Source organism: Microcaecilia unicolor, chromosome 10, assembly GCF_901765095.1.
Source record: "Microcaecilia unicolor chromosome 10, aMicUni1.1, whole genome shotgun sequence".
Lineage (NCBI taxonomy): Eukaryota > Metazoa > Chordata > Amphibia > Gymnophiona > Siphonopidae > Microcaecilia > Microcaecilia unicolor.
In genome coordinates, this window is record NC_044040.1 from 216,037,914 (window position 1) to 216,110,002 (window position 72,089).

Genomic DNA, 72,089 nt, shown 5'->3' on the forward strand with positions numbered 1-72,089 from the left:
CTGAAAGGGGATTTGTGGCCCTATAGTGATTCAGTGAATTTTGTTCATGATTTTCTGCATCAAGTTCATTTGTGTAAGTGAGAGATAATTTATTCCATGTAATCTGACATCTGTTCTTTATTGACTCATACAGAGAAGTCTACAACATATTATACAAAGGCATGATCCCTCCTTCCCCAGAGAGCTTACAGAGTAAGTGGGTCCACGAGGAAATGGGAGATGAAGGGACTCATTTTCAAAGCACATAGTCACACAAAGTACGATAGGTTACTTTAGGCACTATTGGGCTCATTTTCGAAAGAGAAGGGCGCCCATCTTTCGACACAAATCGGGAGATGGGCGTCCTTCTCCCAGAGTCGCCCAAATCGGCATAATTGAAAGCCGATTTTGGGTGTCCTCAACTGCTTTCCATCGCGGGGACGACCAAAGTTCCCGGGGGCGTGTCGGAAACATAGTGAAGGCGGGACTGGGGCCAATAATGGAAAAAAGAAGGGCGTCCCTGACGAACACGTGGACGACTTTACTTGGCCCTTTTTTTTTTATGAGCCCTCAGGAAACCTTGGGAGCCCCGTTCTATTATGCCCCTCCACGTACGTCTAAGTACTTTGAAAATGCTAAACTGTGGTAAAAAGTAGCCTTTACGGCTAGGGCCATTTTTACTGCAGCCATAAACCCTCCCGATTTACTTTTTTGCATTAATGGCCATGTACTAATGTTGCCGTTAGCGTGTGGCTATATTTTAAAATGACCATGTGAGCAGCTACCGCCACCTGCTTTGTAGGCAGTAAGAGCCCATGCAATATCCGTGCAGGAAAGCCCACTCTCTGCCCCCGACACCCCTCTAAAAAATAGAATATTTCATTTTAGCGTGCAGTGAGTGTGCACAGATTTCAAAGTTACTACAGGCCACCTGAGTGCATCCTGCAGGACTCTGTTTTTTGCTGTGTTAAATGCATGTTAGTAAAAGGGCCCAGAGTGATTATGTCCCAAGGAAGAAGCTGGATTTCAACCCTGGTGCTCTAACCAGCAGTCCAGTTCCACAAGCCACGTTTTTGATCTTTCCTTGTTCTGGCACACACATGAAGATCGGCTTAGGCTTCTGTTACTCCTTTCCACATCAAAGTAAAATTTTTGTCTGGAAACCTCTGGTTTAGCTGAAAAACAAAATCATTGAGAGAATGAAAATAATGCATTTGCTCTTCAAATCTACAGCTACTAATCATGAAGCCTTGAAATGTGATGCAATCAAAATATTCCATGAAATTAAAATCTCTCTATGAACATCTTTATCATACAGTTTAGATTATTATGTTAGATTTTGACAATTTATTGTTTATTTTGCATTTTGAAACTATTCTGTATTGAACACAACAAGAGTAAGTGGAATAAAAATGCCACATTAAATTTGATGCAAAGCTGAACAATTTATTTAGATTTTGCTCACACCTTTTTCAGTAGTGGCTCAAGGTGAGTTACATTCAGGTACTCTGGATATTTCTCTGTCCCAAGAGGGCTCACAATCAAAGTTTGTACCTGAGACAATGGAGGGTTAAGTGACTTGCCCAAGATCACAAGGGGCAGCAGTGGGATTTTGAACCAACCACCTCTGGATTGCAAGACCGGTGCTCTAACCACTAGGCCACTCCTCCACTCCAGAATCTTGCTACTCTTTGGGGTTCTACATGGAATGTTGCTGCTCTTTGAGATTCTGCATGAAATCTTGTTATTCTTTAGAATTCTAGAATCTTTATTTATTTAGATTTTTTCTCACACCTTTTTCAGTAGTAGCTCAAGGTGAGTTACATTCAGGTACTCTGGATATTTCTCTGTCCCAGGAGGGCTCACAATCAAGGTTTGTACCTGAGACAATGGAGGGTTAAGTGACTTGCCCAAGATCACAAGGAGCAGCAGTGGGATTTGAACCAGCCACCTCTGGAGGTTGAGACCACTGCTTTAACCACTAGGCCACGCCTCCACAACAGCTCTGTCCACTCCTTATGCCTCATCCTCACAGCTTTGTGTGGCTCCTCAGTCACTAACCTGCGAATTCTATATATGGCAAGTAGAGTTATGTACACAATTTTGGCCACAAAGTCAAATTGCATGTGTAACTTAATTGATCAACGGGCCAATCGATGCTGATAATTGACCACTTACAAGCAGTTCTTTAGTGCACACTATCACGTTTGCAATCTTTAAAGCATGCTATCATATTTGCAGTCTTTGGTGCATACGATCATATGGTTAACAGAATGTTATTGTGTGTAACCCCGTATCCGCACACCTAACATTTATTATAATTATTACTCCTGCTACTATTATTACAGTTCTCCCTTCCTAATGTACTGACCTTACCAGTGGCGTAGTCATGGGTGGGCCTGGGTGGGCCCATTTAGTGCTCAGGCCCACCCAACAGTAGCACACATTTAGCGGTAGCTGATGGGGATCTCAAGCTCGGCCAGCTGAAGACTTCCCCCTGATGGTAACAAAAACGCTACTCTCCACGATACTGGCACCTGCACAGGCTCTGTTTTCAGCGCATGCCTGCTGCATACTGCCAAGGTGGAAAGAAGCATTTTCCTGCCAGCTGAAATATTTTTTTTGGTGGTGGTTGGAAGGGGGGAGAACACTTGGTGCCCACCCACTTCTTGCCTAGGCCCACCCAAAATTTGTTGTCTGGCTACGCCCCTGGACCTTACCCCCCTATTTCCTATACAAATTGGAGTTCCCATTGTATTCACAGGTCTGTCTCTCTGTCTTCTTCTCTTTTCCTCTTTCTCCTGTTTTAAAGATTGTAAGCCACCTACGTAGCTCGCTCTGTTGGGCGGGATAGAAAGTCCTGAATAAACTTGAACCTGAAACTTGATCTTTCTTACAATCTACACTCTAGCATATCTAGGGCAGGGCGGTGGGGGTGGTCCACCCTGCACCCCTCAGATGTCAACTTCCTGTTCTGGGGCAGGTGACTGGCAGAGCCGACAGTGCGCGTCTGCTCCACGCACCTCCTTGCCTGGAAGGGGTGTGCGATCCCCGGCCGGCGGGGGGGGAGGGGGGGGGTCTGCCCCATCCCAGGTGCCATAGCCGCTGCTTCTACATTTATACCAGCCATAGAGGTTACATATAGTAGATGACAGCAGAAAAAGACCTGCACGGTCCATCCAGTCTGCCCAACAAGATAACTCATATTTGCTGCTTTTTGTGTATACCCTACTTTGATTTGTACCTGTGTTCTTCAGGGCACAGACCGTATAAGTCTGCCCAGCACTATCCCCGCCTCCCAACCACCAGCCCCGCCTCCCACCACCGGCTCTGGCACAGACCGTACAAGTCTGTCCAGCACTATCCCCGCCTCCCAACCACCAGTCCCGCTTCCCACCACCGGCTCTGGCACAGACTGTATAAGTCTGCCCAGCACTATCCCCGCCTCCCAACCACCTGCCCCTCCTCCCATTTAGAGTATTCCATTAGTTCCATGGGTAAGTGGAAGCTCCATCTATGTCCTGACTATGCTCTACCCCTATATGCATCCTCTTGCAAATCAGCGCTATGCAAGAGTGCTGCATATTTACAGAACAGCGCTTAGGCAGCAGACTGGCAGATACACATGCACAGATGCGAGTATTCTAATCAATTACATGCGCAATGGGTTCATAAATGTTAGTACCCAGGTTCTAAAATTGCTCTGCACATGGGTAATTTTTACAAAGCAGCGGGTAGGGCTCTACCCAGGGGCCTCCGGCAGTAATTCTGAAGTTGGCGCACACTGGCTCCTGCAGTAGAACATAGTTTTCTCATTTCTACCGTGGGGGGCGTTCCCAGAGGTAATCGGCAGTACTCCCACATTGGCGTGCGCTACATGATTGCCGCACGAGTAAGGCGTGAGCCCTTACCACTAGGTCAATGGCTGGCGTTACCGTTCATTTCAGCGCATGGTTATTTACTGTCCCATTGAAAAAATGCCTTTTCTCCCAGCTGCTGTAAAAAAAATGACCCAGCGCACGCCAGAAACACACAGCCAGACCACCGCAGGCCACTTTTCACTGCAGCTTAGTAAAAGGACTCCTTAGTTTGGGCCTACTCAATTGCAAGAGCAGTGGTGAAGAGCCAGTAATAGTCAGGGCACCTGACATTAGGTAGTTGTTTAGAATAAAATACCCACATCAGCGTCAGTCATTAGAAAAGTGCGTCACCTTTTGCAAAATGAAACGTTTCTGTTCTTCTCCATTCGTGAGGTTATTAAAAGTGGAGTATTTTAGAGACAGATACACAGCTGAAGTGTCTGAAAGTGAAAAGAAAATCAATGAGTAATCTGCAGCTAGACCTTCAGATACTTTATAATTAAACACCAAAGCAAAGAAACAGAAGAGAGGATTTATTACTGGACCAATGCGGAGGGCAACTTTTAAAGACATTTCCACACTTAAAAAGCCATTTCTCCAGAGCAATCGGCTGTCAGAAAATCAAAGATGTCTCAGCCACGTGCGCAGGGGCAGTGAGCAGAGCCTGTACGGTGCCTCCGCACAAACGCATTTCAGTGGTAAGATGCGGATGTGGGCACGGGGCAGTTCTTGTGTACTCTGGTTATGTTAGTTGCATGAGTAAGTCTCGGGGTTAATAAAGTGCTTACGAGTATGCGCAGAGTTCACGACTCGTTCTCCTTCCAAACCATTTCCGGAAATTGCATAGATCAGAAATCTGTAAAGATGTCCCGGTTCTAAATCGCCGACATGCGCCGATTCTGAAGTCACTGAACGAGACCAAGATGAGTCACCCTCTATTTCGATCCGGTAGGAACTTCTGTTGCCCTCTGGCTTTTCCCAGCCCAAATCCACAGAGTTCACGGTGACATTGAGAAACTTCAGGTTCCTGATAATGTCAGGTCCTGCAAACAGAAGAAAGGCAGGGCCTTAAAACACCATTTTCAGCTCTAGTAAAAGCAAAGAAAAAACAAGAATGAATGAATGAATGAATAAATTTAGCGGATGAGTGGAGCAAGGGCAGTGACTATAGATTATCTGTACAGTAGCAATAGCATCAGTGCTTACTCCAGTGCCTTACGGTTTGACACAACGGTCTTTTTAAAGACCAACTTTATGTTGCTATTTCAAGCCTTCTGTTTTTCAACCTAATTTTAAATTAGACCATCAGTCTTTCCTTAAGACATAAGACTCCTGATGCAGGCCGCCAGGCCAAAACACAACGTTGTGTTGAGTCATTTCTTAGGAAACATTAATAAACTGTGTTGATTTTATTATTAACTAGGAAAAAATGCCCGTTTCTGAGGGCAATGAAACGGGCGCTAGCAAGGGGCCCCCTCCCTCTGTCCGTCCGAGCTACTTGCCTTGTTAGTTCGCTGTGGCGTTTCGGTTTTGGGCCTCGAGTGTCATAGCTCCGCCCTCGACGTCAAGACGTTTTGACGCGAGGGCGGTGCAGACACTCCAGGGCACACCGGATATCTCAGGCGCCTCAACTTCCGTGGAGGCTTCAGAACGTTGGGGTTGCCTTTTATATAGAGAGATTATTTGTTTGGTCCCAGTTCTTTGGACAAGCCTGGCTTACTTTTCCCACTTCTTTTATCTCCAGTAGCAAGATTCAGCCACTGTGGGATAATTTTATAAATTATTTTTTACGTGTAAATGTGCACGAAATGCAGCTTTTTAGGGAAAGGGATTCGATATACTGCCTTTCTGTAGTTACAATTGAAGCAGTTTACATATTATGCATAGGTACTTATTTTGTACCTGGGCAATAGAGGGTTAAGTGACTTGCCCAGAGTCACAAGGAGCTGCAGTGAAAATCGAACCCAGTTCCCCAGGTTCTTGGGCCACTGCACTAACCATTGGGCTATTCCTCCACTCCAGTCTATGAAATTACTCTTGTGTAAACGTATTTATGTGACAATCGTGTATTTAGTGACGTGACTCGGGTGTCAGTGTGTTAAGGGGCAGATTTTGGACAGAGGGTAGACAAAATTCCAGTTTACACAGATCCTTTATAAAATGCGTGAGTTCACATTTAATTCACGTGAGAACATTTATACCCACTGCTGAACAGGCGTAAACATCTGTGGCTTCGTTTTGGCCATGTTGTGACAGGTTTTGTGGGGCAGTTTTAGAAAGATACCTTGCACTTAAGTGTCGTTTATGAACTAGGCATCTGCCTGATCTCCCAACCTGGACAGTCTGTTATAAAGTTACCCTCTATATGCCATCAATTGTGTAAGTGAGCCTCATGTTTTATAGCTCAGACCAAGTGTCATGATATTCATTTTGCATCTTCACTGGAATTCTGCAAAGCCTTGTTATTTTCTGAACCAGGTGATAATTCTCTTAAATGGTAAATCCTCAAGTCACTTCACTGGCTCCCTATCCGTTTCCGCATTCAATTCAAACTTCTCTTACTGACCTACAAGTGCATTCACTCTACCGCTCTGCTCCCCATCCGTTTCCGCATTCAATTCAAACTTCTCTTACTGACCTACAAGTGCATTCACTCTACCGCTCCCCAGTACCTCTCCACTCTTGTCTCTCCGTACGCCCCCCTCGGGTACTCCGTCCTGTGAATAAATCTCTCTTGTCTGTCCCCTTCTCCTCTACTGCTAATTCCAGACTCCGTTCCTTTTATCTTGCTGCACCTCACGCCTGGAATAGACTTCCCGAGCTTGTACGTCTAGCCCCGTCTTTGGCCGTTTTCAAATCCAGGCTAAAAGCCCACCTCTTTAACTCTGCTTTTGACTCCTAACCACTGCTCACTTGCCCTGTACCCTTTTATCCCCACCTCTTTAATTCCCTTACCTCTTAGTTGTTCTGTCTGTCTACCTGTCTTATTTAGATTGTGAGCTCTTTGAGCAGGGACTGTCTTTTTGTGTGTGGTGCACAGTGCTGCGTAGGCCTTGTAGCGCTATAGAAGTGATAAGTAGTAGTAATAGTAAAATACTGAGGCTTAGATAACATAGAGCTAATTATTGTGTCCAGTTATTAAATCACATTTGATCATATTACCAAGTGGCCCCAACACCATCACCTTCCATAGCAAAGCTCCAGTAAGGACTGGATCTAAAATAGCGCCCCCTATTGTTGGTTCCTGGACCAGCTGCTCCATGAAGCAGGTCATCTATTTCATCTAGGAGTTTTACTTCCGTAGCATGTCCTGGTTCGACCTTAATCCAGTCAGTGCTAGGGTAATTGAAATCACCCATTATTATAGCGTTGCCAAATTCGTTGGCTTCCCTAATTTCTGTTAAGATGTTATCATCTGTATATTCTGGCCAGGCGGATGGTAAAAAACCTCAACCACATGGAATTTCTATCTAAAAGGATTCCAGGGCACAGTTTGCTTTGTGCAGAACTTTTAGTCTGTTTGACTCAGAGTCAGCGCCCTCTTTGAAAACCTGCTTAGAGGCTTCAGCTCCTTCAGGTACGTGAGCTTTTTTTCTTTTTTTGGTTATTATTTTACTGTTCTTGCAACCTGTTTATCAGGATACTCTGATGTCCCTCTGATGTCCCAGACCATGCAATCCTAAGCGTAAGTTGTCTTTTCCCCCAAGTTCCACTTTGAAAGCTGCTCTCTGTTCTTTTCAAACATTAGTACCAGCAGCCTGGTTCCTACACCTATTAGGCTGGAGCCCACCTTTTTTGCAACGGGCTCCCCCTCTCCAGAATGTTGCACGGTTCCTCATAAATCTAAATCCATCCTTCCTGCACCATCCTTTTGTCCTTGCATTGAGACTTCGGAGCTCTGCCCGCCTTTTTGGGTCCTGCATGTGGAACTCCTCTGGAAGTTCTGGATTTCATCATTCTACCTAAGAACCTAAGGGACACTTTTACAAAGCAGCGGTAAGCCCAATACAGGCTTACTGCACACCATTGTGGAACTACTGCTGGCCTAATGTGGCCACCGGTGGTAGTTCTGGCTCTAGCATGCGCCATTTTGTGGCACCAACCAAGCAGTCAACTGTGTCCTGCACGGTTCCTGCGGGGTTACTGCAGGAGCCCTTACCACCACCTCAATAGGTGGCGGTAAGTGCTCCCCACTGCATGGCCACGCAAAGACTTCGGACTAGATATAGTAGTCCAATGCATCTACAGGAGACCTACCTGGAGAACCATTACAACTTCATCTCCATGACTGAAACTCACTTGTATATGTAGAGATCACACGCCAGTCCCCGTGTGTGGCACTGTCTCCAGCAAATACAGCGATTCTGAACATGTATTGATTTCCCGGAGTCAGGCCATCCACAGATACAGATTCTGAGCTCACGCGAAGGCTCTTGGATGGGGTTCCCGTCACTCGTACCTCATAGAAACTTTTGTTTCCCACAGGTGGAAGCCAGTCCAGAAATATAGACCTTGTGGTGATGTTTGCAGTGTTCAAATTCTGTATCACTTCAGGCCCTGTATTCATGGGAAAAGAAAAAAATTAACATATCCCGTAAAATAATTAGATTAACAATACCAGTCTCTGAAAGAAAATATTGGACAATAGAAAATACTTTTATATCTGGATTTTTCAGTAATCCTTTTTTTCACCTAATATGGTGAACCACTGAAAACTCATCTCTATTTCCAGAACTCACTTGTATATGTAGAGATCTCACTCCAGTCCCCGTGTGTTTCACCATCTCCAGCGAATGCAGCGATGCTGAACTTGTACTGATTTCCCGGAGTCAGGCCATCCACAGATACAGATTCTGAGCTCACACGAAGGTTCTTCGATGGGGTTCCCATTACTTGTACCTCATAGAAACTTTTGTTTCCCACAGGTGGAAGCCAGTACAGAAATACAGACCTTGTGGTGATGTTTGCAGTGTTCAAATTCTGTATCACTTCAGGCCCTGTATTCATGACAAAAGAGAAAAATTAACATATCCAGTAAATAATATCTGGATTTTCAGTAATCCTCTTTTTACCTAATTTGGTGAACCACTGAAAATTCATCTCTATTTCCAGAACTCACTTGTATATGTAGAGATCTCACTCCAGTCCCCATGTGTTTCACTGTCTCCAGCGAATGCAGCAATGCTGAACTTGTACTGATTTCCCGGAGTCAGGCCATCCACAGATACAGATTCTGAGCTCACACGAAGGCTCTTCGATTGGGTTCCCACTACTTGTACCTCATAGAAACTTTTGTTTCCCACAGGTGGAAGCCAGTCCAGAAATACAGACCTTGTGGTGATGATTGCAGGGTTCAAATTCTGTATCACTTCAGGCCCTGTATTCATGATAAAAGAGAAAAATTAACATATCCAGTAAAATAATAAAATAATTTTTTCACGGAGAGAGTAGTGGATGCTTGGAATGCCCTCCCGCGGGAGGTGGTGGAAATGAAAACGGTAACGGAATTCTAACATGCGTTGGATAAGCATAAAGGAATCCTGTGCCGAAGGAATGGATCCTCAGGAGCTTAGTCAAGATCGGGAGGCGGGGCTGGTGGTTGGGAGGCGGGGATAGGGCTGGGCAGACTTATACGGTCTGTGCCAGAGCCGGTGGTGGGAAGCGAGACTGGTGGTTGGGAGGCGGGGATAGTGCTGGACAGACTTGTACGGTCTGTGCCAGAGCCGGTGGTTGGGAGGCAGGGCTGGTGGTGGGGAGGTGAGGATAGTGCTGGGCAGATTTATACGGTCTGTGCCTGTGCCAGAGCCGGTGGTTGGGAGGTGGGGCTGGTGGTTGGGAGGCAGGGATAGTGCGGGGCAGACTTATACGGTCTGTGCCCTGAAGAGCACAGGTACAAATCAAAGTAGGGTATACACAAAAAGCAGCAAATATGAGTTATCTTGTTGGGCAGACTGGATGGACCGTGCAGGTCTTTTTCTGCCGTCATCTACTATGTTACTATGTTACTAATTAGATTAACAATACCAGTCTCTGAAAGAAAATATTGGACAATAGGAAATACTTATAGTGAAACCTTGGTTTTCGTCGTTTTTGGTTATCATTGATTTGTTTTACAAATTTTTCTCTCAGTTTTCATTGGTCGCCTCAGATTTCGTTGGCGTGCCCACGCTGCTAATTTTGCGTTCTCACGTGTCGTTCTTCTGGGGCGTTGTTTCTGGTTGTGGGATCACACTGTTGCTTCTGGTTCAGTGCCTGTACAAAATCGCCAGCTCTTTAATGAGAAAAAGTTTGTCGTTTAGCCCACACTGCTGCTTCTGGTTCAGTGCCTGTACAAAATCGCCAGCTCTTTAATGAGAAAAAGTTTGTCGTTTAGCCCACACTGTTGCTTCTGGTTCAGTGCCTGTACAAAATCGCCAGCTCTTTAATGAGAAAAAGTTTGTCGTTTAGCCCACACTGCTGCTTCCGGTTCAGTGCCTGTACAAAATCGCCAGCTCTTTAATGAGAAAAACTCTGCATAACTGCCTGCTCTCATCTTCCATACACCAAGAAGAGTCTTCAGAAAGGTAAAGGCCATGTTAAATGCTCATTTATTCTATACATTAGCCTTTTTTATTCATTGAAAAGAATTTAGAAGAAAAAATTGCTTGTTGCCTCGGTTTTCGTCGGTTTCGGTTTTCGTCAATATTTTTCGGACGAATTATCAACGAAAACTGAGGTTTCATTGTATCTGGATTTTTCAATAATCCTCTTTTCACCTATTATGGTGAACCACTGAAATTTCATCTCTATTTCTGGTACTCACTTGTATATGTAGACATCTCACTCCGGTCCCCGTGTGTTTCACTGTCTCCAGCAAATGCAGCGATGCTGAACATGTACTGATTTCCCGGAGTCAGGCCATCCACAGATACAGATTCTGAGCTCACACGAAGGCTCTTGGATGGGTTTCCCACTACTTGTACCTCATAGAAACTTTTGTTTCCTACAGGTGGAAGCCAGTCCAGAAATACAGACCTTGTGGTGATGTTTGCAGTGTTCAAATTCTGTATCACTTCAGGCCCTATATTCATGACAAAAGAGAAAAATTAACATATCCAGTAAAATAATATCTGGTTTTTCAGTAATCCTCTTTTCACCTAATATGGTGAACCACTGAAAACTCATTTCTATTTTTGGAACTCACTTGTATATGTAGAGATCTCACTCCAGTCCCCGTGTGTTTCACTGTCTCCAGCAAATGCAGCGATGCTGAACATGTACTCATTTCCCGGAATCAGACCATCCACAGATACAGATTCTGAGCTCACCTGAAGGAGCTTCGATGGGTTTCCCGTCACTCGTACCTCATAGAAACTTTTGTTTCCCTCAGGTCCAATCCAGTCTACAAATGCTGAGGTTGTGGTTTTATTTATGATTCTGAAATCCCTTACAATTTCAGGTCCTGTGCTCACCAAGAAAAGAAAAGTATTAAGGAAAATAATTTCTATGGAAAAACTCCAGCTCAGAATTAATTAGAGAAGGTAGAAGTTTCCATATTTCTATCTAGAGAAGGAATATTTAGAGCACTAATAATAAAGGATGCAGAGAGGGTGGAGGGTCATTTCAAAAAGGAAGTCACACTCAGAATATGGATGTCCCAGTCAGTGTGTCACAAATGGACATCCGTGAAGTGAAAACTTCCTGCATGAACATCTGTTTTACAAAGTGAAATATCCAAATTTTGAACAGGGCAAAATGAGGGACATGGCTGGCTGCATGACAGCAAAGGAACCTCCATATTATAAAATGGCCACCCAAGAAATCCATGGGGAGTAATAGCCTAATTGTTAAAGCCACCAGCACAGAGATCTGGAGATTACCAGCTCAAGTTCCATTACAAATTTTGGTAATTTTTCTTTTTTTTTTTTTTTTTAATTGTGAGCCCTCCAGTGACAGAAAAATACCTACTGTGTCTTCCTTTATCTCCAATCAGTGGAGAACTCCTCAATCAGAGCAACTTTCTGTAACCTGGATGTGACAAGTACCAGATCCAGTGGTGTACCAAGGGGGGGGGGGGCGGTGGGGGCGGTCCGCCCCGGGTGTCAGGGGGGGGGGGTGCTCCGTCGGCACTGCAGGCAGCCCGCGTCTCCTGCCTCCATCCTGCTGTGCCTTAAAGAAAAATCTGAAAAGCAGCATTGCAGGCATGCTTCGTGTCTGCCCTGCCTGCTTGTAAAAGAAAGTGCCGGCAAACCTCCTCGTCGACGTCACGTTGGGTTTTCCCTCACTGGGTCCCGCCCTCGTGGAGGCGGGACCCAGTGAGGGAAGACCCGACGCAACGTCGACAAGGAGAGATTTGGCGCTTTCTTTTACAAGCAGGCATTTTGACTAACTTTCGGAGAACAAAACCCCCTTCCTCAGGTCAGGATAGGATACTGTAACAGCACTATACTGTACTGACCTGAGGATGGAGGTTTTGGCCTCTGAAAGCTAAATGTATTAGTCCAATAAAATGGTATTATTTTACTTTCTATATTTGTTTTATTTCTATTTGTTAATTTGTAAAGTGGTGATTGGTACTTGTTAGTTTTTTTCAAATTTACATCTGCTGTCTTTATATTTTGCACAGTACTAGGGGACAGTTTCTGTTTCTGTGGTGTTGCATTGTATGCAGAGTCTGGCATCTTGGGGGTTCAGTTTAATTTTTGTCTAAATAGAAAGTTTATGATTACTTATTCTATAGTGGATTAGGGTGTATCTGTGTTTGTGAAAAAGACATGGCTTTCAGTTGGCATTGACTGTGCAGGATCGACGATCTGTACTATTCTGTCTGGTTTCGTTTTACAATAGGTGAATTGATGTTCTAGTGCTCACTGTAGTGTTTAAGATGCTTTCCTTTTCCTTGTGTGACTCATAGAAATGACTGCTTATGGTATAGTAGAATTGCTCTATAGGTCCTCAGTGTTTTGTATTCTCGGTATGCCTAGTACTGGATTTTGGAGGGGGGTGTTAAAAAATGACCGGCCCCGGGTGTCAACTACCCTAGGTACGCCACTGACCAGATCTAAATACAGACGTCCATCTTTTTAGTCTTGAACATTCCCTTCTCCTTCTGTGATCAGAGTTTGATGTCCATATTTAGGGCCCTCCCCTAGTCCTGCCCAAAAGTACTATTACTACTACTACTTAACATTTCTAAAGCGCTACTAGGGTTACGCTGCGCTGTACAATTTAACATAGAAGGACAGTCCCTGCTCAAAGAGCTTACAATCTAAAGGACACGTGAACAGTAAGTCTGATAGGGGCGGTCAAATTGGGACAGTCTGGATTTCCTGAAAGATGCCCAGACCACCCTCCCCTCCTTTCCAAATGAATGCTCTGCAGTGTTAGATGTCCATATCCTGCCTGTGCAAAATTGGGTTTTGGAGCCAGTTTTCAGATGTCCAAAACAAAAGTAGAGCATATAAAACAACCACCATAGTGTAACATGATAAATCAACAGCATATACATGCGTGGGATAAACATAAAGGAATCCTGTTCAGAAGGAATGGATCCTAAGGAGCTTTGCCGAGATTGGGTGGCAGAGCCAGTGGCGGGAGGCGGGGATAGTGCTGGGCAGACTTATACGGTCTGTGCCAGAGCCGGTGGTGGGAGGCGGGGCTGGTGGTTGGGAGGCGGGGATAGTGCTGGGCAGACTTACACGGTCTGTGCCTGAGCCGGTGGTGGGAGGCGGGGCTGGTGGATGGGAGGCGGGGATAGTGCTAGGCAGACTTACACGGTCTGTGTCCTGAAAAGGACAGGTACAAATCAAGGTAGGGTATACACAAAAAGTAGCACATATGAGTTTATCTTGTTGGGCAGACTGCATGGACCATGCAGGTCTTTTTCTGCCATCAACCACTATGTTACTATGTTACTACTGAAGCCATCTATAGGATCAGAGAAAAGGCTCATCTCCCTTTCTGTTTTTAGTAATATGATACTTACTGGTAAATGCAAATATTGTAGTCTGATTTTCATCCCGCCTATATTCTCCAGCAACAGAGATCCTAAACTTGTATCGACTTCCAGGAACTAAACCACTAATGAGTGCTGATTCCTCTGTGACATTCAGAATCTTTGATGGATCTCCAAAGACTTCTATAGAATAAGAACTTGTGCTTCCTTCTGCACGAAACCAGCTTAAAATTAAAGAATTTGTGGAGACGTTGCTAACAGTCAGATTTGTAAGAATGGTAAATGCTAAAAATGAAGAAGAGACAGGGGTTAGAGAGACAAGAGAGGGAGGACATTTCTCTGGGTAAGTGAATACTATCTTACTTTGTGCTTTGGAGATTGGGGATGAAACAGAAATTGTAGGTTTTATTGATAAAGACAGTTTGAATTTTAAAAAAGCAAACTTTATTAACTAATTTCCATAGTGTAAAAACATTTCCCCCGTAATTTTAAACTGGAACTTTTTGCCAGAGGTAAAAACTTAACTATCACAGCCTACAGTATTAACAGATGAGCCTAGTTCAGTCTTCATTTCTGCACACACTCCCCAACTCTTGCCCACCCCTAGCAAATCTCTTCATTTATAGTCTTAATTTATAGTCAATTATTCTAATTAGGATAACAAGAAGGGAGTTTTAATTACATTTCATTACTTTCTGAGAAGTGAACACTAAATAAATCACCCAATATACCATTAAGGCTCTTTACATTAGTCTAATATTCCTAATACCTTAACAAGTTTTAATTAATTAAACAACTCAATAATACTAAGATGCAAACAACAGTCCAGCAGTGAGAAGGGTACTATCCAGGGCTTCTGCCCAGGAGGGAAGGTTTAGGATAGATATTTTAGTTGGTAATTTCATCATTAGGCATATAGATAGCTGGGTGATTGATGGACATGAGGATCACCTGGTCACTTACCTGCCTGGTTGAACGATGGTGGACATCACGCGTCACCTGGATAGGATTTTGGACAGTGCTGGGGAGGAGCCAGCTGTCTTGGTACATGTGGGTTACCAGTGACATAGTAAAATGTGGCATGGAGGTTCTGGAAACCAAATTTAGGCTCTTAGTTAGAAAACTAAAATCCAGATCCTCCAGGGTAGCATTTTTAGAAATGTTCCCTATTCCGTGGCCATGACCTATGAGGCAGGCAGAGTTCCAAAATCTCAATACATGGTTGACACAATGATGCAGGGATGAGGGATTTAGATTTGTTAGGAACTGGGCAACATTCTGGGAAAGGGGGAGCCTATTCAGAAAGGATGGACTCCACCTTAACTGGGTTGGAACGAGGCTGCTGGATCTAACATTTAAAAAGGAGATTCTCAGGTCTATGGCTTAATGCTGACCAGTCAGAAGTAATGAGTTTGCGGGAGGAATTGGAACATAGATGGCAGAGATGCTTTCCGTTGCGATGGATGGGACACAAATTACATTATCTGGGCATACAAATCTGTAGAGACTTATCTCAATGTTATACACATAATGTGGCCCCTTTTTAGTGATTACTAGTGATTTGTATCATAAATGGGTAAATGTATCGTTATCTCTATGAGGTAGGATCCAGTTAATAAAGATGATCCTTCTACCTAAATGGATGTACCTTCTTCAGCATCTTCCAATCTTGCCCCCCACCTAGAATAAGCATATCAGTCATTTCTTATAGAGTGGGGAAAAACCTAGAGTGGCTTTTAAGTATTTGAAATTGGGCAGGGGGGATGGTGGGTTGGGCTTAGATTTGAAAGCTTATGCTATTGCTAGTCAGATGCACTATGTAAGTGACTGGCTTTGTGGCTCGACTCACTTCTGTGATGTTTCTTTGGAAGGTTCATTTGGGGAACATCTGGTGCTCTCATATTTGATTCATGCTAGGGCATGCCGGATTCCCCCAAATCTTGGTAATTATGTAGTCTCCATCCTATGCTACGAGCTTGGGACACTTTTCAAAAGCATTATGGGCTTCATTCTTATTGCTCCCGATATCTCCCAATAGTGGATAATGGCGATTTTGAGCCCAGACAGACTGACATGGATATGAAAGGTAGGCGAATGAGGAACTAGCTAAAGTCTCTGCTATGCTCTGCTATGAAGACATTATTGTCTTCTGAAGATATAAAAGACACTTATGAAATCAACAGCTCACGTTGGTTGCAATATATGCAGTTACGCCATTCTGTGCATGATTTGGTGACTGTATCTCGAGTAGATTTGAGGAAACCCCTTTTGATGGCCCTTGCCAGCTGTGATCAAGGGCCTTGTGGGTTCCTATTATGGGAGTTTGAAGAAACTTGGAGACCCACCCGTATCAGAAGATTGTGAACAGATGGGCACAGGATTGTGGAGATTCTTCTCTTCACCAGTTACTATTCAGTCTAAAAACATGCTCCTGATGGATTGAGAGTGTGAAGTACTGGGAGTTACATTACAAATTTTTATTACGCACGTACACACATCTGAATAGAGCAAGAAAAATAGGTTATCCTATGACAGGGCCTTGATTCAAATGCTCAGCTCCGAATGCCTCATATAAACATTGTGTCTGGGATTGTGTTTTGGATAAGTCCTTGGGTGCATTTGAGTACAATGTGTGGGCAAATGTGGCAGGTGCTTCATCATAGGTCCTTCCTTGATTCGATGGAGGGCACAGTGGAAGGCGCGACCCTTTCAGTGCTACTTTTGCATAAATCCTGCTTAATGGCGAAATACTCTATTTTTTTTTGCAATGGATACATGGATCTAGGCATGAACCATTGATGAAAAGAAGGGCAGTGGTGATGGTCCTGGACGCATGAGCTGTGAGACGAGGCAGTGGTGCTAAGCAATGCAAAGAGGTAGCAATAGGTGATAGCCAGCAGTGGCTCCGATTCTACTGGACCCTCGGCATGCTGGTACTGTTCTTAGATAAGTCTCTGTGTTCCTCTCCTTCTTCAGCCAGCTGTGCTGGAGTTGATTTTATAATTGATAGCAGATTTCAGTATCTCGTTGCAGGAGCAATTGGACACTGTACAACTGAAACCTAAATTCGACTGTGTAGATGGGAGGGAATTTGAGCAAGCAGCCAGAGGGAAAGGTGCTGGTATTAAAAAAAAAAAAAAGACCCAAACTTTTCTGGAAGTGAAAACAGCTTCACTGTATAGTGCTAACATGTATTAAATTTTACCTGTACGTCAGGAGAAGTGATTGATTTTCTTAAGTTCTTGTTCTTAATACTCACAGGTATGCTCGGAAATCTCTTTCCAGTCCCCTTGTCTCTCTCCAGCTAGGGCAGAAATCCTGAATGTGTACCAGGTTCCAGGTAACAGGTGGTAGAGGAAGAGTGATTCTGAGGTCACCGTAAGATTCTGAGATGGGTTTCCCAAGACTTCAATCCAGTAAGAACTTTTGTTTCCCACCGGTGGGAGCCAGCTCAGAAACAAGGCATTGGCGGAGACATCACTGACTCTCAGATTTTGAATTACTTTGGGGACTAAAAACCAAAAATGAGAAAGAGAGAGGGTGGCTGTCTCTTTCAGGAAATTTAGACACAAATTATGAATATAATTTAACCTCTGCAGTCAGAACTCCGAACTCCACATGACAATCACCCTTCAACATATTATTCTCCGAAGAAGTTATGAGAACTTGATGAACTCTTCAACACTAATCCTTGAAGCACAGTGTGAGGAAGAGGTGACACTGGAATAGCCCAGTGATATTTCCAATATGATGCCATTGACTTAAGAGCAGTTTTTGGGGGCTTCAGATCTCAAAGATTATGGCTTTTGGTTTCATGCTAAAAACGACAAAGTTGGAAATGGCAAATAGAGCCAATGTCTGCCATTTTTAGTAAACTAAGCTAGTGATTCCTGCCACTGCAAATGTGACACAGACAGTTCGAATGGACTGCTTTGCATTTGTCCCATGGGAATCGCTAGGGCGATTAAGTAAAAGAGGCCCTTAATGTGTAATTGTCTTTTACTTTAGAAAGTACCTTGAGGGAGAAGAGAAGAAAAGAAAAGACAGTTACAGCAAATAAATAAAATATCCAACATGTAGTCAACGGATTGCTGTTTTAAGAGTTCTAGAAATAGGAGAATCATATATACCACTGAAAGGTCAGTTCTTTTCTGTCAATCCCAGTGGAGAAAGCCTAAGAAAGTTGAGGATTGCGGGTCAAACAGGTTGGGTAATCATTTATATCTGCAGCTCCTTGAAATCACTTTGTCAAATGGTAATTATATCATATGCAATTTTTAGCATAAATTTGACATACTGACATTTGAAGACCGTCAAGGCAGTTTATAAAATCCAGTAAAATTACCGTCGTAAGAGTGACACAGAACTAGGGCAGTTCATATACTCATCGTAGAAATATAGTTATATGATGGCAGATAAAGGTCAAATGGCCCATCCAGTCTGCCCATCCTCCGTAACCCTTTTCCTAAGGGATCCCACATACTTGTCCCATGCTTTCTGAACCTCTGACACAGTCCTCGTCTCCACAACCTCCGCCGGGAGGCCAGCTAAGACCATGCTAACTAGGGCCTGACAATTCAGAGTATTGGAAACTCTGATGAAAATCATTTCTAACAATGATTGCGCTCCATTTCCAAGTGGTAAGACCTAATCTGAATTTCTCCTCTTTCTCATTACTCACCTGTAAATGTCGAGATGTTACTCCAGTCTCCTTGAGTCTTATTGTCTGCAGCTACCGATGAGACCATCAGTGTGTAATGATTACCGGGGATCAGGCCAGGCATGAAAAAGGATTCCAAGCGACTTGTTAGGTTTCTAGATGGGTTTCCCCAAATTACAATGTGGTAAAAATTTCTGTTGCCTTCCGGTGAAAGCCAGTTCCAGAGTATTGATGTGGTGGTCACATTCACAACAGTAAGGTTCCTGACATTATCGGGTCCTGAAAACACATATGGATTTGCATAAGATTATTAGGTAGCTTTTCATTAGGGCTGAGAGTAGCGACTAAGAGGGTCATTTTAATGACGAGTGGAGTGGAACACATTTAAAGCACTCAAGTAAGAATTTATAAAATAGCCCGGGAGGCTTACACTGAGCAGGAACTAGGGGCCCTTTTACTAAGCCGCTTAAGTGTCTACGTGCGCCCAAAGTGCGCCAAAGTGGAGTTACTGCCCGACTACCGCATGGCTCTTGTGGTAGTTTCATTTTTGGTATGCGTCTGATATGCGTGTCTGAAAAATATATTTTATTTTTGGGCGCTCATAATGGGCACGCGCCTTTGACGAGCGTACGTCATTACCACCCAGATTCTTTACCTCTAGGTCAACGGCTGGCGGTAAGGTCTCAGACCCAAAATGGACGTGTGGCAATTTTGGTTTTGCTGCACGTGTTTTCGGCAAAAAAGGCCTTCTTTTGTAGGTGCGCTGAACAATAATTCTGCACGCGCTCAAAACACGCATCGACACTACTGCAGGCCATTTTTCAGTGCACCTTAGTCAAAGGACCCCTTAGGCAGCTAGACTGCAGCAGAACATGAACTTCAATCTAGCCGACTAATCTAAGCTCGTTCTTTCTCTAGTGAAAAGACAGCCAAGGAACTCAACCAACTAGTGCTGAGCACTTGAACTAGGCAAAAATACTCTCAGTCGTAGACCCCAACCCATCTATGATCTAGACTGCCCAGAACTTGAAAGTAGGGAACAATATTTTACCTCCCATCGAAATCCACATGTAGCTGGAGCATTTGCATAATGCACCACTGATAGAGAATTCATTTGTAAATATCAAGGTAGCCCAGGAACAGCTCATTTCTGAAATCGTTGCTGAAATAATGAGGCTGATTGAGAAACCTGGAAAGGAAGACTCTTGGCTGTCTAGTTTAAGAATACTTGATGGGGTTGCTATAAAGGACCATGGAGTAGGTGGAAAATACTAAGATGTATAGAGATTCATTTCTTTTTAATTTCATTTATATTTTTCACTATTGATTGTTTTGTTTGTTCACAAAATTTTAAAAAATAATATTGTAAAAGTACTTTCACTATTTAACATTTCTACTCTTTCCTACACTATCTTATCTGTAAAAATAATGCACAATTCAAAGAAGTTCAAAAGATTAAGCCTTCTTCAAACATCCACTATGAATCTAATTTTCTGAATACATTTGCACACAGATGAAATATACCCATTTATCCAGATGAAAGAGAATCTCATAATATCAAACACAAACGTCTCTCATACCACAAGAAGCATTATACAGTTCTCACTTGTATATGTAGAGATCTCACTCCAGTCCCCGTGTGTTTCACTGTCTCCAGCGAATGCAGCGATGCTGAACATGTACTCATTTCCCGGAGTCAAGCCATCCACAGATACAGATTCTGAGCTCACACGAAGGCTCTTGGATGGGGATCCCACTACTTGTACCTCATAGAAACTTTTGTTTCCTACAGGTGGAAGCCAGTCCAGAAATACAGACCTTGTGGTGATGTTTGCAGTGTTCAAATTCTGTATCACTTCAGGCCCTGTATTCATGACAAAAGAGAAAAATTAACATATCCAGTAAAATAATATCTGGATTTTCAGTAATCCTCTTTTCACCTAATATGGTAAACCACTGAAAATTCATCTCTATTTCCCGAACTCACTTGTATATGTAGAGATCTCACTCCAGTCCCCATGTGTTTCACTGTCTCCAGCGAATGCAGCGATGCTGACCATGTACTCATTTCCCGGAGTCAGACCATCCACAGATACAAATTCTGAGCTCACACGAAGGATCTTGGATGGGTTTCCCGTCACTCGTACCTCATAGAAACTTTTGTTTCCCACAGGTGGAAGCCAGTCCAGAAATACAGACCTTGTGGTGATGTTTGCAGTGTTCAAATTCTGTATCATTTCAGGCCCTGTATTCATGACAAAAGAGAAAAATTAACATATCCAGTAAAATAATATCTGGTTTTTCAGTAATCCTCTTTTCACCTAATATGGTGAACCACTGAAAACTCAACTCTATTTCCAGAACTCACTTGCATATGTAGAGATCTCACTCCAGGCCCCGTGTGTTTCACTGTCTCCAGCGAATGCAGCGATGCTGAACATGTACTGATTTCCCGGAGTCAGGCCATCCACAGATACAGATTCTGAGCTCACATAAAGCATCTTCGATGAGTTTCCTGTCACTCGTACTTCATAGAAACTTTTGTTTCCCACAGGTGGAAGCCAGTCCAAAAATATAGACCTTGTGGTGATGTTTACAGTGTTCAAATTCTGTATCACTTCAGGCCCTGTATTCATGGGAAAAGAGAAAAATTAACATATCCAGTAAAATAGAATCTGGATTTTCATTAATCCTCTTTTCACCTAATATGGTAAACAACTAAAAACTCATCTCTATTTCCAGAACTCACTTGTATATGTAGAGATCTCACTCCAGTCCCCATGTGTTTCACTGTCTCCAGCGAATGCAGCGATGCTGAACATGTACTGATTTCCCGGAGTCAGGCCATCCACAGATATTGATTCTGAGCTCACCTGATGGACCTTCGATGAGTTTCCCGTCACTCGTACCTCATAGAAACTTTTGTTTCCCACAGGTGGAAGCCAGTACAGAAATATAGACCTCGTGGTGATGTTTGCAGTGTTCAAATTCTGTATCACTTCAGGCCCTGTTTTCATGATAAAAGAGAAAAATTAACATATCCAGTAAAATAATATCTGGTTTTTCAGTAATCCTCTTTTCACCTAATATGGTAAACCACTGAAAATTCATCTCTATTTCCAGAACTCACTTGTATATGTAGAGATCTCACTCCAGTCCCCGTGTGTTTCACCGTCTCCAGCGAATGCAGCGATGCTGAACATGTACTGATTTCCCGGAGTCAGGCCATCCACAGATACAGATTCTGAGCTCACACGAAGGCTCTTGGATGGGTTTCCCACTACTTGTACCTCATAGAAACTTTTGTTTCCTACAGGTGGAAGCCAGTCCAGAAATACAGACCTTGTGGTGATGTTTGCAGTGTTCAAATTCTGTATCATTTCAGGCCCTGTATTCATGACAAAAGAGAAAAATTAACATATCCAGTAAAATAATATCTGGTTTTTCAGTAATCCTCTTTTCACCTAATATGGTGAACCACTGAAAACTCATCTCGATTTCCAGAACTCACTTGTATATGTAGAGATCTCACTCCAGTCCCCGTGTGTTTCACTGTCTCCAGCGAATGCAGCGATGCTGAACATGTACTCATTTCCCGGAATCAGACCATCCACAGATACAGATTCTGAGCTCACCTGAAGGAGCTTCGATGGGTTTCCCGTCACTCGTACCTCATAGAAACTTTTGTTTCCCACAGGTCCAATCCAGTCTACAAATGCTGAGGTTGTGGTTTTATTTCTGATTCTGAAATCCCTTACAATTTCAGGTCCTGTGCTCACCAAGAAAAGAAAGGTATTAAGGAAAATAATTTCTATGGAAAAGCTCCAACTCAGAATTAATTAGAGAACGTTGAAGTTTCCATATTTCTATCTAGAGAAGGGATATTTGGAGCACTAATAATAAAGGATGCAGTGTGGGTGGAGTGTCACTTCAGAAATGAATATGGATGTCCCAGTCGGTGCGTCACAAATGGACATCCATGAACTGAAAACGTCCTGCATGAACATCTACTTTACAAAGTGAAATATCCAAATTTTGAACAGGGCAAAATGAGGGACATGGCTGGCTGCAAGACAGCAAAGGAACCTCCATATTATAAAATGGCCACCCAAGAAATCCATGGGGAGCAATAGCCTAATTGTTGAAGCCACCAGCACAGAGATCTGGAGATTACCAGCTCAAGTTCCATTACAAATTTGGGTAATTTTTGTTTCTTTTTTTTTTTTTAATTGTGAGCCCTCCAGTGACAGAAAAATACCTACTGTGTCTTCCTTTATCTCCAATCAGTGGAGTACCCCTCAATCAGAGCAACATTCTGTAACCTGGATGTGACAAGTACCAGATCTAAATACAGACGTCCATCTTTTTAGTCTTGAACATTCCCTTCTCCTTCTGTGATCAGAGTTTGATGTCCATATTTAGGGCCCTCCCCTAGTCCTGCCCAAAAGTACTATTACTACTACTACTTAACATTTCTAAAGCGCTACTAGGGTTACGCTGCGCTGTACAATTTAACATAGAAGGACAGTCCCTGCTCAAAGAGCTTACAATCTAAAGGACACGTGAACAGTAAGTCTGATAAAGGCGGTCAAATTAGGACAGTCTGGATTTCCTGAAAGATGCCCAGACCACCCTCCCCCCCCCCCCCCTTTCCAAATGAATGCTCTGCAGTGTTAGATGTCCATATCCTGCCTGTGCAAAATTGGGTTTTGGAGCCAGTTTTCAGATGTCCAAAACAAAAGTAGAGCATATAAAACAACCACCATAGTGTAACATAGTGTAACATGATAAATCAACAGCATATACACGCGTGGGATAAACATAAAGGAATCCTGTTCAGAAGGAATGGATCCCAAGGAGCTTAGCCGAGATTGGGTGGCAGAGCCGGTGGTGGGAGGCGGGGATAGTGCAGGGCAGACTTATACGGTCTGTGCCCTTAAAAGGACAGGTACAAATCAAGATAAGGTATACACAAAAAGTAGCACATATGAGTTTATCTTGTTGGGCAGACTGGATGGACCATGCAGGTCTTTTTCTGCCGTCATCTACTATGTTACTACTGAAGCCATCTATAGGATCAGAGAAAAGACTCATCTCCCTTTCTGTTTTTAGTAATATGATACTTACTGGTAAATGCAAATATTGTAGTCTGATTGTCATCCCGCCTATATTCTCCAGCAACAGAGATCCGAAACTTGTATCGACTTCCAGGAACTAAACCACTAATGAATGCTGATTCCTCTGTGACATTCAGAATCTTTGATGGATCTCCAAAGACTTCTATAGAATAAGAACTTGTGCTTCCTTCTGCATGAAACCAGCTTAAAATTAAAGAATTTGTGGAGATGTTGCTAACAGTCAGATTTGTAAGAATGGTAAATGCTAAAAATGAAGAAGAGACAAGGGTTAGAGAGACAAGAGAGGGAGGACATTTCTCTGGGTAAGTGAATACTATCTTACTTTGTGCTTTGGAGATTGGGGTTGAAACAGAAATTGTAGGTTTATTGATAAAGACAGTTTGAATTTTAAAAAAGCAATCTTTATTAACTAATCTCCATAGTGTAAAACCATTTCCCCCATAATTTTAAACTGGAACTTTTTGCCAGAGGTAAAAACTTAACTATCACAGCCTACAGTATTAACAGATGAGCCTAGTTTACTCTTCATTTCTGCACACACTCCCCAACTCTTGCCCACCCCTAGCAAATCTCTTCATTTATAGTCTTAATTTATAGTCAATTATTCTAATTAGGATAACAAGAAGGGAGTTTTAATTACATTTCATTACTTTCTGAGAAGTGAACACTAAATAAATCACACAATATACCATTAAGGCTCTTTACATTAGTCTAATATTCCTAATACCTTAACAAGTTTTAATTAATTAAACAACTCAATAATACTAAGATGCAAACAACAGTCCAGCAGTGAGAAGGGTACTATCCAGGGCTTCTGCCCAGGAGGGAAGGTTTAGGATAGATATTTTAGTTGGTAATTTCATCATTAGGCATATAGATAGCTGGGTGATTGGTGGACGTGAGGAACACCTGGTCATTTACCTGCCTGGTTGAAAGATGGTGGACATCACGCATCACCTAGATAGGATTTTAGACAATGCTGGGGAGGAGCCAGCTGTCTTGGTACATGTGGGTTACCAGTGACATAGTAAAATGTGGCATGGAGGTTCTGGAAGCCAAATTTAGGCTCTTAGTTAGAAAACTAAAATCCAGATCCTCCAGGGTAGCATTTTTAGAAATGTTCCCTATTCCGTGGCCATGACCTATGAGGCAGGCAGAGTTCCAAAATCTCAATACATGGTTGACACAATGATGCAGGGATGAGGGATTTAGATTTGTTAGGAACTGGGCAACATTCTGGGAAAGGGGGAGCCTATTCTGAAAGGATGAACTCCACCTTAACTGGGTTGGAACGAGGCTGCTGGATCTAACATTTAAAAAGGAGATTCTCAGGTCTATGGCTTAATGTTGACCAGTCAGAAGTAATGAGTTTGCGGGAGGAATTGGAACATAGGTGGCAGAGCTGCTTTCCATTGCGATGGATGGGACACAAATTACATTATCAAGGCATACAAATCTCTAGAGACTTATCTCAACGTTATACAATTAATGTGGCCCCTTTTTTATTTTATTTATTTATTTGTTGCATTTGTACCCCACATTTTCCCACCTATTTGCAGGCTCAATGTGGCTTACATACTACCGTCAAAGGCATTTGCCCAGTCAGTGGATAACAAATACAAAGTTGTATAGTGATCATATGAGGTATAAGTGGAGGGTCGGAATGGATGAAGATTGCGTGATGTCCTATTCGATCATAGTCATGCTGCGTTGGTAGGTGAAGAGGGTTACGTGGGGTCGTTGGGGTAGGCCTTTTTGAAGAGGTTGGTTTTTAGTGATTTCCTGAAGTTCAAGTGGTCATGGATTGTTTTCACAGCTTTTGGGAGCCCATTCCATAGTTGTGCGCTTATGTAAGAGAAGGTGGCTGCGTAAATTGTTTTGTATTTCAGTCCTTTGCAATTTGGGTAGTGTAGGTTTAGGTAGGATCTTGATGATCTGACTTTGTTTCTTGTTGGTAAGTCTATGAGGTCTGTCATGTATTCTGGGACTACGCCGTAGTGATTACTAGTGATTTGTATCATAAATGGGTAAATTTACCATTATCTCTGAGGGGTAGGATCCAGTTAATAAAGATGATCTTCCTACCTAAATGGATGTACCTTCTTCAGCATCTTCCAATCTTGTTGCCACCTGGAATAAGCATATCAGTCATTTCTTATGGAGGGGAAAAACCTAGAGTGGCTCTTAAGTATTTGAAATTGGGCAGGGGGGATGGTGGGATGGGCTTAGATTTGAAAGCTTATGCTATTGCTAGTCAGATGCACTATGTAAGCAACTGGCTTTGTGGTTCGACTCACTTCTGTGATGTTTCTGTGGAAGGCTCATTTGGTGAACATCTGGTGCTCTCATATTTGATTCATGCTAGGGCATGCCAGATTCCCCCAAATCTTGGTAATTATGTATTCTCCATCCTATGCTACGAACTTGGGACACTTTTCAAAAGCATTATGGGCTTCATTCTTATTGCTCCCGATATCTCCCAATAGTGGGTAATGGCGATTTTTTTGTCCGGACTGACTGACATGGATATGAAAGGTAAGCGAATGAGGAACTAGCTAAAGTCTCTGATATGCTGGAAGATGACGAGCCAACATTATTGTCTTCTGAAGATATAAAAGACACTTATGAAATCATCAGCTCACGTTGGTTGCAATATATGCAGTTACGCCTATCTGTGCATGATTTGGTGACTGTATCTCGAGTAGATTTGAGGAAACCCCTTTGGATGGCCCTTGCCAGCTTGATCAAGGGCCTTGTGGGTTCCTATTATGGGAGTTTGAAGAAACTTGGGGACCCACCCGTATCAGGAGATTGTGAACAGATGGGCACAGGATTGTGGAGATTCTTCTCTTGACCAGTTACTATTCAGTCTAAAAACATGCTCCTCATGGATTGAGTGTGTGAAGTACTGGGAGTTACTTTACAAATATTTATTACGCACGTACACACATCTAAATAGAGCAAGAAAGATGCGTTATCCTATGACAGGGGCTTGATTCAAATGCTGAGCTCCGAATGCCTCATATAAACATTGTGTCTGGGATTGTGTTTTGGATAAGTCCTTGGGTGCATTTGAGTACAATGTGTGGGCAAATTTGGCAGGTGCTTCCTCATAGGACCCTCCTTGATTCGATGGAGGGTACAGTGGAAGGCGCGACCCTTTCAGTGCTACTTTTGCTTAAACCCTGCTTAATGGCGAAATACTCTATTTTTTTTGCAATGGATACATGGATCTAGGCATGAACCATTGATGAAAAGAAGGGCAGTGGTGATGGTCCTGGACGCATGAGCTGTGAGACAAGGCAGTGGTGCTAAGCAATGCAAAGAGGTAGCAATAGGTGATAGCCCACAGTGGCTCCGATTCTACTGGACCCACGGCATGCTGGTACTGTTCTTGGATAAGTCTCTGTGTTCCTCTCCTTCTTCAGCCAGCTGTGGAGTTGATTTTATAGTTGATAGCAGATTTCAGTATATCGTTGCAGCAGCAATTGGACATTACAACTGGATCCTAAATTCGACTGTGCAGATGGGAGGGAATTTGAGCAAGCAGCCAGAGGGAAAGGTGCTGGTATTAAAAAAAAAAGACCCAAACTTTTCTGGAAGTGAAAATATCTTCACTGTATAGTGCTAACATGTATTAAATTTTACCTGTACGTCAGGAGAAGTGATTGATTTTCTTAAGTTCTTGTTCTTAATACTCACAGGTATGCTCGGAAATCTCTTTCCAGTCCCCTTGTCTCTCTCCAGCTAGGGCAGAAATCCTGAACGTGTACCAGGTTCCAGGTAACAGGTGGTAGAGGAAGAGTGATTCTGAGGTCACCGTAAGATTCTGAGATGGGTTTCCCAAGACTTCAATCCAGTAAGAACTTTTGTTTCCCACCGGTGGGAGCCAGCTCAGAAACAAGGCATTGGCGGAGACATCACTGACTCTCGGATTTTGAACTACTTCAGGGACTAAAAACCAAAAATGAGAAAGAGAGGGTGGCTGTCTCTTTCAGGAAATTTAGACACACATTATGAATATAATTTAACCTCTGCAGTCAGAACTCCGAACTCCACATGACAATCACTCTTCAACATATTATTCTCCGAAGAAGTTATGAGAACTTGATGAATTCTTCAACACTAATCCTTGAAGCACAGTGTGAGGAAGAGGTGACACTGGAATAGCCCAGTGATATTTCCAATATGATGCCATTGACTTAAGAGCAGTTTTTTGGGGCTTCAGATCTCATAAAGATGCTAAAAACGATAAAGTTGGAAATAGGCAAAAAAGGGCAAATAGAGCCAATGTCTGTCATTTTGGGCTTCCTTTAGTAAACCAAGCTAGTGATTCCCGCCGCTGCAAATGTGACACAGACCATTCAATTCAAATGGACTGCTTTGCATTTGCCGCATGGGAATCGCTAGGGCGGTTAAGTAAAAGAGGCCCTTAATGTGTAATTGTCTCTTACTTTAGAAAGTACCTTGAGGGAGAAGAGAAGAAAAGAAAAGACAGTTGCAGCAAATAAATCTAAATATCCAACATGTAGTCAACGGATTGCTGTTTTAAGAGTGCTAGAAATAGGAGAATCATATATACCACTGAAAGGTCAGTTCTTTTCTGTCAATCTCAGTGGAGAAAGCCTAAGAAAGTTGAGGATTGCGGGTCAAACAGGTTGGGTAATCATTTATATCTGCAGCTCCTTGAAATCACTTTGTCAAATGGTAATTATATCATATACACAATTTTTAGCATAAATTTGACATACTGACATTTGAAGACCGTCAAGGCAGTTTATAAAATCCAGTAAAATTACCGTAGTAAGAGTGACACAGAACTAGGGCAGTTCATATACTCATCGTAGAAATATAGTTATATGATGACAGATAAAGGCCAAATGGCCCATCCAGTCTGCCCATCCTCCGTAACCCTTTTCCTAAGGGATCCCACATACTTGTCCCATGCTTTCTGAAACTCTGACACAGTCCTCGTCTCCACAACCTCCGCCGGGAGGTCAGCTAAGACCATGCTAACTAGGGCCTGACAATTCAGAGTATTGGAAACTCTGATGCAAATCATTTCTAACAATGATTGCGCTCCATTTCCAAGTGGTAAGACCTAATCTGAATTTCTCCTCTTTCTCATTACTCACCTGTAAATGTCGAGATGTTACTCCAGTCTCCTTGAGTCTTATTGTCTGCAGCTACCGATGAGACCATCAGTGTGTAATGATTACCGGGGATCAGGCCAGACATGAAGAAGGATTCCAAGCGACTTGTTAGGTTTCTAGATGGGTTTCCCATAATTACAATGTGGTAAAAATGTCCGTTGCCTTCCGGTGAAAGCCAGTTCCAGAGTATTGATGTGGTGGTCACATTCACAACAGTAAGGTTCCTGACATTATCGGGTCCTGGAAACACATATGGATTTTCATAAGATTATTAGGTAGCTTTTCATTAGGGCTGAGAGTAGCGACTAAGAGGGTCATTTTAATGACGAGTGGAGTGGAACACATTTAAAGCACTCAAGTAAGAATTTATAAAATATCCCGGGAGGCTTACACTGAGCAGGAACTAGGGGCACCTTTACTAAGCCGCTTAAGTGTCTACGTGCGCCCAAAGTGCGCCAAAGTGGAGTTACTGCCCGACTACCGCTTGGCTCTTGTGGTAATTTCATTTTTGGTTTGCGTCTGATACGCATGTCTGAAAAATATTTTTTATTTTTGGGCGCTCGTAATGGGCACGCGCCTTTGACGAGCATAGGTCATTACCACCCAGATTCTTTACCTCTAGGTCAATGGCTGGCGGTAAGGTCTCAGACCCAAAATGGACGTGTGGCAATTTTGGTTTTGCTGCACGTGTTTTCGGCAAAAAAGGCCTTCTTTTGTAGGTGCGCTGAAAAATAATTCTGCACGCGCTCAAAACACGCATCAACACTACTGAAGGCCATTTTTCAGTTCACCTTAGTCAAAGGACCCCTTAGGCAGCTAGACTGCAGCAGAACATGAACTTCAATCTAGCCGACTAATCTAAGCTAGTTCTTTCTCTAGTGAAAAGACAGCCAAGAATCAACTAGTGCTAAGCACTTGAACTAGGCAAAAATACTCTCAGTCGTAGACCCCAACCCATCTATGATCTAGACTGCCCAGAACTTGAAAGTAGGGAACAATATTTTACCTCCCAGGGATGGAACATCTCCATACCACTTACTGTATCTCACCATCAAAATCCACATGTAGCTGGAGCATTTGCATAATACACCACTTGTAGAGAATTCATTTGTAAATATCAAGGTAGCCCAGGAACAGCTCATTTCTGAAATCGTTGCTGAAATAATGAGGCTGATTGAGACACCTGGAAAGGAAGACTCTTGGCTGTCTAGTTTAAGAATAGATGGGGTTGCTATAAAGGACCATGGAGTAGGTGGAAAATACTAAGATGTATAGAGATTCATTTCTTTTTAATTTCATTTATATTTTTCACTATTGATTGTTTTGTTTGTTCACAAAATTAAAAAAAATAATATTGTAAAAGACCTTTCACTATTTAACTTTTCTACTCTTTCCTACACTAACTTATCTGTAAAAATAATGCACAATTCAAAGAAGTTCAAAAGATTAAGCCTTCTTCAAACATCCATTATGAATCTAATTTTCTGAATACATTTGCACACAGATGAAATATACCCATTTATCCAGATGAAAGAGAATCTCATAATATCAAACACAAACGTCTCTCATACCACAAGAAGCATTATACAGTTCTCACTTGTATATGTAGAGATCTCACTCCAGTCCCCGTGTGTTTCACTGTCTCCAGCGAATGCAGCGATGCTGAACATGTACTCATTTCCCGGAGTCAAGCCATCCACAGATACAGATTCTGAGCTCACACGAAGGCTCTTGGATGGGGATCCCACTACTTGTACCTCATAGAAACTTTTGTTTCCTACAGGTGGAAGCCAGTCCAGAAATACAGACCTTGTGGTGATGTTTGCAGTGTTCAAATTCTGTATCACTTCAGGCCCTGTATTCATGACAAAAGAGAAAAATTAACATATCCAGTAAAATAATATCTGGATTTTCAGTAATCCTCTTTTCACCTAATATGGTAAACCACTGAAAATTCATCTCTATTTCCCGAACTCACTTGTATATGTAGAGATCTCACTCCAGTCCCCATGTGTTTCACGGTCTCCAGCGAATGCAGCAATGCTGAACATGTACTGATTTCCCGGAGTCAAGCCATCCACAGATACAGATTCTGAGCTCACACGAAGGTTCTTTGATGGGGTTCCAACTACTTGTACCTCATAGAAATTTTTGTTTCCTACAGGTGGAAGCCAGTCCAGAAATACAGACCTTGTGGTGATGTTTGCAGTGTTCAAATTCTGTATCACTTCAGGCCCTGTATTCATGACAAAAAAAGAAAAATTAACATATCCAGTAAAATAATATCTGGATTTTCAGTAATCCTCTTTTCACCTAATATGGTAAACCACTGAAAATTCATCTCTATTTCCCGAACTCACTTGTATATGTAGAGATCTCACTCCAGTCCCCATGTGTTTCACTGTCTCCAGCGAATGCAGCGATGCTGACCATGTACTCATTTCCTGGAGTCAGACCATCCACAGATACAGATTCTGAGCTCACACGAAGGATCTTGGATGGGTTTCCCGTCACTCGTACCTCATAGAAACCTTTGTTTCCCACAGGTGCAAGCCAGTACAGAAATATAGACCTTGTGGTGATGTTTGCAGGGTTCAAATTCTGTATCACTTCAGGCCCTGTATTCAGGGCAAAAAAAAAAATTAACATATCCAGTAAAATAATTAGATTAACAATACCAGTCTCTGAAAGAAAATATTGGACAATAGAAAATACTTATATCTGGATTTTTCAGTAATCCATTTTTTCACCTAATATGGTAAACCACTTAAAACTCATTTCTATTTCCAGAACTCACTTGTATATGTAGAGATCTCACTCCAGTCCCCGTGTGTTTCACCGTCTCCAGCGAATGCAGCAATGCTGAACATGTACTGATTTCCCGGAGTCAGGCCATCCACAGATACAGATTCTGAGCTCACACGAAGGCTCTTCGATGGGGTTCCCACTACTTGTACCTCATAGAAACCTTTGTTTCCCACAGGTGGAAGCCAGTCCAGAAATACAGACCTTGTGGTGATTATTGCAGGGTTCAAATTCTGTATCACTTCAGGCCCTGTACTCATGGGAAAAGAAAAAAATTAACATATCCAGTAAAATAATTAGATTAACAATACCAGTCTCTGAAAGAAAATATTGGACAATAGAAAATACTTATATCTGGATTTTTCAGTAATCCTTTTTTTCACCTAATATGGTGAGCCACTGAAAACTCATCTCTATTTCCAGAACTCACTTGTATATGTAGAGATCTCACTCCAGTCCCCGTGTGTTTCACTGTCTCCAGCAAATGCAGCAATGCTGAACTTGTACTGATTTCCCGGAGTCAGGCCATCCACAGATACAGATTCTGAACTCACACGAAGGCTCTTGGATGGGTTTCCCACTACTTGTACTTCATAGAAACTTTTGTTTCCCACAGGTGGAAGCCAGTCCAGAAATACAGACCTTGTGGTGATGTTTGCAGGGTTCAAATTCTGTATCACTTCAGGCCCTTTATTCATGACAAAAGAAAAAAAATAACATATCCAGTAGCATAATTAGATTAACAATACCAGTCTCTGAAAGAAAATATTGGACAATAGAAAATACTTATATCTGGATTGTTCAATACTCCTCCTTCCATCCTCTATGGTGAATCATTGTACATTGATCTCTATTTCTGGAACTCACTTGTGTATGTAGAGATCTCATAACAGCCCACAAAAGCCATGTCTTCAATGATTGCAACGATGCTGAACGTGTACTCATTTCCTGGAGTCAGGCCATCCACAGATACAGATTCTGAGTTCGCATTTATCCACTTTGATGGGTTTCCTGTCACCACTATCCAATAGATAATTGTGTTTCCCCGAAACGGAAGCCACTTCAGCACTAGTGAGTTGGTGGATATGTTTGAAATGGTAAAATTCCTGACTGCTGTAATAAGAAGAAAGGAAAGATTTAACTCATCCAGCACAACAATAAGAGAAGCAAATCCATTTTTAGAAAGGAAATAATGGGCAAGGCATCGTCTAATTTATCATAATTGATAAAAACTGAAAATAACCTAGAATAGGGCAAATTTACAGTTGAAACGTATGTATTCCTTGATTCATAAGGATTTAGAAGCCCGATGTGTGTTTTACCAGCGCTTCCACGAGTAAATCACCATTTTCACACAGCTGTGAACTACACGCAGATGCAAACACAAAAAAGGGAACAAACTCGTCCTGTAAAACAATGCAGTAGAACAAGGGACGGAAGGAGCCAAACCCATGAGCCAAGATGATGTAAACTGGCTCAATTTATTATCCAAAGATAAAAACAATAACAATAAACAGTTTTCTAGGAGCAATATCCAATGTCAGTGAACAATGACAGTGGTGTGCAAGATGAGGAAAACCCAACACTGCAGTGTTTCAGCAGGAAATTGCCTTCATCAGGGGTCCTAATGTGAAGAACTTTAAGAACATGTATCTTTACCACGCGGCACTGCAGGTTAGTAGAGTAATTGTCTTTTAATTCATAAATTGTAGTTCACAGTAAAAACTGAATAGTATCCAGGTGGGCTTCCTGGACTAAGTACTACAACAGAACCAACTTACTAAGTGCAGGTGTTGTACTGATTGGAGAACATACGCCATGCGTTTTCTCATATCTATAAGAACATAAGAGTAGCCATCCTGGGTCAGACCAATGGTCCATCTAGCCCAGTATCCTGTTTTCCAAAAGTGGCCAAGCCAGGTCACAAGCACCTGGAAGAAGCCCAAATCGTGGCAACATTCCATGTAGAACCCCAAAGAATAGCAAGATTCTGGAATCCTAGAGTGACAAGATTCCATGCAGAATCTGAAAGAGTAGCAACATTCCATGTAGAACCCCAAAGACCAGCAAGATTCTGGAATCCTAAAGAGTGACAAGATTCCATGTAGAATCTCAAAGAGTAGCAACATTCCATGTAGAACCCCAAAGAATAGCAAGATTCTGGAATCCTAAAGAGTGACAAGATTCCATGCAGAATCTGAAAGAGTAACGACATTCCATGTAGAACCCCCAAAGAATAGCAAGATTCCGGAATCCTAAAGAGTGACAAGATTCCATTCAGAAACTCAAAGAGTAGCAACATTCCATGCTACAAATCCCAGGGCAAGCAGTTGCTTCCCATGTCTGTCTCAATAGCAGACTATGGACTTTTCCTCCAGGAATTTGTCCAAACCCTTTTTAAACCCAGATACACTAACCGCTGTTACCAGGAAGACAAAGACAGTAATAGAACTCCAGGGTATTCACATGCCAAGAGCTATTTCCACAGAGAGAATAACCGGAAGCTTCACATTCATTAACATCAATGCACTCCAAAGTCCCTTCAGATGAAAAGAGACAGAATTACAGCTGAGAGCAAGATATGTGTGGTGTTTCTGGGACATAGACCGTAGAAGTCCGCCCTGCTCTGTCCTTTATGTTCCAACTCTGGAGTTTCCGTCAAAGCCCACTCCAGCCTATCCAAATCCATCTTGTCATTTGCGGGACAAAGACCATAAAAATCTGCCTCGTACTGTCCTCACATTCCAAATTACTGATGTTTGTGCCAAAGCCCTCTCCAGCCCATCTTAAACTGGATTGCTATATCTGGGACTCAGACCATACAAACTAGCCCAGCATCGTCCTTAGTTGATGCAGCCAGAGTCGCCATCTGAGCACCACTTGACTTGCAAACACATATGCAACCCTTTAAGTTTTGTTTTTTATACCATTCATTTTCTAATTAGAGATCCTCTGTGTTCATCCCATACCATTTTGAATTCTGCCCCTCAGGAGGGCATTCCAGGCTTCGACTACCCTCTCCGTGAAAAAGAATTTTCTGACATTAATCCTAAGTCTATCCCCTCCGAAGGGACACCACCTTGCAGTGGTGGGGGGGGCTTCTGTGTTTCAATGACTCAGAGGCAGGGGCGTAGCCAGACAGCAAATTTTGGGTGGGCCTAGGCAAGAAGTGGGTGGGCACCAAGTGTTCTCCACCCCACCCAAAAAAAATGCTTCTCTCCACCATGGCAGTCTGCAGCAGGCAGGCGCTGAAAACTGAGAATGTGCAGATGTCAGTATCGTGGAAGTAGCATTTTCATTACTATCAGGGGGAAGTCTTCAGCTAGCAAAGATTGGGATCCACACCAGCTACTGCTAAATGTGTATTACTGTTGGGTGGGCCTGAGCCCCATGTGGCAGCCCACCTGTGGCTACGCCACTGCTCAGAGGGCTATGCTGAAGGGTTACCCATATCAGAGACAGGCCTCTGAGGAGAAACCAGACAAAGAGTGTCCCAAACTGGGAGAGTGGTAAGATGGTGACCTGAAGTTTGTATGCCCAGCGGCCCAGCTGCCCGCTGAAGTTTTGTCTTCTTTATGTAAATTCCCTCTCTGCAATTGCACTTTCCTTAACTGAGAGGAAGGTAACAACCGGCGGTCAGCCGCCGATGGCCAGCGTTTTGTCCCCTGAGCAGCAAGTGTGGGACTGCTGTGCGTCAACTGCCCACAGATGAAAGGGTTGGCGAGTCCTTTGATTAGGGCCGGCGAAGGAGCGTCGACACTCTTGGACCTGGAAAAACAACTTCATCACTCCCGAATTATTCAACCACCATGTCCAAAGGAGTGGAGGAGTGAGTTAGAGGCATATGCTGAAACGGAGGACATTTACAGCAGAACCTGAATCGACGGAACCACTCCTAAACACCTCAAGAGAAATCACCTTGGAGTTTTTGGCTTCCGTGGAGGTTACATTGAATGCCATCTGGAAGGCACTTCGAGACCTGACGGCGGTAGTAAATAACTTTGTTTCTGATATAATCTTATTGGAGAGTTACATGGACAATTTGACTGAACCCTTTGAGAGTGAAAATTTGATATAATAAATGAAGTTCTACACAAGCTAGAAGTGGTTATGATCCTGAAAATGATAATGGACCAGAAACTTTGAATGATAAGGTGGATGTTATTGTGGATGATTAATGTCGAGATTATTGTTTTTCCCAGAGTTCCAGGTATGACTCCTAAAGTTTTCCTCAGAAATATTTCCTTAATTATTACTTCGAAAGGAGTGAAGCCTGTGAAAACTGGGATTGCTTTAATCAGTGGGATTTGAATTAGAGACTTGAGTATATGCATCGTTAAATAATTTCTGGTTTTTAAAAGAGAGAGAATGTAATCAGATGCATTATTTCTAACTAAAATCTGGACAATAAGTATGTTGTCAATGAAATGAATTGACTATACACCGTATTTGGTCTTGAAGAAGCCAACCAGATGATCAATGTGGAATAATGTATTAGATGAGTAATATCTGGGGATAATCAGGTTAATACCATGTTTTCTTTTTTCTGTTTACTGTTTAATTGATCTCCTTGTCTTATTTCACTCTCCCTATTTTTCTTCACTTTGTTGTCTAAGAAAGAGAAAGATTGTATATAATCCATATATCTAGTTGGGATTGTGTTCATCTTATATTGTATTAATGTGCAATCATCTCTGTATTACTGTTTGCAAGTGACCCTTGTAAAATGAAAAATTATAAATAAATGATTTTTTAAAAAATCCTAAGTCTACAACCCCGCAATCTCAGTTCATGTCCTCTAGGTTTACCACTTTCCCTTCTCTGGAAAATATTTGTTTCTGTATTTATACCTTTCAAGTATTTGAACATCTGTATCATATCTCCCCTGTTCCTCCTCTCCTCTAGGGTACACAAATTCAGGTCTTCCTGTCTCTTCTCATATGTCCTTTGACGCAAGCCCCATATCATTCTTATTACCTTCCTCTGGACCACTTCTTCTTATATCTTTAGCAAGATACGACCTCCAAAACAGAACACAATACTCCAGGTGGGACCACACCAATGACTTGTACGGGGTATCAACACCTCCTTTCTTCTGCTGGTCACACCTCTCTCTATATAGCCTAGCAACCTTCTAGCTAGGGTCACCGCCTTGTCACACTAATTGGTCACCTTCAGTTCCTCAGATACCATCACCCCAAGATCCCTCTCCCCATCTGTACATATCAGACTCTCACCGCCTAACACATACGTCTCCCTTGGATTTCTACTCCCTAAGTGCATCACTTTGCACTTCTTTGCATTGAATTTTAATTGCCAAACATTAGACCTTTCTTCTAACTTCTGCAGATCCTTTTTTCATGTTTTCCGTTCCCTCTGGAGTGTCCACTCTGTTTCAAATCTTGGTGTCATCCGCAAAAAGACAGACCTTACCTCCTAACCATTTGGCAATGTTACTCAGAAATCTATTGAGCAGAATCGGCCCCAGCACCAATCCTTGAGGCACTCCACTATTCCTTCCTCCCAGTGAAATCCATTGACCACAACCCTCTGGCGTCTCTCTGTCAACCAGTTCCTAATCCAGTTCACCACTTTGGGTCCTAACCTGAATGGTGCATCCAGTCTGCCCAACAAGATTAACTCATAGCAGTGACCCTCGTTTGAGTATCTGAGGTCTTTTTCTTCCTAATCTTTGCACTGTTGTAAATATGATTCAGCTACTTGGCAGCCTAGCTCTATTTTGGGGTTGTTTCTAGTCTACAGGAAATGCAAATATCTGAGCCTTGACGTCCCATATCCCATGTAGTGCCCTTCTGCAAACTGAGGTTTCACATCATTTTGAAGTGTCAGCTTCGTTTTGTGAGTACAAATGACTGGAATTTTTAATGCATTTGCTGACTGAAAACTACTTCTGATCAATTCAGGATTGCTAAAAATTTCTATTATGAAAGAAATCCTTTCTGGATAAAATTGTTCCTGAAAGTTTCTAAATTGAAAGACCTGGATCAGAACAGAGTCGAGCAGGCAGACAGCACAGCTTTTACTTGACTTTGAAACTTCCTGAGCCCCTACGTCTTGCCCCATCCTTGGCCACCTTTAAATCTAGACTGAAAGCCCACCTCTTTAACATTGCTTTTGACTCGTAACCACTTGGACAGTCGGTGCACCCGTCAATCCATATGGAAGGAAAATGTACTTCTAGCTCCCGAGACACTAACCAGAGTAGCCAGTGCTGCAGAGGAAGATGTAAATTCCCTGAGTATCATCACAGCTCGTGTTGTCCGGGCACCTAACAGACCCCTCGGCACTTTCATGGATGTTCTCACAGGTTCGGTTGTTCCTGTTTAGTCTGTACCCGCTCTTGCAGCTGCAGAAGTAACTTCCTGGGGTGTCGACGCAGATGCCCACAGCAGTATCACAAGGTGAGAGGTCACACTCATTGATGTTTTCACAAAGAGTTTTGTTCTGGGAGTTCTGATGGTACCTAAGAATGGAAAATTATTCCTTTACATCTGTACTTTATTTCAGTGAATCCCCAAAGGGTCTCAGAAAGATGCACTGCTTAAAGCACTGGACAGACTGAAGCAGGTTATTCTACAGAGCAGCAAACAATGAAAGAAAGAGACTAGCTTCAAACTTCCTTCGTGTTTTGTGACATAGACTGACTCATGTGAAAGTCATTAAATGTTAACAAAGTACTGAATTTTATGCCATGTACTGACCAACAAAACGTATCCCCCCAACCCCACCAGAACAGCCTTGCATCTGAATACCGAAATTTACTTTCTACAAAACAAGCACTGACAGAAATCTCAGGCTATAACAGTAGAGGATCCTGCAATAAACTGACAGTCTAGGCCGTCTCTCTGCAGAGGAATCTCAGCATATTCCTGACACTAACGGAGAAGAAATTTGTACTTCACTACAGTGTAGTGTCAATTAACCAAATTCGTGAAGGATCAAACTAGTTTCTCCACGGTTCTGGATATCTTTTACAGCGTTATTAAAACATTCAGTGACACTGTCAGGCTTATTTTCGAAAGAGAAGGGCACCCATCTTTCGACACAAATCGGGAGATGGGCGTCCTTCTCCCAGGGTCGCCCAAATCGGCATAATCGGAAGCTGATTTTGGGCGCCCTGAACTTATTTCCATTGCAGGGACGATCAAAGTTCACGGGGCGTGTCAGAAGCATAGCAAAGGCGGGACTGGAGCGTGCTTAACACATGGGTGTCCTTGGCCGATAATGGAAAAAAGAAGGCCATCCCTGATAAACAAAAATGTGCCCAAAATGACCAGATGACCACCGGAGGGATTCGGGGATAACATCCCCTTACTCCCACCAGTGGTCACTAACCCCCCTCCCACCCTAAAAACATTTTTTAAATATTTTTTCCAGGCTCTATGCCAGCCTCAAATATCATACCCAGCTCCATGACAGCAGTATGCAGGTCCCTGGAGCAGTTTTAGTGGGTACTGCAGTGCACTTCAGGCAGGCGTACCAAGGCCCATTCCCCCTCCTACCTGTTATACTTGTGGTGGTAAATGCGAGCCCTCCAAAGCCCACCACAAACCCACTGTACCCACATCTAGGTGCCCCCTTCATCCCTAAGGGCTATGGTAATAGTGTACAGGAGTGGGTTTTGGGGGCCCAGCACACAAGGTAAGGAAGCTATGCACCTAGGATCTTTTTCTGAAGTCCACTGCAGTGCCCCCTAGGGTGCCCGGTTGTTGACCTGGCATCTCAGGGGGACCAGTGCACTACAAATGCTGGCTCCTCCCACGACCAAATGGCTTGGATTTGGTCGTTTCTGAGATGGGTGTCCTCGGTTTCCATTATTGCCAAAAATCGGGGATGACCATCTCTAGGGATGACCATCACTAAGGTCGACCTAAATGTTGAGATTTGGGCGTCCCTGACCGTATTATCGAAACGAAAGATGGCCGCCCATCTTGTTTCGATAATATGGGTTTCCCCACCCCTTCGTGGGGACGTCCTCAGGAAAACTTGGGCGCCCCATTCGATTATGCCCCTCTGTGTCACCTTTCAGTGTGGGGGGGCCTACTGCACTCCTCACCCTCATTTTTGGCACAGCACATGTATTTTCACATTCAGGGGCTAATTCTCAAAAGGGGAATGGGACTTATATACCACCTTTCTGTGTTTTTTCCAACTACATTCAAAGCAGTTTACATATTATATTCTGGTACTTATTTGTACCTGGGACAATGGAGGGTTAAGTGACTTGCCCAGAGTCACAAGGAGCTGCAGTGGGAATCGAACTCAGTTCCCCAGAATCAGAGTCCGCTGAACTAACCACTAGGCTATTCCAAAATGTAACTTTGGGATGATGCGTGTGATACACAAATTCATTTTGGACTAGAATCAGTAAATGGCGGTTAATAATAAAATGACCCTCTAGGTGTAGATTTCAGCTCCCAGTACCATTGCGGAGAATCCTAATGGGACTGAATGAAATTATGATGCAAACAAATAACAGAGTCTTAGAACAGCAAAGATCTTAGGACTAGACATGGTCTATCACTGGCAGAGGAAAGATACTCACCCGCTGTGACACGCACATGCCATGATGTCATTTTCTATATAGCATTCTCCAAGCCCGTTACATACACTGGAATTGCAGGGGAACTGAGCTGCAAGACGGAATCCGAGGGTGAGATTACAAACAATTTATTTTTCGTTTCACTTATTACTGTCTTTGTAAGGTGGCTACAGTCAAGCCACATAGGGAACAATAAAATCAAAAGAATAATATACAAAATGAAAATAAATATAAACATACCTAATTATATTAGAAGTTAATTAACATATAAACAAATCTTAACAGACTAAAGAACAATGACTTGAACACAGAGGCTCAAAGACACCTAATGAAACACAAAGCCCACATCAGTACTTCAAAGAGAAAATAGTACAACTGTGACTTAAATACCTATTAGCCCCATCGAATACGCTGCACTCCTAGACTGTCTAGACCCAGACCCTGGAATATACCCAGCAGATAGGATCTGGACTGAATTCGAGATACTATCGGAAGATCTCATCTCCCAAATGCTTAAAGGATTCACCAAATCTCATTGCAAACTAGATATATGCCCAAATAACCTTATGAAATTGGCCCCTCAACACTTTATAACAGATCTAACGAAACATGTGAATTTTATGCTACAAAATGGACTCTTCCCAAAGGAGAAAGGAAACATTCTACTTACCCCCATACCCAAAGACGCAAAGAAAAATGCGAGTGAATTACAACTATAGACCAGTAGCATCCATTCCCTTAATAACCAAACTAACAGAAGGGATGGTAACCAAACAACTCACAGACTATCTAAACAAGTTCTCAATACTACATGACTCCCAGTCAGGATTTCGTTCTAATTACAGTACTGAAACAGTACTAGTTACGCTCATGACGAAATTCAAACAAACGATTGCAACCGGCAAGAATATATTACTTCTACAATTCGACATGTCAAGCGCCTTCGACATACATACATACATAGTAGATGACGGCAGAAAAAGACCTGCACGGTCCATCCAGTCTGCCCAAGAAGATAATTCATATGTGCTACTTTTTTATTTGTACTGTCCTCTTCAGTGCACAGACCGTATAAGTCTGGCCAGCCCTATCCCCGCCTCCCAACCACCAACCCCGCTCCCAACCACCAGCTCTAGCACAGACCTTATAAGTCTGCCCAGCACTATCCCCCACCGCCCAACCACCGCCCCGGCACAGACCGTATAAGTCTGCCCAGCACTAGTCCGCCTCCCAACCACCAGCCCAGCACAGACCATATAATGTCTGCCCAGCACTAGCCCCACCTCCCAACCACCAGCTCTGCCACCCATTCTAGGCTAAGCTCCTGAGGATCCCTTGGTTGATCATGGAATCCTACTACACATCCTTGAATACTTCGGTATTGGAGGCAATGTTCTTAATTGGTTTAAAGGATTCCTAACCTCACGCTCATATCAAGTGACATCAAATTCGACTACATCAGCCGCATGGACACCTGATGTGGAGTTCCCACAGGGATCTCCCTCTCAATCCGACTATATTCAACCTAATGATGACACCCTTGGCCAAACTACTATCAAATCAAAACCTCAACCCGTACATTTATGCTGATGAAGTAACGATCTACATCCCATTCAAACAAGACCTAAAAGAAATTTCCAATGAAATCAATCAAAGTCTACTTATCATGCAGTCCTGGGCAGATGCCTTTCAGCTAAAACTCAACACAGAAATACCCAATGCCTAATACTCACCTCTCAACACAACACGAGCAAATTTACCACCATCAACACACCAAAACTAAATCTACCAATTTTGGAAACCTTGAAAATTCTTGGAGTCACCATTGATCAGCACCTAACACTTGAGAATCACGCAAAAAACACAACCAAAAAGATGTTCCACTCAATGTGGAAATTAAAAAGAATAAGACCATTCTTCCCAAGGACCGTCTTCCGTAATCTGATACAATCATTAGTACTGTCATCTAGATTACTGCAACTCACTCTACGCTGGCTGCAAAGAGCAAATACTCAAAAAACTCCAAACAGCCCAGAACACGGCAGCCAGACTCATATTTGGAAAATCAAAATACGAAAGTGCAAAACCCCTACGAGAGAAGCTGCACTGGCTCCCACTCAAAGAATGCATCACGTTCATAGTATGTACCCTAGTACATAAAACCATCCATGGTGATGCCCCGCCTACATGTCAGACCTGCTAGACCTAACAAAAAAAACAGCACCACGGGCCTTTAAAAATGGAACACAGTTCTTTAATGAATGAGCCTTGACAAAAAGACCCGACACGGGCCGTGTTTCGGTGACTAGCACCTGCGTCAGGGGTCACAGTGATGACGTGGAAAACTTGGGGAATAACTCGAATATATTCCTCTACAATATATTATTCCTTACCCCACGTCTCATGTAGTAAAGCTACAAAGCACCAAGGCACTTTCACTTTCTGTATCAAAATGGACCATCCAGGAATGCCAAAACATCATCTCGTACATTCCTTAATCTTCATTTCCCCAACTGTAAAGGTCTGAAATACAAATTAATGCATGCGTCAACCTTTCCTATATGAGCACGCAATTCTGGAACGCATTGTCACGTAACCTAAAAGCGACCTATGAACTGACCAACTTCCGCAAACTACTAAAGACCCATCTCTTCGACAAGATATACCACAAAGACCAAAACGTGTGAAACTCCCACATATATCCAGAAATGCTAATAATGCTTTCTGTTATATTACTATCATGTATTCCATTACCATGCAACCCAAAATCCTTCTGTAACACCAAATGTTTACTCCCTCTCATTTCCACTATTCATGATGTATTGTAAGCCACTTTGAGCCTGCAAAAAGGTGGGAAAATGTGGGATACAAATGCAATAAATAAATAAAATAAAATATCAAAAAGAAAAATCAGAGTATGAAACACGGAGCAAAATCCCTGCCTTCACAATGAGTTCCGTTCCCAGTGTATCCTCTCCGGCACGTGCAGAAAAAGGATCCATTTGTGTTCGTGCAGTCAGCAGCAGCAGAGCAATCATCCAGGTCTCTTGCACATTCATCGATATCTGTGCACCTTTCACCCTCAAAATCTGAGTCACACCGGCAGATGAATGAACCAATAGTGTTTAGGCAGCTGGAGTTTAGCAGGCACAGAGGAACATCTACTTGGTATTCATTGATATCTAAAGAAAAACACAACTGATTAGGAATTATGGTATTTAATCTGCAATACAATGAGCTCAAGAACAATCTGAATGGTAAAGAGCAGAATTATTATTTTTTATAACTTTCTTTATTGAAATCTTTCCATAAATCCAAGCTAAAAAGAAAACTTGTACAGAAAATTGACCAAGCATAAGTAAAATCACACATATATAATCAAAATACAAGAAAATAATAACCCTACTTGGTATCCAAACAAGTTCTCAAAATGGGAGGAGTAAGAGATAATCAATTAAGGAATTTAGATAATACTATCAAAAGAAAGAAATACACCCTAGAGGCTTGACTAGCGAGAATAACTAGTACAAATTACAGTTGAGGGTCCCGCATCTCAGCGATAGGAACCTGACCAGTAGCAACAGCCTTGTCAATGAAGAACCAAGTCTGTTGAGAAGGATCTGAGTCTGAGTCTGATATTCACAATACATTTGCAAGGACATTTCAAAAAGAATGTACCAGCAAGAGCCAAAGCTCTAAGGAGCATCAGAAGAAATTCCTGCCTTTGTTTTTCAGTAGCTTTGGCCACATCAGGAGATATTTGCACCTTGAGCGAACAAAAAGCAGAAAGATGATATTTAAAGTATAATCTCAAGAACTAGTCCTCTGTCACAGTCCGGAGTCACTGTGACTAATAGAATGGAGGAATAGCCAGTGCCAAAAATAGATGCGTAGTTACAGAGTATTTATTGATTTATTTGTTAGGATTTATTTACTGTCGTTTTGAAGGAATTCACTCAAGGCGGAGTACAGTAAGAATAGATCAAACATGGCAATAGACAACAGTAAAAATATTCAAATAACTATAAAAAGTATGGTGTGGAGGGGCATAATCGAACCCGAATGCCATGTGTAAGGATGTCCATCTCCAAAAATGGGTCCGTGAAGGGGCGGGCCGAACTGTATTTTCGAAAAAGATGGACATCTATCTTTACTTTCGAAAATACGGTTTGTGCCAGGCAAATGCATTGGATGTGGGCGTTTTTTTGAGCTCGGCGTTTTCGTTTTTCAGCGATAATCGAAACTGAAGCGGGTCAGCTAAAAAATGACCAAATCCAAGGCATTGGGTCATGGAGGGGCCAGGATTCGTAGTGCACTGGTCCCCCTTACATGCCAAGACACCACCGGGCACCCTAGGGGCAGTTTTAAAAATAGAAACAAACATTAAATTACCTCCCAGGTGCATAGCTCCCTTCCCTTGGGTGCTAAGCCCCCCAAATCCCCCCCAAACCCACTCCCCATAACTCTACACCATTACCATAGCACTTAATGGTGAAGGGGGGCACCTACATGTGGGTACAGTGGGTTTTGGGGGGGGGGGGTTTAGAGGGCTCTCATTTACCACCACAAGTGTAACAGGTAGGGGGGGGATGGGCCTGGGTCCACCTGCCTGAAGTGCACTGCACCCACTAACAAGTGCTCCAGGGACCTGCATACTGCTGTGATGGAGCTGGGGATGACATTTGAGGCTGGCATACAGGCTGGAAAAAAAAGTGTTTTAAGTTCTTTTTGTTTGGTGGGAGGGGGTTAGTGACCACTGGGGGAGTCAGGGGAGGTCATCCCCGATTCCCTCTGGTGGCCATCTGGTCATTTAGGGCACTTTTTTTGGGACCTGTTCGTGAGAAAAAAAGGGTCCAAAAAAAGTGACCTAAATTCTCGCTAAAAAACGCTTTTTTTTTTTTATTATCAGCCGAACGCGTCCATCTCTCTTCGGCCGATAACCACGCCCCAGTCCCCGCCTTCGACACACCTCCGACACGCCCCCTGTCACCTTTATTCGTTCCCGCGACGGAGTGCAGTTGATAAAGTGGAGGACTTATGACTGTGAGAAGTATAACAGAACCACTTACTAAGTGCAGGTGCCGTGTTGATTATAGAACATTTGACAGGTGTTTCCCTCATATCCAGGAAGACAGAGACAGTAGTAGGACCCCAAGGTATTCACACACCGGGAGTTATTTCCACAGAGAGAGTAACCCGAAGCTTCACATTCATTAACATCAACGCACTCCAAAGTCCCTTCAGATGAAAAGAGAAAGAATTACAGCTGCATCAAGACATGTGCGGAAGAGAAATCTGTGAACTGGGCATATGCATCTTGCACCAACTGAGAAGCCATTGGGTCAATAGTCAAAGAAATTTAAAGGGAAAGGGAAGCCCCCCAGTCTGCTTAAATCACTTTTGAACATCCAGCACAGATATTCAATGCACTTTATCATATAATGCTTCTGAATATCGGCACTCAACAGTCATGTTCCAATTGGGCATGTCGGGGGCAACACAGGGAGCAGCCAGCTCCTGTCCCCATCACCCCACTAGACCATGATGGCATTCAGGTAGGACCATGGTGGCCTATTCTGACTGGAAGAGTGAGATGGGCCTTTGCTTACTAGTTCAGGGGTAGGGGTGGAGGTGAAGGTGTGAGAGAGAGAGAGGGGGATACATGTGTTACATGTCATGGTGTGGAGGGGGGTCGCTTACTTGTCAGGAGGTGGAAGGGAGGTTGTTACTGTTGGGGTGGGAGGGGGGACATGGACACAGCACGAATGGGAGTCCTAACCAATATTCATCCGGACCTGCAAAAAGACTGGAGAGGCTGTTGGCATTTCCTGTAAACTAAAAACAACAGCAAAATAGAGCCAGGCTGCCAAACAGCTGAATCATACTTACAATAGAACAATATTAGGAGGAAAAAGAACCCAAATGGGGACCACAATTTCACCTTCTGTCTTCCTCAGGGGCTCTTACAATCATAATCATGAGCGACATTGAGTGCAGCCTCCTGAAGTTAATGAGAGCTGCTGGTGAGCAGATTATTATTCTATGAGCCCCTGAGGAAGCCAAAAGGTGAAATATAGTAACATAGTAAGTGAGGGCAGATAAAGACCTGAATGGTGCATCCAGTCTGCCCAACAAGATTAACTCATAGCAGTGACCCTCGTTTGAGTATCTTAGGTCTTTTTCCTCCTAATCTTTGCACTGTTGTAAATATGATTCAGCTACTTGGTAGCCTGGCTCTATTTTGGGGTTGTTTCTAGTCTACAGGAAATGCAAACATCTGAGCCTTGACGTCTCATTTCCCATATAGTGCCCTTCTGCAAACTGGGGTTTCACATCATTTTGAAGTGCCAGTTCATTTTGTGAATACAAATGATAGGACTTTTTAATGCATTTGCTGACTGAAAACTACTTCTGATCATTTCAGGATTGCTAAAAATTTCTATTGTCAAAGAAATCCTTTCTGGATAAAATTGTTCCTGAAAGTTTTTAAAATTGAAAGACCTGGATCAGAACAGAGTCGAGCAGGCAGACAGCACAGCTTTTACTTGACTTTGAAAGGTTTTATCCATCGGTCTGGATGGGCCTCAGTCCACCTGCTTCTACTCATAATAACATCTCTATCCCACAACACAATAATCAAATTATAGCACTGCTCCCACCAGAATCCAGTCGCCAAAGATACAAACACAGTGACCTTCCAATGCCATCAAAGTCTGCTTAAACGCAGGGCAATCAGATGGATGCCAGTAGCTATACTAGTGTGTCCCATTATGACAGCTATGTAATACAACTTGAATATATAGCATGGACAGTCGGTGCACCCCGTCAATCCATATGGAAGGAAAATGTACTTCTAGCTCCCGAGACACTAACCAGAGTAGCCAGTACTGCAGACGCAGATGTAATTGCCCTGAGTATCCTCACAGCTCGTGTTGTCCGGGCACCTAAAAGACCCCTCGGCACATTCATTGATGTTCTCACAGGTTCGGTTGTTCCTGTTTAGTCTGTACCCGCTCTTGCAGCTGCAGAAGTAACTTCCTGGGGTGTCGACGCAGATGCCCACAGCAGTATCACAAGGTGAGAGATCACACTCATTGATGTTTTCACAAAGAGTTTTGTTCTGGGAGTTCTGATGGTACCTAAGAATGGAAAATTATTCCTTTACATCTGTACTTTATTTCAGTGAATCCCAAAGGGTCTCAGAAAGATGCACTGCTTAAAGCACTGGACAGACTGAAGCAGGTTATTCTACAGAGAAGCAAACAATGAAAGAAAGAGACTAGCTTCAAACTTCCTTCGTGTTTTGTGACATAGACTGACTCATGTGAAAGTCATTAAATGTTAACAAAGTACTGAATTTATGCCATGTACTGACCAACAAAACGTATCCCCCCAACCCCACCAGAACAGCCTTGCATCTGAATACCGAAATTTACTTTCTACAAAACAAGCACTGACAGAAATCTCAGGCTATAACAGTAGAGGATCCTGCAATAAACTGACAGTCTAGGCCGTCTCTCTGCAGAGGAATCTCAGCATATTCCTGACACTAACGGAGAAGAAATTTGTACTTCACTACAGTGTAGTGGTCAATTAACCAAATTCGTGAAGGATCAAACTAGTTCTCCACGGTTCTGGATATCTTTTACAGCGTAATTAAAACATTCAGTGACACTGTCAGGCTTATTTTCGAAAGAGAAGGCACCCATCTTTCGACACAAATCGGGAGATGGGCGTCCTTCTCCCAGGTCGCCCAAATCGGCATAATCGGAAGCTGATTTTGGGCGCCCTGAACTTATTTCCATTGCAGGGACGATCAAAGTTCACGGGGGCGTGTCAGAAGCATAGCAAAGGCGGGACTGGAGCGTGCTTAACACATGGGTGTCCTTGGCCGATAATGGAAAAAAGAAGGCCATCCCTGATAAACAAAAATGTGCCCAAAATGACCAGATGACCACCGGAGGGATTCGGGGATAACATCCCCTTACTCCCACCAGTGGTCACTAACCCCCTCCCACCCTAAAAAGTGTTGGAGTGTTGGAAAGCGTAGCAAAGGCGGGACTGGGGCGTGCCTAACACATGGCGTCCTCGGCCAATAATGGCAAAAAGAAGGGCGCCCCTGACGAGCACTTGGCGACTTTACTTGGTTCATTTTTTCTTACGACCAAGCGTCAAAAAGGTGCCCGAACTGAACAGATGACCACCGGAGGGAATCGGGATCACCTTCCCTTACTCCCCCAGTGGTCAATAACCCCCTCCCACCTTGAAAAAAAAACCTTTTTAAATATTTTTTGCTAGTCTCTATGCCAGCCTCAAATATCATGCCCAGCTCCATCACAGCACTATGCAGGTCCCTGGAGCAGTTTTAGTGGGTGCAGTGCACTTCAGGCAGGTGGACCCAGGCCCATCCCCCCCTACCTGTTACATTTGTGGTGGTAAATGTGAGCCCTTCAAAACCCACCAGAAACCCACTGTACCCACATGTAGGTGCCCCCTTCACCTCTTAGGGCTAAGGTAGTGGTGTACAGATGTGGGGAGTGGGTTTTGGGGGGGGTTGGGGGGCTCAGCACAGAAGGTAAGGGAGCCATGCACCTGGGAGCAATTTCTGAAGTTCACTGCAGTGCCCCCTAAGGTGCCCGGTTGGTGTCCTGGCATGTTAGGGGGACCAGTACACTACGAATGCTAGCTCCTCCCATGACCAAATGGCTTGCATTTGGTCGTTTCTGAGATGGGTATCCTTGGTTTCCATTATCGCCAAAAATCGGGGATGACCATCTCTAAGGACGACCATCTCTAAGGTCGACCTAAATTTCACGATTTGGGCGTTCACGACCATATTATCGAAACGAAAGATGTATGCCCATCTTGTTTCGATAATACGGGTTTCCCCACCCCTTCGCGGGGACGTCCTCGGGAAAACTTGGGCATTCCTTTCGATTATTCCCCTCTGTGTCACCTTTCAGTCCGGGGCCTACTGCACTCCTCACTCTCATTTTCGGCACAGCACATGTATTTTCACATTCAGGGGCTAATTCTCAAAAAGGTAACTTTGGGATGATGCGTGTGATACACAAATTCATTTTGGACTAGAATCAGTAAATGGCGGTTAATAATAAAATGACCCTCTAGGTGTAGATTTCCGCTCCCAGTAGCATTGCGGAGAATCCTAATGGGACTGAACGAAATTAAGATGCAAACAAATAAAAGAGTCTTACAACAGCAAAGATCTTAGGACTAGACATGGTCTATCACTGGAAGAGGAAACATACTCACCCGCTGTGACACGCCACATGCCATGATGTCATTCTCTATATAGCATTCTCCAAGCCCGTTACACACCACTGGAATTGCAGGGAACTGAGCTGCAAGACGTAATCCGAGGGTGAGATTAACAAACAATTTATTTCATTTCACTTATTACTGTCTTTGTAAGGTGGCTACAGCCAAGCCACAAAGGGAACAATAAAATCAAAAGAATAATATACAAAATGAAAATAAATATAAAACATACCTAATTATATTAGAAGTTAATTAACATATAAACAAATCCTAACAGACTAAAGAACAATGACTTGAACACCGAGGCTCAAAGACACCTAATGAAACACAAAGCCCACATCAGTGTTGGCTGATTCGTATTAATGACCCAGCAGTGGCTTCCTATTCCTTTGGGTTTCCAGCTCAGTTGGAACCAGCGCTGTGACCTGGTACCATTTTTCTTCATCCATAACTACACAGAGAATTGTTCCTTTTTGATCTTTCATCTAATTTGCCTGGTACACAGAAGGTTTGAAGCAGTTCAGTATTAGCACAGCAGTGTATCAAACCACCCCCACCTCTCCCTCCCCTTGTTCGTTCCTCTATTTCCTCAACCCCTCCGTCCTTTCCCCTCCTTTCCTGAGGTCACTGATGAAGAAATATCACATCTTCTGTCCTCCTCAAAATAAACTACCTGCTCCTCTGATCCCATTCCTATCCAACTTCTTAACACCATCTCTCCTACTCTCACGTACGTGCAGGACGTCAGACTCCCAGAAGCAGAAGCCTGCGCGGCCACATTGGTGATCTGCAAGGGCCGACTTCTACATGGCTAGTGGAATAGCAACATTCCATGTAGAATCTGAAATAGCAGCAACAGTGGAGGGGTGGCCTAGCGGTTAGGGTGGTGGACTTTGGTCCTGGGGAACTGAGTTCAATTCCCACTTCAGGCACAGGCAGCTCCTTGTGACTCTGGGCAAGTCACTTAACCTTCCATTGCCCCAAGTACAAATAAGTACCTGTATATGTAAGCTGCATTGAGCCTGCTATGAGTGGGAAAGCACGGGGTACAAATGTAAATTTAAAAAAAAATTATTATGTATCGCACAGTACGTATTATTAATGTGTGTTACGGTAATATAACATGCATTATTACATTTTAACATGTGCTAAGGAGCAAATAACATGCATTAGGGTTATAACACACCTTAATAACTGCCCTCCTAAATTTGCTGATAGTAAGTTTCATATAATCTAGTAGCAGTAAACACTGTACTTTTGAAGAAACTTGAGAAAAAGTTGCAGCACCTCAGCCAACTACTGCTAATTCTTATGATCAACAAGTGTCGTGAGAGGAGCCACTTCAGGTTTTACCCAAGGGCATCTATGGACTTGTGAGCCTCCCTAGAAATTCTGCTTATGAAACGGAGATCAACAGCAATGCGAGTCGCAGCTCTTAACAGGCAGTCCTGCTCAGTGTCACAGTAACCTGAAGTGAAAGACCCAATATAGCTCAGAATTACCGTCTGCAACAGAAGCCCAACCACCAGGGGCAGACCTAGAACAGTCTGAGCATCACTAACTACCTCTGGTTCAGAAAAGATCTAAAGACCTACTACCTCTTCAGGAAATTCTATGAGTAAAATATGGCACTAATCATTCTGGAATTAGAAAAGGTGCAGAGAAGGGCGACAAAAATGATAAAGGGGATGGGACGACTTTCCTATGAGGAAAGGCTAAAGCGGCTAGGGCTCTTCAGCTTGGAGAAAAGGCGGCTGAGGGGAGATATGATAGAGGTCTATAAAATAATGAGTGGAGTTGAATGGGTTGATGTGAAGCGTCTGTTCACGCTTTCCAAAAATACTAGGACTAGGTGGCATAGGATGAAGCTACAATGTAGTAAATTTAAAACGAATCGTAGAAAATATTTCTTCACTCAACGTGTAATTAAACTCTGGAATTCTTTGCCAGAGAATGTGGTAAAGGCGGTTAGCTTAGCAGAGTTTTAAAAAGGTGTAGACAGCTTCCTAAAGGAAGAGTCCATAGACCGTTATTAAGTGGACTTGGAGAAAATCCACTATTTCTGGGATAAGCAGTATAAATGTTTTGTACATTTTTGAGATTTTGCCGGGTATTTGTGACCTGGATTGGCCACTGTTGGAAGCAGGATGCTGGGCTCGATGGACCTTGGTCTTTTCCAGTATGGCAATACTTATGTACTTATGGAACAACAATACACAGCACAACCTCTAACTGTAACGCATCTTTTCATTTAATAAATGAACTAAGACATGTCTTCTCAAGAAACCCAATGACTATTCCATATGCACTAATAGTTATCTTGCCAACCACTGTAAAACACAGCATCATACAACCTTGTAAATGTAACTGAATCAATGTCACCTCTAACAACTGTTCAAATTAGGCCACATTGAACCGAAACTCATTTTTGGATAATTGTGGGATACAATTATGAATAAATAAATAAAATAAAAAACTAAATAAAGAACCCCGATTATGTCTTTACTACCAACAAAAGGAGCTCCACAGCTGTCCCAGACACCGCAGAGCCATCTAGAAAACCACTGAAGCAGAGGGAGTCACCGAGTCCTCTCCCTCTTCGGTAATAGGTCACAAGATCTTACAAAGCTATCCAAAAGAAAACAAAATTGCAACTAAATATAAAAAGCCTGACTCCATGGATCTATTGTGACATGACACTTACTTGTTCCTGAGGCAGTTGCACTGAAGATCGTCATCACTGTGGTGCTCAGAGGGGTCCCGTAATGTTGGGCAGTAGATGTGGTTGAGGAACTCCAAGTAGAACTGCTGATGCCACCTGAAGATGTGCTTCCACTGCTGGTTGTACTTCCAACTTCCTTTGGAGTTGTAACATCCATTGGGGTACCCCAGAAACACACTGATGTAAAACTGCTGCTATCTGTCTTTGGCATTGAACTCTCTGTAGCTCCAGTACTGTCAGTTACTGTGCTATTACCTGGAGTACTAGATCTGGCCTCTGCCGTGGTACTGCTGCCCTCTATCCCTGGCGTTGAGCTCTCTGTAGCTCTGGTACTTCTCTCAATTACTGTGGTGCTACCTGGAGGACTGGATTTGGTATCTGCTGAAGTACTCCCACCCTCTAAATTTGGGGTGATGTTCTCAGTTGCAGTGATGATATCTGGGGTATTAAGCACCTCTACAGTAGTACTGCTGCCCTCTGTTCCTGGGGTGATGCTCCATAGTGTTCCTGTGAAGCTCTCAGTTTCAGTGGTGAGGCCTGGGGGAAGGCACAGAATCTGTACTGGAGTACTGCTGCCCTCTGTCACTGGGACTTTGCTCCCTAGTACTGTTCTGATGCTCTCAGTTACTGGCATACTACTAGGGGTGAAAGGGCTGGTCTCTACCATACTACTGCTACTCTCTGTCCCTGGCATCAAGCTCTCTGTAGCTCCAGTACTGCTCTCAAAAATGAAATAATCGCAGTAGAGATCAGCATGGGTGCTAGAGCTGGTCCCTACTGTAGTATAGCTGCCCTCTGTCTCTGCGATTGTGCCCTCTGTAGATCTGGTACTTCTCTCAGTTACTGTGGTGCTACCCAGAGTACCAGATCTAGTCTCTGCTGTAGTACTGCTACCTTCTGTCACTGGGGTTCTGCTCCCTGGTATTGTTGTGACGCTCTCAGTTACTGTGGTACTTCTAAGAGTACTAGAGCTGATCTGTGCTTCAGTGCTGCTCTCCTCTGATCCAGACATTGGGCTTCCCATGGCTCCTGTACTGATCTCAGTTACTTTGGCACTCTCTGGGGTACTAGATAACATTTGTATCAGGGTATCTGTGCTCTGTGTCTCTGGTTTCGTGCCTTCTATTGTTCCAGTGCTCTCAGCTACTGTGATAATACCCAGAGTACCAGATCTGGTCCCTGCTATAGTACCGCTTTCTTCTGTTCTTGGGATTCTACTCTCTAGTACTGTTGTAACACTCCCAGTTACTGTGATACTAGTAGGGTTGCTAGAACTGGCTTCTACTATAGTACTGCTGCCCTCTGTCCCTGCGATTGTGCCCTCTGTAGATCTGGTACTTCTCTCAGTTACTGTGGTGCTACCCAGAGTACCAGATCTAGTCTCTGCTGTAGTACTGCTACCTTCTGTCACTGGGGTTCTGCTCCCTGGTATTGTTGTGACGCTCTCAGTTACTGTGGTACTTCTAAGAGTACTAGAGCTGTTCTGTGCTTCAGTGCTGCTCTCCTCTGATCCAGACATTGGGCTTCCCATGGCTCCTGTACTGATCTCAGTTACTTTGGCACTCTCTGGGGTACTAGATAACATTTGTATCAGGGTATCTGTGCTCTGTGTCTCTGGTTTCGTGCCTTCTATTGTTCCAGTGCTCTCAGCTACTGTGATAATACCCAGAGTACCAGATCTGGTCCCTGCTATAGTACCGCTTTCTTCTGTTCTTGGGATTCTGCTCTCTAGTACTGTTGTAACACTCCCAGTTACTGTGATACTAGTAGGGTTGCTAGAACTGGCTTCTACTATAGTACTGCTGCCCTCTGTCCCTGCGATTGTGCCCTCTGTAGATCTGGTACTTCTCTCAGTTACTGTGGTGCTACCCAGAGTACCAGATCTAGTCTCTGCTGTAGTACTGCTACCTTCTGTCACTGGGGTTCTGCTCCCTGGTATTGTTGTGACGCTCTCAGTTACTGTGGTACTTCTAAGAGTACTAGAGCTGATCTGTGCTTCAGTGCTGCTCTCCTCTGATCCAGACATTGGGCTTCCCATGGCTCCTGTACTGATCTCAGTTACTTTGGCACTCTCTGGGGTACTAGATAACATTTGTATCAGGGTATCTGTGCTCTGTGTCTCTGGTTTCGTGCCTTCTATTGTTCCAGTGCTCTCAGCTACTGTGATAATACCCAGAGTACCAGATCTGGTCCCTGCTATAGTACCGCTTTCTTCTGTTCTTGGGATTCTGCTCTCTAGTACTGTTGTAACACTCCCAGTTACTGTGATACTAGTAGGGTTGCTAGAACTGGCTTCTACTATAGTACTGCTGCCCTCTGTCCCTGCGATTGTGCCCTCTGTAGATCTGGTACTTCTCTCAGTTACTGTGGTGCTACCCAGAGTACCAGATCTAGTCTCTGCTGTAGTACTGCTACCTTCTGTCACTGGGGTTCTGCTCCCTGGTATTGTTGTGACGCTCTCAGTTACTGTGGTACTTCTAAGAGTACTAGAGCTGATCTGTGCTTCAGTGCTGCTCTCCTCTGATCCAGACATTGGGCTTCCCATGGCTCCTGTACTGATCTCAGTTACTTTGGCACTCTCTGGGGTACTAGATAACATTTGTATCAGGGTATCTGTGCTCTGTGTCTCTGGTTTCGTGCCTTCTATTGTTCCAGTGCTCTCAGCTACTGTGATAATACCCAGAGTACCAGATCTGGTCCCTGCTATAGTACCGCTTTCTTCTGTTCTTGGGATTCTGCTCTCTAGTACTGTTGTAACACTCCCAGTTACTGTGATACTAGTAGGGTTGCTAGAACTGGCTTCTACTATAGTACTGCTGCCCTCTGTCCCTGCGATTGTGCCCTCTGTAGATCTGGTACTTCTCTCAGTTACTGTGGTGCTACCCAGAGTACCAGATCTAGTCTCTGCTGTAGTACTGCTACCTTCTGTCACTGGGGTTCTGCTCCCTGGTATTGTTGTGACGCTCTCAGTTACTGTGGTACTTCTAAGAGTACTAGAGCTGATCTGTGCTTCAGTGCTGCTCTCCTCTGATCCAGACATTGGGCTTCCCATGGCTCCTGTACTGATCTCAGTTACTTTGGCACTCTCTGGGGTACTAGATAACATTGTATCAGGGTATCTGTGCTCTGTGTCTCTGGTTTCGTGCCTTCTATGTTCCAGTGCTCTCAGCTACTGTGATAATACCCAGAGTACCAGATCTGGTCCCTGCTATAGTACCGCTTTCTTCTGTTCTTGGGATTCTAGCTCTCTAGTACTGTTGTAACACTCCCAGTTACTGTGATACTAGTAGGGTTGCTAGAACTGGCTTCTACTATAGTACTGCTGCCCTCTGTCCCTGCGATTGTGCCCTCTGTAGATCTGGTACTTCTCTCAGTTACTGTGGTGCTACCCAGAGTACCAGATCTAGTCTCTGCTGTAGTACTGCTACCTTCTGTCACTGGGGTTCTGCTCCCTGGTATTGTTGTGACGCTCTCAGTTACTGTGGTACTTCTAAGAGTACTAGAGCTGATCTGTGCTTCAGTGCTGCTCTCCTCTGATCCAGACATTGGGCTTCCCATGGCTCCTGTACTGATCTCAGTTACTTTGGCACTCTCTGGGGTACTAGATAACATTTGTATCAGGGTATCTGTGCTCTGTGTCTCTGGTTTCGTGCCTTCTATTGTTCCAGTGCTCTCAGCTACTGTGATAATACCCAGAGTACCAGATCTGGTCCCTGCTATAGTACCGCTTTCTTCTGTTCTTGGATTCTGACTCTCTAGTACTGTTGTAACACTCCCAGTTACTGTGATACTAGTAGGGTTGCTAGAACTGGCTTCTACTATAGTACTGCTGCCCTCTGTCCCTGCGATTGTGCCCTCTGTAGATCTGGTACTTCTCTCAGTTACTGTGGTGCTACCCAGAGTACCAGATCTAGTCTCTGCTGTAGTACTGCTACCTTCTGTCACTGGGGTTCTGCTCCCTGGTATTGTTGTGACGCTCTCAGTTACTGTGGTACTTCTAAGAGTACTAGAGCTGATCTGTGCTTCAGTGCTGTTCTCCTCTGATCCAGACATTGGGCTTCCCATGGCTCCTGTACTGATCTCAGTTACTTTGGCACTCTCTGGGGTACTAGATAACATTTGTATCAGGGTATCTGTGCTCTGTGTCTCTGGTTTCGTGCCTTCTATTGTTCCAGTGCTCTCAGCTACTGTGATAATACCCAGAGTACCAGATCTGGTCCCTGCTATAGTACCGCTTTCTTCTGTTCTTGGGATTCTGCTCTCTAGTACTGTTGTTACACTCCCAGTTACTGTGATACTAGTAGGGTTGCTAGAACTGGCTTCTACTATAGTACTGCTGCCCTCTGTCCCTGCGATTGTGCCCTCTGTAGATCTGGTACTTCTCTCAGTTACTGTGGTCCTACCCAGAGTACCAGATCTAGTCTCTGCAGTAGTACTGCTACCTTCTGTCACTGGGGTTCTGCTCCCTGGTATTGTTGTGACGCTCTCAGTTACTGTGGTACTTCTAAGAGTACTAGAGCTGATCTGTGCTTCAGTGCTGCTCTCCTCTGATCCAGACATTGGGCTTCCCATGGCTCCTGTACTGATCTCAGTTACTTTGGCACTCTCTGGGGTACTAGATAACATTTGTATCAGGGTATCTGTGCTCTGTGTCTCTGGTTTCGTGCCTTCTATTGTTCCAGTGCTCTCAGCTACTGTGATAATACCCAGAGTACCAGATCTGGTCCCTGCTATAGTACCGCTTTCTTCTGTTCTTGGGATTCTGCTCTCTAGTACTGTTGTAACACTCCCAGTTACTGTGATACTAGTAGGGTTGCTAGAACTGGCTTCTACTATAGTACTGCTGCCCTCTGTCCCTGCGATTGTGCCCTCTGTAGATCTGGTACTTCTCTCAGTTACTGTGGTGCTACCCAGAGTACCAGATCTAGTCTCTGCTGTAGTACTGCTACCTTCTGTCACTGGGGTTCTGCTCCCTGGTATTGTTGTGACGCTCTCAGTTACTGTGGTACTTCTAAGAGTACTAGAGCTGATCTGTGCTTCAGTGCTGCTCTCCTCTGATCCAGACATTGGGCTTCCCATGGCTCCTGTACTGATCTCAGTTACTTTGGCACTCTCTGGGGTACTAGATAACATTTGTATCAGGGTATCTGTGCTCTGTGTCTCTGGTTTCGTGCCTTCTATTGTTCCAGTGCTCTCAGCTACTGTGATAATACCCAGAGTACCAGATCTGGTCCCTGCTATAGTACTGCTTTCTTCTGTTCTTGGGATTCTGCTCTCTAGTACTGTTGTTACACTCCCAGTTACTGTGATACTAGTAGGGTTGCTAGAACTGACTTCTACTATAGTACTGCTGCCCTCTGTCCCTGCGATTGTGCCCTCTGTAGATCTGGTACTTCTCTCAGTTACTGTGGTGCTACCCAGAGTACCAGATCTAGTCTCTGCTGTAGTACTGCTACCTTCTGTCACTGGGGTTCTGCTCCCTGGTATTATTGTGACGCTCTCAGTTACTGTGGTACTTCTAAGAGTACTAGAGCTGATCTGTGCTTCAGTGCTGCTCTCCTCTGATCCAGACATTGGGCTTCCCATGGCTCCTGTACTGATCTCAGTTACTTTGGCACTCTCTGGGGTACTAGATAACATTTGTATCAGGGTATCTGTGCTCTGTGTCTCTGGTTTCGTGCCTTCTATTGTTCCAGTGCTCTCACCTACTGTGATAATACCCAGAGTACCAGATCTGGTCCCTGCTATAGTACTGCTTTCTTCTGTTCTTGGGATTCTGCTCTCTAGTACTGTTGTTACACTCCCAGTTACTGTGATACTAGTAGGGTTGCTAGAACTGACTTCTACTATAGTACTGCTGCCCTCTGTCCCTGCGATTGTGCCCTCTGTAGATCTGGTACTTCTCTCAGTTACTGTGGTGCTACCCAGAGTACCAGATCTAGTCTCTGCTGTAGTACTGCTACCTTCTGTCACTGGGGTTCTGCTCCCTGGTATTGTTGTGACGCTCTCAGTTACTGTGGTACTTCTAAGAGTACTAGAGCTGATCTGTGCTTCAGTGCTGCTCTCCTCTGATCCAGACATTGGGCTTCCCATGGCTCCTGTACTGATCTCAGTTACTTTGGCACTCTCTGGGGTACTAGATAACATTTGTATCAGGGTATCTGTGCTCTGTGTCTCTGGTTTCGTGCCTTCTATTGTTCCAGTGCTCTCAGCTACTGTGATAATACCCAGAGTACCAGATCTGGTCCCTGCTATAGTACCGCTTTCTTCTGTTCTTGGGATTCTGCTCTCTAGTACTGTTGTAACACCCCCAGTTACTGTGATACTAGTAGGGTTGCTAGAACTGGCTTCTACTATAGTACTGCTGCCCTCTGTCCCTGTGATTGTGCCCTCTGTAGATCTGGTACTTCTCTCAGTTACTGTGGTGCTACCCAGAGTACCAGATCTAGTCTCTGCTGTAGTACTGCTACCTTCTGTCACTGGGGTTCTGCTCCCTGGTATTGTTGTGACGCTCTCAGTTACTGTGGTACTTCTAAGAGTACTAGAGCTGATCTGTGCTTCAGTGCTGCTCTCCTCTGATCCAGACATTGGGCTTCCCATGGCTCCTGTACTGATCTCAGTTACTTTGGCACTCTCTGGGGTACTAGATAACATTTGTATCAGGGTATCTGTGCTCTGTGTCTCTGGTTTCGTGCCTTCTATTGTTCCAGTGCTCTCAGCTACTGTGATAATACCCAGAGTACCAGATCTGGTCCCTGCTATAGTACTGCTTTCTTCTGTTCTTGGGATTCTGCTCTCTAGTACTGTTGTGACACTCCCAGTTACTGTGATACTAGTAGGGTTGCTAGAACTGGCTTCTACTATAGTACTGCTGCCCTCTATCCCTGCAATTGTGCCCTCTGTGGTACTTCTTTCAGTTACTGTGATACTACCTCCAGGTCTGTTCTGCTCTGCAGTACTTGTACCCTCCATCCCTGAAACTGTGCCCTCCATTAATCTGGTACTTCTCTTAGTTACTGTGCTACTACCTGTGGTACTAGATCTAGTCTCTGCTGTGCCATTTCTGTCTTCTGTCTCTGGGATTCTGCTCCCTAATACCATTGTGATACCCTCAGTGACTGTGATACTAGCAGTTGTCTTAGAGCTGGTTTCTACTTTAGTATTGATGCCCTCTGTACCTACGATTGTGCTTTTTATAGATGTGGTACTTCTCTCAGTTACTGTGGTACTACCCAGAATACTAGATATGCTCTGCACTGTAGTACTGCTGCCTTCTGTCAATGGGACTCTGCTCCCTAGTAATGTTCTGATGCTCTCAGTTACTGTGAAACTACCAGGGATGCCAGAGCTGGTCTCTACTGTACTACTGCTAGTCTCTGTCCCTGGTATTGAGCTCTCTGTAGCTCTGGTACTTCTCTCAGTTATTGTGACACTACCTGGAATACCAGATCTGGTCTCTGCTGTAGTACTGCTACCTTCTGTCACTGTGATTCTGCTTCTTGGTATTGTTGTGATGCTCTCAGTAACTGTGATACTTCTAGGAGTACTAAAGCTGATCTGTGCTGCAGTACTGCTGTCCTCTGTCCCAGACGTTGTACTTTCCATGGCTCTTGTACTGATCTCAGTTACTCTGACACTCTCTGGGGTACTAGGTAGTATTTGTATCAGATTGGCTGTGCTCTGTGTCCCTGGTTTTGTGCCTTCTAATGTTCCAGTGCTCTCAGTTACTGTGATAATACCCAGAGTACCAGATCTGGTCCCTGCTGTAGTACTGCTTTTTTCTGTTCTTGGGATTCTACTCCCTAACACTGTTTTGATACTCTCAGTTACTGTGATACTAGGAGGGGTGCTAGAGCTGGCTTCTACAATAGTACTGCTGCCCTCTATCCCTGCCATTGTGTCCTCTGTAGATGTGGTACTTCTCTCAGTTACTGTGGTACTACCAGGACTACTAGATATGGTCTCTGCTGTAGTATTTCTGTCCTCTGTCTCTGTGATTCTGCTCCCTAGTACTGTTCTGATGCTCTCGGTTACTGTGATGTGACCTACAGTACTGCTGCTACCTTCTGTCACTATGATTCTGCTCCCTGGTATTGTTGTGATGCTCTCAGTTAATGTGATACTTCTAGGTGTACTAAAACTGATCTGTGTAGCAGTACTGCTGCCCTGGGTCCCAGGGATTGTGCTTTCTAGGGCTTCTCTACTGATCTCAGTTACTGAGACAGCTCCTGGGGTACTAGATACCTTCTCTAGTGGAGTATTTATGCTTTCTGCCCCTGGGTTTGTGCCTTTTATTGCTCCAGTGGTACTATCAGTTACCATGACACTCCCTGGAGTGGTTGAGATGGTTTCTGCTGCAGTACTTCTACCCTCTGTACCTGAGGTGATGTTCCATACTGCTCTTGTGATGCTAACTGGGGTTACCTCTACTGGAGTACTGCTGCCCTCTCCCCCTAGGGTGATGTTCCTAACTGTTCCTGTGAATTTCTCAGTTACCGTAATGATACCTGAGGTAATACAAAGCATCTGTACTGGAGTACTGCTGCTCCCTGGTACTGTTCTGATGCTCTCAGATACTGTGATAGTACCAGGGGTGCGATAGCTGGTCTCTGCTGTGGTACTTCTGCCCTCTGTCCCCGTGATTGTGCCTGTTGTAGATCCAATACTTCTCTCAGTTACTGTGGTACTACCTGGAATATTAGATCTGGTCTGTGCTGCTGTAGTACTGCTATCTCCTGTTCCTGGGATTCTACTCCCTACTGTTGTAGTGATAATCTCAGATACTGTGATAGTACCAGGGGTGCCATAGCTGGTCTCTGCTGTGGTACTTCTGCCCTCTGTCCCTGTGATTGTGCCTGTTGTAGATCCAATACTTCTCTCAGTTACTGTGGTACTACCTGGAATATTAGATTTGGTCTGTGCTGTAGTACTGCTATCTCCTGTTCCTGAGATTCTACTCCCTACTGTTGTAGTGATAATCTCAGATAATGTGATAGTACCAGGGGTGCCATAGCTGGTCTCTGCTGTGGTACTTCTGCCCTCTGTCCCTGTGATTGTGCCTGTTGTAGATCCAATACTTCTCTCAGTTACTGTGGTACTACCTGGAATATTAGATCTGGTCTGTGCTGTAGTACTGCTATCTCCTGTTCCTGAGATTCTACTCCCTAGTGTTGTAGTGATAATCTCAGATAATGTGATAGTACCAGGGGTGCGATAGCTGGTCTCTGCTGTGGTACTTCTGCCCTCTGTCCCTGTGATTGTGCCTGTTGTAGATCCAATACTTCTCTCAGTTACTGTGGTACTACCTGGAATATTAGATCTGGTCTGTGCTGTAGTACTGCTATCTCCTGTTCCTGAGATTCTACTCCCTACTGTTGTAGTGATAATCTCAGATAATGTGATAGTACCAGGGGTGCCATAGCTGGTCTCTGCTGTGGTACTTCTGCCCTCTGTCCCTGTGATTGTGCCTGTTGTAGATCCAATACTTCTCTCAGTTACTGTGGTACTACCTGGAATATTAGATCTGGTCTGTGCTGTAGTACTGCTATCTCCTGTTCCTGAGATTCTACTCCCTAGTGTTGTAGTGATAATCTCAGATAATGTGATAGTACCAGGGGTGCCATAGCTGGTCTCTGCTGTGGTACTTCTGCCCTCTGTCCCTGTGATTGTGCCTGTTGTAGATCCAATACTTCTCTCAGTTACTGTGGTACTACCTGGAATATTAGATCTGCTCTGTGTTGTAGTACTGCTATCTCCTGTTCCTGGGATTCTACTCCCTACTGTTGTAGTGATACTACCAGGGGTGCCAGAGCTAGTTGCTGCTGTATTACTGCTACCCTCTAGCCCTCCAAATGTGCTTTTTATAGGTTTAGTGCTTCGCTCAGTTACTACGCTATTACCCGAAGTACTAGATCTGGTCTCTGCTGTTGCACTGTGACCTTTTGTGCCTGGGATTCTGCTCCCTAGAATTGTTGTGATGCTTATAGGACTACTGAGGCTGGTCTGAGCAGCAGTACTACTGTCCTGGGTCCCAGGGCTTGTGCTTTCCATGGCTTCTGTACTGATGTCAGTTATTGTGACACTAGCTGGGGTAGTAGATACCATCTCTAGCAGAGTATTTGTGACTTTGATCCCTGGTTCTGTGCTTTCTATTGCTCTGGTGCTATTCTCAGTTGCTAGGACACTCCCTGGCGTGACAGAGGTGGTCTCTGCTGCGCTTCTGCTGCCCTGTATCCCTGGGGTTGTGCTTTCTATTGTTCCTGTACTGTTTTCAGTTACTGTGGTATTATCTTGGATACCAGAACTGGTGCCTGCTGGGGTATTGATTCCCGCCATTGCTTCTGTTCTGTTTTCTTCTCCTGCTGTGCTGTTTGCTTGTGCTGCATCAGTGAACAATTTGTAGAATTGAAACAAGGGAATAATGGATCAGATTCATGTTTAACGTTACTGTGATTTATTCTCTTCTATTTTAACATTACATGCTTTATTCTGTTTCAAAACGCATAATGCTTACAGACCCTGGATTTCTGCACAAATACAGTTCTCGTGATTATTCTATTCTTGGACATAGATAGAAGAATTTTGAAAGCCATTTGGATGGGTAAAAAGTAATTTGGCATTTGGTAACTGCCGTTTCAAGAGCTGCAAAATGCCTGGGTGTATTTGCACACTGGATATACTTTGAGCAGCATTGAGATGAGTTCTTCCCATGACTGCGTTTAGGTCAAGGCGGGGAAATATGTGCAGATGGACTGTATTTTCACACTCTGCTCAGACTTAACCGGCAAGATTGTATTCACTTTGAAAACAGATGCCAGCCAGTTTCTGCTCTACCTCTTAGCTACAGCAAGTTTCAAAGCAAACACCTGCATGCACTTTTATTCAAAATGTAGAGAAAAAGTACCAGCAGACTTTGTCTCAAAAGAGCCAGTTTGAGAATTATCCCTGGAATCTAAATTTGGCTAAGTAATAATTATATAGAGGGCGGTATTCAGCTTAACAGGCATCGCATAAATTATCTTTTAGTCAGCCAACATATCTGTATAGATCAGAATACGCAGATACATTATTTGCATAAAGTTAGGGCTTATTTTTCTGCATGTAGACGTATACAAATACATTTTCAGACAGTGGTTGAATATTGCCACTATCCCAATAGCTTTTGGCTCCGTTTAATCCGGACCCACTTTATCCAAATAAATTTTGGCTGTATATTCAGAGAAGCAGGAATTTGAAAGCAAACAATGAATTTATTTAACTTGCAAAATTACATGAACAAGTCTTTGAATATTGACCTGTATATTTCTAGGGGGTTTGTAACATTTTGTTTTGTTACTTTCTACCATTTGCTTGTTTAGTTTTACTGATTATCCAGCTTATTTTCGAAGGAGATCGCCAGCCATTTTCCGACACAAATCGGGAGATGGCCGGCGATCTCATGAACCCGGCCAAATCGGTACAATCGAAAGCCGATTTTTGCCTGCACCAACTGCTTTCCATCGCGGAGCCGGCCGAACTTCAATGCGGTGTTTCGGTAGGGTAGCAAAGGCAGGATGGGGGCGGGGTTACGAGATGGCCGGCTTCGCCCGATAATGGAAAAAAGATGGCCAGCTCTGACGAGCATTTCGCCGGCTTCACTTCGTCCATTTATTTTTAGGACCAAGTCTCAAAAAAGTGCCCCAATTGACCAGATCACCACCGGAGGGAATCGGGGATCACCTCCCCTTACTCCCCCAGTGGTCAGCAACCCCCTCCCACCTAAAAAAAATTTTTTAAACATTTTTGTGCCAGCCTCTATGCCAGCCTCAAATGTCATACCCAGCTCCCTGACAGCAGTATGCAGGTCCCTGGAGCAGTATTTAGTGGGTGCAGTGCACTTCAGGCAGGTGGACCCAGGCCCATCCCCCCTCCCACCTGTTACACATGTGGTGGTAAATGTTTGAGCCCTCCAAAAAAAAAACCAAAACCCACTGTACCCACATGGTGCCCCCCTTCATCCCTAACGGTTATGGTAGTGGTGTAGAGTTGTGGGGAGTGGGTCTTTGGGGGCTCAGCACCCAAGGTAAGGGAGGTATGCACCTGGGAGCAATTTTTGAAGTCCACTGCAGTGCCCCCTAGGGTGCCTGGTTGGTGTCCTGGCATGTCAGGGGGGCCAGTGCACCACAAATGCTGGCTCCTCCCACGACCAAATGCCTTGCATTTGACCGGGTTTGAGATGGCCGGCATTAGTTTCCATTATCGCCGGAAACCGATGCTGGCCATCACTAAAGCCGGCCCAAATGTTGACATTTGGCTGGCTCCAACTGAATTACTGAAACAAAAGATAGCTGGCTATCTTTTTCGATAATACGGTTCTGCCGTCACTTTGCGGCGCTGGCCATATAGATGGCCGGCGCCGTTCGATTATGCCCCTCGTGGTGACACATTTAATTTTGGTGATTTCCCATCCATAGGAACACAAAATTAAACAAAAATCTCATTTCTTAGCAAGCACCAGTTTTTAACAACAGATCTTGTTTTGCAGAAAAGCATATATTGTAATAAAAATGTATTAAAGCAGACTTTCAACCTAATCAGCTAAAGGGGGCTGATTTTATGACAAGATGCCACCCAATCTCAGCTAAGCTCCTGAGGATCCATTCCTTCTGAACAGGATTCCTTAATGATTATCCCACGCATGTTTGAATTCCGTTACCGTTTTCATTTCCACCACCTCCCGCGGGAGGTGGTGGAAATGAAAACAATAACAATGAAAACAATAACAATGAAAACAACAACAATAAGCAACTATAATAAACCCTCCCACCACCATCACCCTTTACCCTTCCAACCCTAATAATAGCTAACTTCTACTAACCCAAGGAATCCTAATCCACCCTGTTAAAATGTCCAGGGGTACAAAGTACAACACATTCTGTTTGCCCTAGAGGGGAGAAATATGCCCCAAGAAGTACTGTTATGATTTTTTAATCTGTGGATGAATAAGAAGTCTTCAATAATCTCAGGATTCAGTCTAGCTCTCCTGCCTTCCACAGTCCTTCCTGCAATAGAAGATGTCTTCTTAGATGTGGGAATGTACAGGATCCCCCCATGCAAATTTTGCTAGTTGTGGCCAGCATGTTTGCTCGTTTTTTCCAAAAAATCAAAATATAATCGTCTGCACCACTTGAACATAAATAACAGTCCAGATCATTAACAGGCTTCAAAGTAGAAAATGACACAGGACAAAGTTTGTCCCCATCCCCATGGGCTCTGTCCCCATCCCACCATGTCCCCTCAGGCTCTGTCCCCATCCCCAAGGACACTGCGGGTCCCCATCTCAGTGTCCTTTTCTACTGAAATTGGCACACCTGAGAGCCCCCCCTTCCTAAACATTTGGATCCTAGGCACATGTCTAGTTTACCTATGTCTTAATCCTACCTTGCTGTTTCCTTACCTGCAGTAGAAGCTGTTATGATCCAAATGCAAGCGGGCAGGTAGCTCCATGTCAGCTTTTGCTTCCCCATTTTATTCAGAGCTCAAGGAATCCCAGGGATGAAAATGAAATCTCTGCCCAGTGCATGAGAAGGCAGCAGCTGAAACCTGTTATTGAGAGAAATGGATGAGCTCCCTCCACCCCTGCTCCTTTCCTGACTGTTACTTCTCTGGGACAGTCTCTTGGTTTAGTTCCTGGTCAGGTACACACCCACCCCTGGTGCTACCAACCTCCCACCCTCATCCAAACTTCCTTCTCTGCCCGCAGATGGTTAATGAACACATAAATTCTTTCTAAATGGTTTCATTTTTCGGGACTACAATTAGCTCTATGACGAATTGAATTTTCCCTATTTTACTGATTAAAAATACTTAAAATCGATACCCATTCTTTTGTCCTGATACTGTACAGATGAGCGACATATTCTATCCTTATGATTATATTAAATCTGTTCTATTTTCAAAAACCAGAAGTGTTAATTCTTAAACGAGAGGCTTTGCTGTAGCATTCTGTATGTTTTTGTGCAAGACTTTTCTAAGAAACAGAGACAATATCTCCCACCCGGGCAGGTGGTCTATGAATTTCCTTTATATAAACTGGAAGGCAGCATTTCCTATTGGCAAATTCTGCTCTTTTATTAATGATATAGAAGTAAGTGACTGAGGAAGGAGGCAAAACCATAACCCGAGCTGTCTGACTGAGGAGGCAGTGCAGGAAACTGAAGCCATGATTGTATTGGAAAATAGTTTTTCTATTGCCTCTGTTCATATCGACCTTACTGTGCACCACACCTTGGGTGAATTTCATCAAAACGGCAGTAAATAAATCCTAATAAATAGTAAGAGGAAAGGGTTAATTTACACATTAAAGACTACATTCTATATATGAGGCCTAAAAAATTGGTGCCAAAAAAATAACAATCAGCGCTCTTCTATAAAGCACACTTAAAATTAGGTGCAGTTTATAGAATATCGCTGACACTGGGAATCGTGCCTAACTTTTAGGTGCGGCCATTTGCAAATCCTCACATCTAAATTAGGCGCGTATCCCCCTTATTCTATAAGTACGTGCATAGGGGCCCTTTGACTAAGCCATGGCAAAATGTGGCCTACAGCAGAGTGAACGTATCTTTTGGCTGTGCGCCGGGCCAGTTTTTGCCACATCCTGGAAAAAGGGCCTTTTTTTTTTTTTAAAGGGTTGGAAAATGGACACATGGCAAAATAAAAACCAGCGCGCTTCCATTTTTGGCCCGAGACCTTACCACCACCCATTGTCTTAGTGGTAAGGTCTCACTCGCTACCCGGGCTGTGGGCGTGCAGTGTGTGTCCACTACCAGGTAAGCGCCACGTGGTAGAAAAAATACAAAATATTTTCTACCGCGAGTTCTCAACATGCACCAAATTCAGAATTACCTCCTGGGGTACACGGTAGCCGAGAAGTAACGCCGGAAGCGTGTAGGGCCTTATATATCTATGTAAAAGGGCCCCATAAATTCTACGGGGATGAAGACCCCCAATCTGACCATGACCCTCCCATTTCCACTCCCCCATTTTGGACTTGTGTGTAAAACTTAAGACATGGGTCTGGCACCTAAATTTACACATGTAACTGCTAATTAGATCCAATTAGCACTAATAATTGCTTGTTGGGATGGAAGTCATCAGTACTAATTGGCTCTGTTTATAGCTTTACTCCAGACTCCCACAAACCCATCTATTCATCACATATCCAGGAGAGAATGACAACGACCTAGACTACAACTCCCGCCTCATTTCCCCCTGCTTATCCCCTTTCGCCTCATTGACCCCCTCCCCCAACGCTCACCTACCCTTATTCACGCCTCTCCTACTCCCTTCACTCTTGCCCATTCCCCTTCGCCTCATCTACCCTCCAACTGCTCACTTACCCTTACTCACACTTCTTCTACTCCCTTCACTCTTGCCCATTCCCCTCCGCCTCATCTACCCTTGCTCATACTTCTCCTACTGCCATCACTCTTGCCCATTCCCCTTCGCCTCATCTACCCTCCAACTGCTCACTTACCCTTACTCACACCTCTCCTACTCCCTTCACTCTTGCCCATTCCCCTCCGCCTCATCTACCCTCCAACTACTCACTTACCCTTGCTCATACTTCTCCTACTCCCTTCCCTCTTACCCATTCCCCTCCGCCTCATCTACCCTCCAACTGCTCACTTACCCTTACTCACACTTCTTCTACTCCCTTCACTCTTGCCCATTCCCCTCCACCTCATCTACCCTCCAATTGCTCACTTGCCCTTGCTCATACTTCTACTCCCCTCATCCCTGCATTTCTAAATTCTTATTTCTTTTATTACTCTGATAATACTCAACTTATTTCTCGCCACCAATACTTTGTAATCCCAATTATTATGTAAGTCGCATTGAACCTGCTCTGAGTGGGAAAGCGCTGGGTACAAATGTAATAAATAAATAGGACAGAAAACGTCACAACTTGGTAGGGTTAAATTCCATTCTTTAAAAGCTTAGGGGAACTGGATCCGCCTTTCCTAGTGAGACCATCACACTTATACTCAGCAGTGGTAAATAAATAAGGTCTACCTCGGACCACACCCAGGCAACTTTAAAGTTATACCTGAAATTGACACATCCAGGCTTGAATGGATAAGTAATCTGTTCAGTGGCTAAATTTCACTACTGGACAGATACATTTTAAGCCCAGCCTCAGAATGCTCCTGCCTCCAACAAAATGCATGATTTTGGGCCAGTTACACACTTAAGCAGCCAAGAGTTATTTATTACTGAGGCTACAATTTCTTTTAAATAAAACACACGTAATTGGCCCCTACTGCCTTCTGCATACTTGTTTTAAATATTGATCTGAAAGAGTTTAGAATTCAAAACACACAAAACACCACACTTTTGAGAGGTGGTTACAGACCTGTAACCCTTATTGCCTGTCAGTCTGCCCCTGGTAGGTATGCTCAAAAGAGAAATTGGTGAACTGCTTGTCCTTCGGGCCAGCATATCTCAAGCATAGCCAGTCTGCATTTCAGAATATCTAGAAAGAATATGCATGAGAGATTAGAAGATGGAGCCTCCACTGCATGCAAATCTCTCTCATGCATATTCATTGTGGACATCCCGAAAACCAGGATGACTTTAGAACCAGCTTGAGACTAGCTTCAAGTCATTTTGGCTTGGTGGGCAACATTTCATCCTGATAACGTTTCTGAGCAGATTCTATGACCCCTGTCCCAGCGTCCCCTTTGAATTTCTTCCTTAAAAGCTTCCTCGTTTGTAATTCCCCTTATGTAAATGATTTTGTGAAGGGATTTATACTGGTTTATTTCCTCCTATGGCAACATTACAATTTCTGTTACCGAGCAGCCCTTGTCCAGTTACATTTCAGGAAATAACCCTGAAAAACTGGTTCAAAAGAGGTCACAATAGAGAAGACCTTATGAAGAAATGAATAAATCTGAACAGTTACAAATTACATGTAACTTTCACACAAGAGCACTGAAGGATAATACATATGAAATTACAGGTAACTTATCATAGCACCAGCCTTGTGAATGAGGACCAAGGGTACCAAATAACCAGCCACCTTCAGGAAAGGCTCCTGGGCTAACCCAGCTCCTACTGACCAGTTAGAGGGTCATTTTGTAAAGCCTGCATAGGTGCAGCATTCACAGGTTAATTCTACCTTCAGGTTTTGCACTTACTTCAAAGTGACTACACCAGTGTATTTTCACTTAGAATGCCGCTGAAAATGACAGCAAACACAAAAATTACTCAGGAATTGTAGGGTAAAGGGCCAACACTTTTACTAAAATACTTCTGAGTAAGGAGAAATGCAAACTGCTCTGCAGCTGAGCCTAATTTTTTTGCTTACCTGAATATGGTCAAGAATAAAGTGAATATGGTCAAGAAAAACAGTGCATGTTTTCCCCTCAGAACTGCTGCAAACCTTTTCTCCTGGGGCTGAGCTTGCAGAGTACTGGACTGGCACCTGCAACATTGATGTTAAGCCAGCGGCCCAGTGCCAGACTCCAGCACTGATACTTTGTCCAGAAGCATGAATTCCCCCACCCTTTCTTTGCCTGGAGAGGAGGCTGGATGAAAAGCCCTTGATGCAGTGTCTTCAGTGTCATCGACTATTCTGGCTGCAGCGGGAGGGGAAGGCTCCGATCTCTGCACAGATTCCATTATGTCTTCGCTGCTGCCCTGCATTTGAAGGCAGGGGCACAAGTAGAGGAACATGAACCTGCTAATGGGGACTGAGTCAATGGTGGTCAGTTTGCCTCAGGTAGTGTCCTGGTGGGCCTTGCCTGTAACACAGCCTATATTTATTTATTTATATTCTGCCAGAAACCTATGTGGATCAACATAAAACATACATAATAGAAAACACATAAAACAATACCTAAGAACACACACATCACACCTAATTTAGCTCATTTCACATCACAAGGATCTTACCTTATTAATTAATAATCCAATTTACACACCTTGTGGTCCTCTAATTTATTTTTAAGGGAAGGGATATACTGCCTTTCTGAGGTTTTTGCAACTACATTCAAAGCGGTTTACATATATTCAGGTACTTATTTTGTACCAGGGGCAATGGAGGGTTAAGTGACTTGCCCAGAGTCACAAGGAGCTGCAGTGGGAATCGAACTCAGTTCCCCAGGGTCAAAGTCCGCTGCACTGACCACTAGGCTACTCCTCCACTAGCAACACTCCATGTAGAAGCCTGTCCTTGTGTGGCCGCGCAGGCTTCTGTTTCTGAGAGTCTGAAAAACAGAAGCCTGCGCATCTGCGTTGCTGATCTGCAAGGGCAGGCTTCTACATGGAATTGGAATGTTGCTAGTGGAATAGCAACATTCCATGTAGAATCTCAAATAGGGAAAGGAAACTGAGACTTGATATACCACCTTTCTGAGGTTTTTGCAACTACATTCAAAGCGGTTTACATATATTCAGGTACTTATTTTGTACCAGGGGTAATGGAGGGTTAAGTGACTTGCCCAGAGTCACAAGGAGCTGCAGTGGGAATCAAACCCAGTTCCCCAGGATCAAAGTCCGCTGCACTAACCACTAGGTTACTCCTCCTCAGCTCTCATCACATTTTAAAAGAATACATGCTAACGTGACATTCAAATCCCCAAAAGGCATCAAGAAACAATAACATTTTAATAATTTATTGAAAGCCACAGTATCAGAGCTCTGCATCTTAATGGCAGTGAATTCCACTCCTTAGGCCTGGTAATAAAAAAAAAAAAAAGCTGCGTTTCACATTTCTTCAAAACGCGCCCATCCCAAAGATGGAATTTCCAATAAACAAGTACATTCTGACCTCCGTGATCTTGCAGGTTTACAGATCTTCAACGCTGTAGACAGATTAAATTAGAGCATCCAGCGCTTTATGAGTCAGAGGTATAATCTTGAATTAATTCTAAGTTCAGTACACAACCAACGTAGATGGAAGAGACAAGACATCGGGACTCTTTTACAAAGGTGACGGAAGACCTACGCGTGTACAGTGCATGCCAAATCAGCGCTACCGCCCGGCTAGCATGGGAGCCGGGCGGCAATTCTGAATTTGGCATGCGCTGAACCCCACAGCCACTTACTCGTCAGTAAACAGCAGTTGGCGTGCGCGGCATGGTTACCGCACAGGTAGTGCGGTAGACCTTACCGCTAGGTCAACAGGTGGCGGTAAGGTCTCAGGCCGAAAATGGATGCACACTGGTTTCAATTTTAGCGCATGTCCATTTTCCAGCCCCTTAGACATGGCAAAAAAAAAAAGGTTCAGTGTGCGCCCAAAAGCCACGCTCGTTACTGCAGGCCACCTTTTACTGCGGCTTAGTAAAAAGGACCCCATAATGAGATCATAAAGTGACAAACCAATAAGTAGGCGTGCAGCAGTATTTTGCAAGGGCCACACAGTAGCTGGGCGGTAACTTGGAATTGGCACGGCCCCTTTGTGAGTCTAAGTGCTTTGAAAATACGCCTGCAAGTAGACTTCAGACAAACCCTATGTGATCCAATAAAAAACAGAAACCCCACGTGATATATTGACAAATCACAGTACCATTTCTACTATATATCAGCAAAATAGCTAATATAGCTAAATGATTAGATAGTGCTCAGAACTAAGTGCAAGAGCTGAACTACAGCTGAGCTGTTGACACTTTTACCCGCATCACCGCATCACCTCCCTACCTACCACTATTAATAATAATTGAAATCAATGTTCTAAAAAAGTTCAATAAGCTGGCACTTAGCTGGAGAGTACTGGGTGCTGTCCGAGTAGAATATGCTACAGCTGTAGCGTCAGCTCACTCCATAAGTGATATATCGTCTTTTTAAATATTTTCCTTCTGCTTAGGTGAAAGTGCAAAGTGCTTTAAAATGCTGATGAAATGTTCACATAGCCTCTTCAATGTTCTCTACATGTGCTCACATGTTTCGCCTAACGGAGTCTTCAGGAGAACGGAATCGTGTGGAACCACAGCAACCTAACTCAGATCAT

At 43.7% G+C, this 72,089-nt stretch overlaps 1 protein-coding gene across 1 annotated transcript; it reads right to left on the minus strand.

Annotated features, from left to right (window-relative positions):
- Positions 1 to 654: 654 nt before the first annotated feature.
- On the minus strand, positions 655 to 52,637 carry LOC115478596 (receptor-type tyrosine-protein phosphatase beta-like). The gene is made up of 30 exons (XM_030216070.1): positions 52,076 to 52,637; positions 49,366 to 49,454; positions 46,966 to 47,231; positions 32,397 to 32,642; positions 31,960 to 32,217; positions 31,522 to 31,779; positions 31,085 to 31,342; positions 30,703 to 30,960; positions 30,322 to 30,579; positions 28,707 to 28,964; positions 27,274 to 27,525; positions 23,561 to 23,815; positions 21,945 to 22,202; positions 21,564 to 21,821; positions 21,183 to 21,440; positions 20,802 to 21,059; positions 20,421 to 20,678; positions 20,040 to 20,297; positions 18,455 to 18,712; positions 17,033 to 17,284; positions 13,804 to 14,058; positions 11,023 to 11,280; positions 10,642 to 10,899; positions 8,959 to 9,216; positions 8,579 to 8,836; positions 8,139 to 8,396; positions 4,628 to 4,882; positions 4,187 to 4,279; positions 2,208 to 2,214; positions 655 to 1,155 (listed from the first exon to the last, which is right to left on the minus strand). Exons 2-30 carry the CDS (start codon positions 49,395 to 49,397, stop codon positions 1,092 to 1,094), a joined length of 6,621 nt encoding a protein of 2,206 aa, XP_030071930.1. The 5' UTR covers positions 49,398 to 49,454; positions 52,076 to 52,637; the 3' UTR covers positions 655 to 1,091.
- Between the last annotated feature and the right edge of the window lie 19,452 nt (positions 52,638 to 72,089).

Excerpts from the sequence above, each read along its gene's own strand:
- LOC115478596 (XM_030216070.1), bottom strand. The coding sequence starts at position 49,397 with ATGACATCATGGCATGTGGCGTGTCACAGCGG. Across the intron at positions 31,780-31,959 it reads TGAGATCTCTACATATACAA|GGCCTGAAGTGATACAGAAT; the intron begins GTGAGTTCTGGA and ends CCATGAGTACAG. Across the intron at positions 28,965-30,321 it reads TGAGATCTCTACATATACAA|GACCCGATAATGTCAGGAAC; the intron begins GTGAGAACTGTA and ends ATGTGTTTCCAG.